We start from the raw sequence: 62,661 nt of genomic DNA on the forward strand, positions 1-62,661 counted from the left end.
AAGAGAGAAGAAGAAAGAGAGAAGAGGGAGAAAGGGGTGTGAGATGAGAGAGAAAGGAAAGAGGAGAGAGAAAGAGAGAAAGAAGGAGGCAAGGAGCGGCATGAGATATGAAGAAATAAGGGTTAGGGTACGTTGGCCAAACCTTTTATACCCGATTTTTTTTATAAAAAAAGTTAACCAATTTGGGACCGCTAATAACTGTCGCAAAATTGCGACCGTTATTTGCAACCAATTCTAAAACGATCGCAATGAGTGCAATTTACGACCGCTTTTATCGGTCTCAACCATTTTACACACGTATTTTATTTTTAAAAAAAGGTAAAATACCTTTGCGACGGTTTAATATCCAAAATTAGTCGCAAATCTGCTACCGCTTAGAAAATGGTAGCAATATTGCGACCACTACTACAAAAACAGGATTATAGAGCGCAATATATATAATGGTTTAATAAGTTAGACGCTCTATATATATATAAATAAAACGCTTTCCTCTTGGGGGCGATTTGTAAACGAAATATTATAGAACGGTTGTTCAAGAACCGTTTTGTAAATGAAGGATTAAAGAACGGTTCCTCTAGGGATTCCTCCGATTCCATATTTCTAGAGGATTTTGGGAAAAAAAGTTGATCTTACTCAAAATGCTTAAGGAGCTTGCTCAGAACACAACAATGTTAGCGCCACTAAGGTATGCCTATGCTTGGACCGCTGCTCCCATGCATGGAGGCAAATCGTTGCTAGCATATGGCGGGGTGGGAGGTGGGCAGCTGACAACGTGGGTAAGGGAAAGGAAAGGGGTAGGGTCGCCGATGACGGCAGCTTGCACGGGGAAGGAGGAGGGGTGGCTGACAGGGAAAGGGAGTAGCTGGGATTTTTAAAGAAATTAAATCATTATTATTTAATGAGATAATGAACTCCACTTAAGAAACCCTAACAAATTATGTTATATAGTAGCAAAAGCTATAATTTGTAACTTTTAGAGGTAGTTAAATAAAATAAAATTTTAGATAGGTAGCAAAAGTAGAAACATGGTGTTTTAGTGATAGAAAAACTCAAAATTTCTTATTGATATTGATAAAGTAATCATATATTATTTATCTCATATTAAATTTTTCAATGTAAATTAAATAAGTAATTATTATTTATTCATCTGATCTTTCAAATATTTGTAACAACTAACAAGTACTTCCTCCATTTCTTTATAGTTGCAACACACATTTTATCACAGTATTTAAGAAAAGTGGACCTCGCATGATATAATACATTTAAAATGGGGTTAAAAGGTTTTACAATAATTAAGTGGGGTCAACTAACCCTATTATTTGAACATAGATTCGCTCCTGATTTCAAGAAACAAGAAATCCACCATTTTTTTCCTTTCTTTCTTCGGCCAACATCAACCTTCATCTCCACCACCAGCGACAATCTTCTTGAACTTGTCTCAGATTTACAACATAATTTTAAAAATGAAAACGTAAAAGGATATAAAATCATGTCTTTTCCCCGGTATAATCCACAATGTACATTAAAAAAGACATCATAAACTCCACTAAAGCAGCCCAAGAACCCAAAATCAGACACTTTAGCAGCATTGTCACTTACGTATTCAGTTAGTATCCACGACTAAACTTTGTCCAAATTACCCCTAACACAAAGCCACCAACCAGGCTCTATATCAGTCATGTCTCTTAAGTTCGCACCCTAGAGTCTTGTTTCTATGTTCAACTATGTTCAAGCACATTTGGGTGTCAAAAGGGTATCATGGTTAAGAGTTTGGACACGTTAGCAAGGTATCCTCCCTCAAGGGTGTATGCAAACGAGCGGCTCCGTGAGTTTGTGATGAAATTAAAGTCGACTCCATGGTTTGGATGGATTTATAAAACTCGCATGAACCCTTATTGTCATTAACGTTTTCAGGTTGATAGAGCTTAACTCTCCCTGGCTAGCCACATACGTAGAACACATACCATTGTGACAAATTAGGTAAGCTAAAATGCATATGCATATGTGACAATGCTAATTAAATCGCAAGAATACAATTCATGTATCTTTCAAGTCTCATCCACTCTTCTCAATTATATACCGATCACTCAATTCAATATAACCAAGAATCCTCCCCGGTGGACTCGCCAAATTATAGGCGTCGTTCGAAGCACGCCTACGTGAAGCATGTGGTGAATATGCTTGGCACTCATAGGAAGTGGGAATTGACATACGATTAGGGACAAGGAGAGTAGGGAGTCGCCAACAAGTTTTTAAGGAACTTGTAAACCGTCCACGGATCATAAAAGAAACCATGAATGAGGAACAACGATAGGCAAAAATGATTGACCCGTGAAGGTTACACCCCATTCATAATCCATGAGATTACTAACTCCATATGGTTCGGACCACAAAAGGAGGATCGGAGAAGATGGTACGAAGTGAGTCATGGAGTCTTCGTGGTTGACTTTTATGATCCGTGAACGGTTTACAAGTTCCTTAAAAACTTGTTGGCGACTCCCTACTTTCCTTGTCCCTAATCGTATATGTCAATTCCCACTTCCTAAGAGTTCCAAGCATATTCACACATGCTTACGTAGGTGCGCTTTGAACGACGCCTACAATTATCAACTCGTTACTTGGCGTTTGAGAGATTAATAGCTCAGTTGATGAAATTAAGAGAACATTTTTCAGATTCTCTTATCAAGACTATTCGTCTTGATAATGCTGGTGAATTCACTTCTCAGGCTTTTAAGATCATTGCATGTCCATTGGGATAAATAATGTTGAACATCTTGTAGTACATGTTCATACACAAAATAGTTTGGCAGAATCATTGATTAAACGTCTCTAGTTATTTTCTAGACCATTACTCATGAAACCTAAACTCCTGATTTTTATTTGGGGACATACTATATTACATGATGCATCACTAATTCCCATCAGGCCAACATGTTATCATAAATTCTCCCCATCGCAATTGGTTTTTGGTCATGATCCAAATATCTCCCACCAGAGAACTTTTGGATGTGTAGTTTATGTTCCAATAGCTCCACCTCATCGCTCTAAGATGGGTCCTCAAAGAAGGTTAGGAGTATATGTTAGATTTGAATCTCCAACAATTATTAAATTATCTTGAGCCTACCACATGAGATTTATTAACTGCTCGATTTGCTGATTGTCATTTTAATGAGTCGGTTTTTCCAAAATTAGGGGGAGAAAACAAACATATGGAAAAAGAAATTAGCTGGAATGAGTTATCATTTATTCATCTTGATCCTCAAACAAAGCAACACAACTAGAAAACAGTCAAATAACAACAGAAAAATTCCATCGGAAAACACGTTTACGACAGATATTCCATCGGAATTGGTTGTCACAAAACCTTTTGTCAAAAAGGGCCTTTTTTGACGGAAACCTGTTTTTTGGCGGAAATTTCAACATAATTCAGTCCGCCGCCGGAAATGAATTTTAGGCTCGGGATAGTCCGTTGAAAATTTCCGACGGACTATATTCCATTGGAAATTTTTCACGGAAATTCCATCATAAAATGCTTTTAATAAAACATTAAAAAGAATGCCTTCCACCCCCCCCCCCCCACAACCAGCCCACACCAGCCCCCAAACTCGTACCAACAACCTACACCACTATTCACAACCCAACCACCAAAACCTTTAACACCCCCAAATCTCCCACTACGGAAAAAGTAGCATAATATGTGTAATTATACCGTAGATATACCCAACCACCAAAACCTGTAACACCCCCAAACCGTCGCGTTATTACGCAAGGCTACTCAAAATTACTAAAATAACCAATACTTTACAACAAAAACTTCAAAACTCTTCTTTATTTACTAGCTAATAGACTAAAAATAGTAACCATTGTCATGAGTAGGGGTGTACAAAAGCTGCCCGGACATGAAAACCAACCTGAACCGGACCTGTTGGGACCGGACTTGATCCGGGCCTGTAGATTCAGGTCCGGTCGCGGTCCTTGAAATTCAAGGATTTCGGGTTTCAGGTCTGGTCCAGGTAAAACCCCAAATTTTCATGTCCGAATCTGAAACCGGTAAAGCTACTTTTTTTTTATTTTAAAAGTCTGAACAAGTCCATAAATATGTCCAAACAGGTTCATAACAGGTCCAAACAAGTCTAAAAAGGTCAAAATAAGTCCATAACAGGTCCAAACAGGTCTATAACAGGTCTAAACAGGTCCAAATAGGTTAGCAATTTTATATTATTTTTAAAAAAGGAAAAACAATCAATAATCGGGTCTATTCAGGTTCAAACCCGGATCGCACCAGCCGAAACCGGACCTGTTGATTCAGGTCCAATCTCCGGTCCTTTAAAATCAAGGATTCAGGTCCCGGTCCATTCAGGTCTGAGTCAAGTGTGGTCCGGTTTTGGACCGGTGTACAGCCCTAGTCATGAGTACTCAAAAATAACGGGTCCCAGCTGATGGTGTGATCGGCATGGTGAGCCAGCCTCCTAGCTACGTTGAAGCCGTAATTACAGCTCAGGTCGTACTCCTCTTTAGAGTAAACCTTGACCTTCATTTGTTCCTCGGCATCAGCTAGCTTCTTTCAGGCCTCATCAAGCTGAAGCGCGACCCTGCCAGCTTCTTCACCTTGAGCCTGAAGCTGATTTCGAGCCAGCCCCACCTTATTCTGAACCTAGGTCAGCTCGATTTCCTTGGCGTTCAGCTGAGTCTCTAGGTTGATTAGCCTCTGGCTTTGGGCCTCGGCCTGAGTATTGGCTTCGATCAGCTGAAGGTCTTTGTTCTAAACAGCCTTCTAGAGGCGATCAATGTCATCCTCTAAGCTTTCAACCTTCAGCCGGATGCCCTCCTCCCGAGCCAGCATTCAGGTGTTGACTTCATCGGCAATCTTCTATTCGACCCGAGCCTTGAGGCTTGCAACATCAACAGCACAAAACTCATTAATTAAGGCAACACCCTCATCCATAATCGGGAGAACCTCCTTCTCCATATCATTGCAGAAAACGTTGAAGAAGGCCACAACCTGATTAGCCCGGTCTTCAGCCTTCTCTTGCTTCAGCTTGGCCAATTTGGCCTTAGCTTCAGCAATCTCAACCTTGGTCTGCAAGGTGTCTATCATCTCTACATTGAGAGTATGATTTTGCACCACCTGAGGAAGCCCAGGACGTAAGTTAGTAAAAAAAAAATTGAATTGAAAAACTGAAGCTGAAACTGATTTAAGTCAAAAGGTGGAGGTTACCTGCATCAGCAACCTTTGGTTCTCAACAGCGGGGTCAGGAACCCTCTTGCTAGCCTCCCCGATTCTAGTTGTGGCACGGAGTGACCACTCTCTAGCCCTCTCCACCTTAGATAGGTTGGAGTGGTCTCCGAAAAAAGCAAGAGCCTCCTCCCTGAACCTTCCACATATCACGTTCCTCACTGTTGAGGGAACAGGGACGGAGGAAGAAAAACTCATTTCCCGGGACTGAAAAGTTCGGAAGGAGGGGATTGAAGACGATGGAGCCTCAATGTTGACATTCTCTTCGAGTTCAGCTTCATCCCCCTTAGTGTGCTCCTCGAGGTCTTCAATGGTGACCTTGGGCTGGTGTCCCAGCAGAGCATCGACTTCTCTTTCAATGGCATAATCAAATGCCCCCGTCTCGCCGATGATGTGGGGACCCTTGGGGGCACCCTCTTTCAGCCTGACCCTCCTCCGTCTGATCAGGAGTCTTTTGATTTACCTCCACGTCATGAGATTCTGGAGGCGGAGGAGGGGGAGTCTTCGGTGGAGGAGTGGGAACCCTAGCCTGGGGCCTATCCTCAAGCTCCCTGATAGAAATCCTAGCACTTGGCCGTGCTGGATTGAAACCCCCAGGTCGGATCACCGCCCTTTTCTTTTTCGGCGACCCATCCATGTAACTGTCAGAGTTAGAAGAACTTTCAAACAGGTCTTCGGGACGAGCAGAACCTTTTCCTTCTCTTCTCTGAGCACCTCTTGTTTCGTCAAACTACTCAAAAGAGAAGGGGGGTAGGAAGTATAAATAAGAAAAAAAAACGCTAAGTCAAAATCGAGGAACTCACCGAGGTCCTCATTAAAGCCTCGTCTTCAGCTGATCCCTCCCCCTGTGGGCAGTAGTTCTTGAAGGCCCTTCGCCGCTATAGCTCCAGAAGGCTCTTCGCCGCTCTCAAAGGCCTTAGCTGCCTGGGCTACTTCCTTGGTAGTCCTAGCAGCCTCTTAATATTTTGAAGTAAGCTAGGAAAAAGGGTCCCGCTTATTCCTCTTAGGTTTTTGTTTCAGATAGTCAGCAACGGGATCAATTTGAAACTTATTGGAGTGAAGGTGCAAAGGGCAATCCTTAGGGTCAGTTATTGAAGAGGCGTTGTTCAAAACAGCGCTGATCCCTAAGCGTTCATAATCAATTTTGACGTCAGCCTCATGCAATACTGAAAAAAGAAGTGCAAACAACGGTCAGTATGTTGGAAAAGATACTAGAAATGCTGAAAACATAAAAGAGTGAAAAAATTAAAGCCCCCGGCCCCAGCCGAAGGAGCTTACCGTCTTGATATTTTCGGCTAAGGCCGACAGCAGCGAGAAGTGACTCTTGGAACACGTAAAAAGAGTCCGACAGCCAGTTCACCGGCACGAACTTTAGCCGGCCCGTTACCCAAAGATTTTCCTTCTTCCTGAAGAGCTTCAGCTGTTTGTAATTTGGATGCCTCTCAGCACCAGGCTCTTCGGGACCAAGATCTTGCATATCTTGGTTCGGTTAAGACAGATATCTAGGGGCCCCAAAATAATAGGGGTGATTAGGATCTAGAGGGACCCTAACCTAGATTCACTGGCCTCGCCAGTCCTTGTCTGAAGAATCGTTCGGCCACATAGTCAAATATTGTGGGTGGCTGTCAATCCGCCACCACCTAGGCCCGTGTTAGCCATACCCACTTTGGGAATTTTGCACCAGCCGATGCAACCTATTAAAACAATGCAAATTCAGCTGAAGGCTGTAAAACAAGCACACCTAGAGATACGTCATCACCCTTCGGATGCTGATAGGTGTAACCTGACACAGGGAAATCCTGTACTTTATTAATATGTCCCTGATGAAGGGATGCAGAGGGAACTGAAGCATATACTGCAACTGCCGAGTATACACCCCCAAATATCCTGGGGGTGGACAGTGAATTATATCCGTTGCCGAAGGCATTCGACACCAATACCTAACCTGTTCTAGAATGCCGCAAAATAGGTCGATCTGTTCGGCGAATAAGTAGGTCTAAGCATTTTCGACCCATAAAGAATATGGGGCATTCTTTATCATTACCGCAATGGCTTTAGCATTCTGCCATTCGACAGCTCCAGGGGGCAACTCCCAAAGGACGACGGTAGGATGTTTGACTTGAAATTTTTTTAAAAAAATTGAACAATATTCCAAAGTCAAATACTAGATCTTTAGGATGTAGTAGCCAAGCATTTGCTCAAGCTAAGATTAGGAGAATTTATGTCATTGTCACTTTATGTAATATGAGAGGCTCTACACGGGACTTAAGCGTGCCAAAAATTCACGTTTAGTATTGCATTATTCACTGTACATAGGATCCCTAGTTACGGAACTCTAGCATGCACATTCCAAAAGAGGATGAGCCATAACTTTTTATACAACTCTCTTGTTTCAGATAACGAGAACCCAAAGTTTCCAATAATGACCCTTGATGTTTTCCCATAGAATAAAATGTTATCACCATTAATGTCACTGTAAACAATCAACACGATGCCATGAACAAATTTTAGCCTATCCATAAGCATTCTACTCAAAATCTTGATTGCAGTACAGCCTTGCCTTCAGAGTTATATTGGCTAAGATACTATACCAATTCCTTGAAGGAAAAAATCCAGTGATCATATAGCATTACTAAAAATATCAATTTTTGCGACAGTCGCAAACGGTCGCTGAAAATATATAAAATTGTCGTTAAAAATTATTGCGACCGTCAACAATCGTAACAAGGTGATCGTAATTTACTTGGTCGCAAAAAAAAAAAATTGCGACTAGTTGATGGTCGTAAATTTTATTGTGGTTGTTTTCTTATTTTCAACGACCGTATATGAAAACGGTCGCAAATGATTTTAATTGCCACCGTTTTTGTGTCGGGGGAAATTCTGACAATTTGCGACCGCCAAAGACAGTCGCAATGTTTTTTTTAAAAAAAAGTACCCTAAATGCACCCCACTGCCTATCCAGCATCACCACTAATTCCCACCTTAACCCACCTCCACCTACTGCCACCGCCCACCAGAAAACGCCACCAAACTACCAATAACCCCATATCTATTTATCTACATAATTAAACCTAAAAAAACCCCACAAAATTAAACCAAATATCATCAAACCTTCAACCTAAAAATTTATCCCCACAGAATTACACCAAAAAATTAGGCCAAAAATTACACACACAAATTAAACCCACAAAAACTATACCCTCAAAATTCAACGAAACCACAATAGTGAACAAAATAAAAATTAAACACTTAGAATTAAACCCAAAAAATCAACTGAAAATAAGACCAACAATTCAAAAAATAAAAAATGAACAAAAAAAAAACTAATCGGAATAGAATTTAACCACAAATTCGAACAAATATCAATCTTTAATCCGACCAAAAAATCGAAAAAAAAAACAAAATAAAACCACAATAATCGAAAATACACATAACAAACAAAATTTTCAGAAAAATCAACATACCTTTCCCAATATTCCTTCCTCTTTGGGTATGTATGGTCAAATTCGACCATAAAAACTCCAGATCGGGAACTTTTATGGTCGAATTTGACCATGAAAACCATAGTTCGCTTGTTGAAATAATTGGAACACTATAATTGGTTTGTTGATGAAAATTCGAACAACCGAACTCTAGATCTGAAACAATGAAGAAGAAAGAGAGAACGAACAAAGGGAGGAGTAGTAGAAAAGAAAGGAAATAGAAGAGAGAAGAAGAAAGAGAGAAGAGGGAGAAAGGGGTGTGAGATGAGAGAGAAAGGAAAGAGGAGAGAGAAAGAGAGAAAGAAGGAGGCAAGGAGCGGCATGAGATATGAAGAAATAAGGGTTAGGGTACGTTGGCCAAACCTTTTATACCCGATTTTTTTTATAAAAAAAGTTAACCAATTTGGGACCGCTAATAACTGTCGCAAAATTGCGACCGTTATTTGCAACCAATTCTAAAACGATCGCAATGAGTGCAATTTACGACCGCTTTTATCGGTCTCAACCATTTTACACACGTATTTTATTTTTAAAAAAAGGTAAAATACCTTTGCGACGGTTTAATATCCAAAATTAGTCGCAAATCTGCTACCGCTTAGAAAATGGTAGCAATATTGCGACCACTACTACAAAAACAGGATTATAGAGCGCAATATATATAATGGTTTAATAAGTTAGACGCTCTATATATATATAAATAAAACGCTTTCCTCTTGGGGGCGATTTGTAAACGAAATATTATAGAACGGTTGTTCAAGAACCGTTTTGTAAATGAAGGATTAAAGAACGGTTCCTCTAGGGATTCCTCCGATTCCATATTTCTAGAGGATTTTGGGAAAAAAAGTTGATCTTACTCAAAATGCTTAAGGAGCTTGCTCAGAACACAACAATGTTAGCGCCACTAAGGTATGCCTATGCTTGGACCGCTGCTCCCATGCATGGAGGCAAATCGTTGCTAGCATATGGCGGGGTGGGAGGTGGGCAGCTGACAACGTGGGTAAGGGAAAGGAAAGGGGTAGGGTCGCCGATGACGGCAGCTTGCACGGGGAAGGAGGAGGGGTGGCTGACAGGGAAAGGGAGTAGCTGGGATTTTTAAAGAAATTAAATCATTATTATTTAATGAGATAATGAACTCCACTTAAGAAACCCTAACAAATTATGTTATATAGTAGCAAAAGCTATAATTTGTAACTTTTAGAGGTAGTTAAATAAAATAAAATTTTAGATAGGTAGCAAAAGTAGAAACATGGTGTTTTAGTGATAGAAAAACTCAAAATTTCTTATTGATATTGATAAAGTAATCATATATTATTTATCTCATATTAAATTTTTCAATGTAAATTAAATAAGTAATTATTATTTATTCATCTGATCTTTCAAATATTTGTAACAACTAACAAGTACTTCCTCCATTTCTTTATAGTTGCAACACACACTTTATCACAGTATTTAAGAAAAGTGGACCTCGCATGATATAATACATTTAAAATGGGGTTAAAAGGTTTTACAATAATTAAGTGGGGTCAACTAACCCTATTATTTGAACATAGATTCGCCCCTGATTTCAAGAAACAAGAAATCCACCATTTTTTTCCTTTCTTTCTTCGGCCAACATCAACCTTCATCTCCACCACCAGCGACAATCTTCTTGAACTTGTCTCAGATTTACAACATAATTTTAAAAATGAAAACGTAAAAGGATATAAAATCATGTCTTTTCCCCGGTATAATCCACAATGTACATTAAAAAAGACATCATAAACTCCACTAAAGCAGCCCAAGAACCCAAAATCAGACACTTTAACAGCATTGTCACTTACGTATTCAGTTAGTATCCACGACTAAACTTTGTCCAAATTACCCCTAACACAAAGCCACCAACCAGGCTCTATATCAGTCATGTCTCTTAAGTTCGCACCCTAGAGTCTTGTTTCTATGTTCAACTATGTTCAAGCACATTTGGGTGTCAAAAGGGTATCATGGTTAAGAGTTTGGACACGTTAGCAAGGTATCCTCCCTCAAGGGTGTATGCAAATGAGCGGCTCCGTGAGTTTGTGATGAAATTAAAGTCGACTCCATGGTTTGGATGGATTTATAAAACTCGCATGAACCCTTATTGTCATTAACGTTTTCAGGTTGATAGAGCTTAACTCTCCCTGGCTAGCCACATACGTAGAACACATACCATTGTGACAAATTAGGTAAGCTAAAATGCATATGCATATGTGACAATGCTAATTAAATCGCAAGAATACAATTCATGTATCTTTCAAGTCTCATCCACTCTTCTCAATTATATACCGATCACTCAATTCAATATAACCAAGAATCCTCCCCGGTGGACTCGCCAAATTATAGGCGTCGTTCGAAGCACGCCTACGTGAAGCATGTGGTGAATATGCTTGGCACTCATAGGAAGTGGGAATTGACATACGATTAGGGACAAGGAGAGTAGGGAGTCGCCAACAAGTTTTTAAGGAACTTGTAAACCGTCCACGGATCATAAAAGAAACCATGAATGAGGAACAACGATAGGCAAAAATGATTGACCCGTGAAGGTTACACCCCATTCATAATCCATGAGATTACTAACTCCATATGGTTCGGACCACAAAAGGAGGATCGGAGAAGATGGTACGAAGTGAGTCATGGAGTCTTCGTGGTTGACTTTTATGATCCGTGAACGGTTTACAAGTTCCTTAAAAACTTGTTGGCGACTCCCTACTTTCCTTGTCCCTAATCGTATATGTCAATTCCCACTTCCTAAGAGTTCCAAGCATATTCACACATGCTTACGTAGGTGCGCTTTGAACGACGCCTACAATTATCAACTCGTTACTTGGCGTTTGAGAGATTAATAGCTCAGTTGATGAAATTAAGAGAACATTTTTCAGATTCTCTTATCAAGACTATTCGTCTTGATAATGCTGGTGAATTCACTTCTCAGGCTTTTAAGATCATTGCATGTCCATTGGGATAAATAATGTTGAACATCTTGTAGTACATGTTCATACACAAAATAGTTTGGCAGAATCATTGATTAAACGTCTCTAGTTATTTTCTAGACCATTACTCATGAAACCTAAACTCCTGATTTTTATTTGGGGACATACTATATTACATGATGCATCACTAATTCCCATCAGGCCAACATGTTATCATAAATTCTCCCCATCGCAATTGGTTTTTGGTCATGATCCAAATATCTCCCACCAGAGAACTTTTGGATGTGTAGTTTATGTTCCAATAGCTCCACCTCATCGCTCTAAGATGGGTCCTCAAAGAAGGTTAGGAGTATATGTTAGATTTGAATCTCCAACAATTATTAAATTATCTTGAGCCTACCACATGAGATTTATTAACTGCTCGATTTGCTGATTGTCATTTTAATGAGTCGGTTTTTCCAAAATTAGGGGGAGAAAACAAACATATGGAAAAAGAAATTAGCTGGAATGAGTTATCATTTATTCATCTTGATCCTCAAACAAAGCAACACAACTAGAAAACAGTCAAATAACAACAGAAAAATTCCATCGGAAAACACGTTTACGACAGATATTCCATCGGAATTGGTTGTCACAAAACCTTTTGTCAAAAAGGGCCTTTTTTGACGGAAACCTGTTTTTTGGCGGAAATTTCAACATAATTCAGTCCGCCGCCGGAAATGAATTTTAGGCTCGGGATAGTCCGTTGAAAATTTCCGACGGACTATATTCCATTGGAAATTTTTCACGGAAATTCCATCATAAAATGCTTTTAATAAAACATTAAAAAGAATGCCTTCCACCCCCCCCCCCCCACAACCAGCCCACACCAGCCCCCAAACTCGTACCAACAACCTACACCACTATTCACAACCCAACCACCAAAACCTTTAACACCCCCAAATCTCCCACTACGGAAAAAGTAGCATAATATGTGTAATTATACCGTAGATATACCCAACCACCAAAACCTGTAACACCCCCAAACCGTCGCGTTATTACGCAAGGCTACTCAAAATTACTAAAATAACCAATACTTTACAACAAAAACTTCAAAACTCTTCTTTATTTACTAGCTAATAGACTAAAAATAGTAACCATTGTCATGAGTAGGGGTGTACAAAAGCTGCCCGGACATGAAAACCAACCTGAACCGGACCTGTTGGGACCGGACTTGATCCGGGCCTGTAGATTCAGGTCCGGTCGCGGTCCTTGAAATTCAAGGATTTCGGGTTTCAGGTCTGGTCCAGGTAAAACCCCAAATTTTCATGTCCGAATCTGAAACCGGTAAAGCTACTTTTTTTTTATTTTAAAAGTCTGAACAAGTCCATAAATATGTCCAAACAGGTTCATAACAGGTCCAAACAAGTCTAAAAAGGTCAAAATAAGTCCATAACAGGTCCAAACAGGTCTATAACAGGTCTAAACAGGTCCAAATAGGTTAGCAATTTTATATTATTTTTAAAAAAGGAAAAACAATCAATAATCGGGTCTATTCAGGTTCAAACCCGGATCGCACCAGCCGAAACCGGACCTGTTGATTCAGGTCCAATCTCCGGTCCTTTAAAATCAAGGATTCAGGTCCCGGTCCATTCAGGTCTGAGTCAAGTGTGGTCCGGTTTTGGACCGGTGTACAGCCCTAGTCATGAGTACTCAAAAATAACGGGTCCCAGCTGATGGTGTGATCGGCATGGTGAGCCAGCCTCCTAGCTACGTTGAAGCCGTAATTACAGCTCAGGTCGTACTCCTCTTTAGAGTAAACCTTGACCTTCATTTGTTCCTCGGCATCAGCTAGCTTCTTTCAGGCCTCATCAAGCTGAAGCGCGACCCTGCCAGCTTCTTCACCTTGAGCCTGAAGCTGATTTCGAGCCAGCCCCACCTTATTCTGAACCTAGGTCAGCTCGATTTCCTTGGCGTTCAGCTGAGTCTCTAGGTTGATTAGCCTCTGGCTTTGGGCCTCGGCCTGAGTATTGGCTTCGATCAGCTGAAGGTCTTTGTTCTAAACAGCCTTCTAGAGGCGATCAATGTCATCCTCTAAGCTTTCAACCTTCAGCCGGATGCCCTCCTCCCGAGCCAGCATTCAGGTGTTGACTTCATCGGCAATCTTCTATTCGACCCGAGCCTTGAGGCTTGCAACATCAACAGCACAAAACTCATTAATTAAGGCAACACCCTCATCCATAATCGGGAGAACCTCCTTCTCCATATCATTGCAGAAAACGTTGAAGAAGGCCACAACCTGATTAGCCCGGTCTTCAGCCTTCTCTTGCTTCAGCTTGGCCAATTTGGCCTTAGCTTCAGCAATCTCAACCTTGGTCTGCAAGGTGTCTATCATCTCTACATTGAGAGTATGATTTTGCACAACCTGAGGAAGCCCAGGACGTAAGTTAGTAAAAAAAAAAATTGAATTGAAAAACTGAAGCTGAAACTGATTTAAGTCAAAAGGTGGAGGTTACCTGCATCAGCAACCTTTGGTTCTCAACAGCGGGGTCAGGAACCCTCTTGCTAGCCTCCCCGATTCTAGTTGTGGCACGGATTGACCACTCTCTAGCCCTCTCCACCTTAGATAGGTTGGAGTGGTCTCCGAAAAAAGCAAGAGCCTCCTCCCTGAACCTTCCACATATCACGTTCCTCACTGTTGAGGGAACAGGGACGGAGGAAGCAAAACTCATTTCCCGGGACTGAAAAGTTCGGAAGGAGGGGATTGAAGACGATGGAGCCTCAATGTTGACATTCTCTTCGAGTTCAGCTTCATCCCCCTTAGTGTGCTCCTCGAGGTCTTCAATGGTGACCTTGGGCTGGTGTCCCAGCAGAGCATCGACTTCTCTTTCAATGGCATAATCAAATGCCCCCGTCTCGCCGATGATGTGGGGACCCTTGGGGGCACCCTCTTTCAGCCTGACCCTCCTCCGTCTGATCAGGAGTCTTTTAATTTACCTCCACGTCATGAGATTCTGGAGGCGGAGGAGGGGGAGTCTTCGGTGGAGGAGTGGGAACCCTAGCCTGGGGCCTATCCTCAAGCTCCCTGATAGAAATCCCAGCACTTGGCCGTGCTGGATTGAAACCCCCAGGTCGGATCACCGCCCTTTTCTTTTTCGGCGACCCATCCATGTAACTGTCAGAGTTAGAAGAACTTTCAAACAGGTCTTCGGGACGAGCAGAACCTTTTCCTTCTCTTCTCTGAGCACCTCTTGTTTCGTCAAACTACTCAAAAGAGAAGGGGGGTAGGAAGTATAAATAAGAAAAAAAACGCTAAGTCAAAATCGAGGAACTCACCGAGGTCCTCAGTAAAGCCTCGTCTTCAGCTGATCCATCCCCCTGCGGGCAGTAGTTCTTGAAGGCCCTTCGCCGCTATAGCTCCAGAAGGCTCTTCGCCGCTCTCAAAGGCCTCAGCTGCCTGGGCTACTTCCTTGGTAGTCCTAGCAGCCTCTTAATATTCAGAAGTAAGCTAGGAAAAAGGGTCCCGCTTATTCCTCTTAGGTTTCTGTTTCAGATAGTCAGCAGCGGGATCAATTTGAAACTTATTGGAGTGAAGGTGCAAAGGGCAATCCTTAGGGTCAGTTATTGAAGAGGCGTTGTTCAAAACAGCGCTGATCCCTAAGCGTTCATAATCAATTTTGACGTCAGCCTCATGCAATACTGAAAAAAGAAGTGCAAACAACGGTCAGTATGTTGGAAAAGATACTAGAAATGCTGAAAACATAAAAGAGTGAAAAAATTAAAGCCCCCGGCCCCAGCCGAAGGAGCTTACCGTCTTGATATTTTCGGCTAAGGCCGACAGCAGCGAGAAGTGACTCTTGGAACACGTAAAAAGAGTCCGGCAGCCAGTTCACCGGCACGAACTTTAGCCGGCCCGTTACCCAAAGATTTTCCTTCTTCCTGAAGAGCTTCAGCTGTTTGTAATTTGGATGCCTCTCAGCACCAGGCTCTTCGGGACCAAGATCTTGCATATCTTGGTTCGGTTAAGACAGATATCTAGGGGCCCCAAAATAATAGGGGTGATTAGGATCTAGAGGGACCCTAACCTAGATTCACTGGCCTCGCCAGTCCTTGTCTGAAGAATCGTTCGGCCACATAGTCAAATATTGTGGGTGGCTGTCAATCCGCCACCACCTAGGCCCGTGTTAGCCATACCCACTTTGGGAATTTTGCACCAGCCGATGCAACCTATTAAAACAATGCAAATTCAGCTGAAGGCTGTAAAACAAGCACACCTAGAGATACGTCATCACCCTTCGGATGCTGATAGGTGTAACCTGACACAGGGAAATCCTGTACTTTATTAATATGTCCCTGATGAAGGGATGCAGAGGGAACTGAAGCATATACTGCAACTGCCGAGTATACACCCCCAAATATCCTGGGGGTGGACAGTGAATTATATCCGTTGCCGAAGGCATTCGACACCAATACCTTACCTGTTCTAGAATGCCGCAAAATAGGTCGATCTGTTCGGCGAATCAGTAGGTCTAAGCATTTTCGACCCATAAAGAATATGGGGCATTCTTTATCATTACCGCAATGGCTTTAGCATTCTGCCATTCGACAGCTCCAGGGGGCAACTCCCAAAGGACGACGGTAGGATGTTCTTCCTGCCTTGAAGCGCCTGTCTCCTCTGCTCCGCAAGAAGGCGCCGAATTGAGGGGCGTCGCCGAAATTCCTTTTTCTGGGTCGGCCCTAACATTCTCTCCATTCCAACTGTTAACTCGGTCCCTCGCATGTCGAGCTTGACGGGGTGGCTGGGGTAGACGGGGCTGACGAGCTCTACCTCTTACCATGGTGGAAATTCGGAGGAAACTCGAAGAAAAAGAGGAGAACTCCGAAACTCGAGAAAAATCAAAGATAAATTTGAGGAAATTACCTTAGTTCGTGTCGAAATTTGCCGATCTGCAAGGTTGTGGCAACGAATTTTGGTGCAAAGTCTTAATCTCGGGGATTTAATGGAGTTTTGGGTCGGAATCAAGGGTTTTGCGCGAATGGGAAATGCGAATTGTTGAAGAAATGAGGAGAGAGAGTGCGCAAATCCAGTTGTATTTCCAGAATTGGGAATTCTGGGCGTCCGCGCTCTTAATCTTTCTTTAATTACTCATTAAGTAACCGTTAAACACACTTCCTTCAAATTCACCGCCCATTATCCGTCCAACTTCCTCCATTATTATCCAAATGGCAGTTATTTCATTAATGACTTTTTAAAAATTTAAATCTTTTGATTTGATTAAATCATTTACTTCTCTCCATTTTTTATTAAGTCCAAACCCGACCTGTCATCCTTCCAAATCGGGTTTTGGGGGCAAGTTGTTTGGGTCCAATTTAGCCTAATTGGGCCTAGTTCATAAATGATTAAATTAAATGCCCAAGGTCAAAGGTTCAACTCTCCATCCCTGCCAAGTCAAGGTCCAAGTCAACATGGCAAGCCCATTTGGCTTTAGGCCCACTTCTCCTCATTATGCTAAGGTATAAAAGCCATCAATTGCACCATTGTACATTCATTCACATATAGCCTCAAGAAATTAATTCTCTTGCATAGTTTTCTCTCTCTCAAAACAGTGTTTGACTTTGGCATCGGAGGGGCCTTCCTCGGCGCAACCCCCGAGGCCAGTTTACGTGTGTTTGCGATGCAAGAAACACTCGGCCCAGCTTTTCTTGGACCGAGCCAGTCTTCAGCCACTTTACAGGACCTTTGGCAAGGTCCCATTGTTTTTACCCGAAACATATATATTAGGAAATTTTTTAAATTACCATCCAAAAATGTAACCATTTTTTAACTAACCACCCATTTAATTTTGTATTTTAAATTATTACCCCTTAAATTAAATAAATGTTCAGATTACCATCCATTTCAAAAATTCGGTGGATTTTCCGTCTGTAGGACCCACCAAACGCTTATTTTGACCCTTTTGACTGATTTTTTCCCCTAATTTTCTCTTTAAATATGCTAACCTAACTTCAATTCACATTTTTCTATTTGAAATTTGGTAGGATTTGGTTAAGGAAATGTGAATTAAAATATAGAGAGCGTTTTTGAATAGAAAAATCAGGGAAAAAACGGTCAAAACAAGTATTTGGTAGGGCCTACAGACTGAAAATCCACCGGATTTTTTAGAATGGGTGGTAATCTGAACATTTATTTAATTTAAGGGGTGATAATTTAAAATAAAAAATTAAACGGATGGTTATTTCGAAAATGGTTACATTTTTTGTTGGTAATTTAAAAATTAACTTATTTATTATTTCATTGGATGATCAAGTAGAAGATAGTTTTATAATGAGTTTTTTTGTCAGAAACTACCTAATACAACCAAAAATTTGTGAGAAAATACCTAATAAAAATAATGTTGTAAGAAATTACCTGATAAAAGGTAAAATATTGTAAGGTACTACCTTTAGCCAAATTTCCACTGTTAATCTAACTTTAAGGCGTTGACCTACCTCAAAACACCCCTGAAACCACCACAGAGGCTGCTTTTCAAGGTGGTAAGGTTATTTTTTGGTTGGTTAGAAGATATATTCTGAGTTGATGAGAGTTGTTTAATTACGTGATTCGGATGTTCATTTTTGGGGTTAGAGGTGGTGTTTTTGGGATTGAAGGGTTGGGTCGGCTTGGTGAAGGAAATTTTAAGTAAGTTGTGTTGTTTTGGGGTGAAAGCGGTGGTTTTGGGGGTGTTTTGGGGTGGGTCAATATAATGGTGGATTTCCGGTGGAGGTAGTATTTTACAACAATTAACATTTTATTAGGTAGTTTCTTACAACATTTTACCTTTCGTTAGGTAGTTTTTTACAACATTTTTTTTGTTAGGTAGTCTCTCATAAAATATGGGTTTATTGAGTAGTTTTTGACGAAAAATCCTTTAATAATATTCATATTCTCTCAACATTCTCTCTCTCTTCCCTCTATTCTTTCATTCCTCTTTGTACTTTTATAATAAAAAAAAAGTTCAATATTTCATATCATGTAACTAATATATAAAGCTAAACTTTTAGCCAGGTCACGAGACACCGACACTTAGCATTCTAACTTTTCGCCAAGTGTCGTATCACGTTGGATAGATTTAAATAGATTTCATAAGATAAAAAAATTAGTTAGATTTATATTTGGATAGAAATTTTGGATAAAATTGTTAGTTTAGAGTTTTATTTTGAATTATAATTTTATCAGATGTACAATATGAATTATTATTTTATTCGAAAAAATTATTAGATTATAATTCACAAAAGTTATCATATAAACTTATTTTTTATATCATAATATTTTTTACAGCGAAGGAAGTAGTTCAAAGCGTAAAACATCCATATCGGTTAAAATAATATAGTTCACAATCTAAATGAATTTTATTACCATGTAGCTCTGTCAATTAGAGTCGGGTCATGAGTCATCTCGAATTGAATCATTTCAGGTTATGAGTCACGAAATGTTTAATCCTTGCCCAAAGTTTTGGGTGCGGGTCGGGTCAACCCAACGGGTTTTGAACATTTATTTTAGTTTATTTATTTATTGCTAATTTTTTTTTAAAAAAGTTTTGATGTATTAAATCGGACATTTCCACCAATTCCTACTAGATAGCAAATCTTCATAACAACACTTAATCAATTACATAATACTAAAAGCGAAACCAGGAATGACACTTGTCATTTATTGGTTAAAAAATTTCCCGCCTTTTTTTCCCTTTCCTTTTTAATTTTTTTGCATTTTTTAATGACATCTATATATTTTTATAACCTATAATAATAGTTATTTTCATTTTGACAACATATTTAATCCAATATTACACAATTAAATTTTTTACATATATTCTATATATATTAGGAAACTTTTAATTACAACAATACTAACATAGATTAAAAAAATAAGGTATTGGAATATATTGTTTTCAAAGATAATTATAATATTATCAATATCAATTTTTTTTTAAAAAAAAAAAAATCATTTTGGTAGCATACTTTGTACGGAGTATTAATCTTAAAACTATACATAATGTTTATAAGAACAAAATAAATTTTGTTATAGTATACTTCGTACATAACATATATTGGAAAATTAAAACTTAATTATTTTTAAAAAAAATCCTACTACTCACTAAAAATATATTTAAAAAGTTGATTACGGAATACTAATTATCCTAAAGTAAAATGAACTCAAATAAATTTTCATATAATGTCGATCAAATTGTGTCAAAAATTTAAGAAAAAATGTATATGAGTTCGTATATGGGTACTAACCTAATTACCTAAGCAAATAAAACCTTATATCATCTAAGTTTCTATTACTATATTTTTTTTTTATACAATCCAATTCAATAATCTTTACATTTAATTTAAGTTATTTTGTTACAAGTAATTTTTTTGGAGAAATTATTTTTGAATTAACACCATATTTATTTTTTATATATTGTAAAATATAATTATGACCGTGCATGGCACGGGACTTAACCTAGTTTCTAACTAAATTTGTATCATAGATATATTTTAAAAATTGACATATATTTCTTAAAATTCAATAAACAACCGGGGCATCGCACGGGTACAAAACTAAGCTAGTTATCATTATTTTGATACGAGTAGGACGTATTGTAATACCCCATATTGTTTGTGACGTGAATATTTTTGAAATGTATATTTATAATAATATTTTATTTAAATCAATACCAATTTTATTTTCTTATTTAAGTAATGAAAATAATATATTATTTTGAGTAATGTTCGCCTTAGTGAAAGTTTTTCGTAGTAGTAATTTTAAGTTAAGCGTGCGAATTAGTTTAATAGTGTTGGACCGACCAAACTATATTACTCACTAATGTTGACCCATTGTGCTATGTCACGTAAAAGGGAAAAATTCAAGGGTTTGCTGGTTGCTAATGCTTCTTGTGTAACCCCCATTTCTAATTACCTCTATATTGATGATTGTAACCCCCAATCCCTTTAATGTTGCCTAACTGTAGGCGTCCTTTGAAGTGCGCCTACGCTAAAAGCATGGGGTGAATATGCTTGACACTCATAGAAAGTGGGAATTGACATAATAGGATTAGGGACAAGGAAAGTAGGGAGCCGCGAACAAGTTTTTAAGGAACTTGTAAACCGTTTACGGATCATAGAAGGCAACCACGATAAAGGGACAACGAAGGCAACAACGATTGACCCGTGAAGGTTACACCCCATTCATAATCCATGAGATTACTAACTCCATATGGTTCGGAACCACGAAAGGAGGATCGGGGATGATGGTACGAAGTGAGTCATGGAGTCACATTCGCCCGTATGGGCCTCTACTCGATTTTTATAGTGAAAAATGATTCCTGCGATCTCAAAGGCATACAAACAGAATATTCAATTTGCTCCAAACTATTATTAAGCTAAATTGGTTTAATAATAATGCAACATATAATTCTAAAATATTTGCGATCACTTGAATTAATTAACAAGATTAAAAGGAACCTAAACCGGTTGTCCAAATTATCTTAATAGGCGTGATTTTCAATTACATATTTCCTTTAGACATGCAATATGGTGATCATAAAAATAATAGAATAACATCAATATTGGAAGCAATTTAACAATAATTCTAACAATACAAAATCCTTAGAAAAATAATAGAAATAAAAGGAACATAATTCTTACTTTGATTCTGTTTGTTTGCAACTAAAAAATAATAAACGAGTTAGTAACTTCAAGGAAATAATAACAAAACAATAATTAAATTAAATTAAATTAAATTAAATTAAATAGAATTGATTTAGGGCCAAACCCTCAAACAGTTCTACCTTTCACGCCCTAACTTAAGGACAGAACCACGAGTAAAGTATGGACTCCTGGGATTGCTTGAAGAAGGAATTTTGAAATAAGAAGGGTAGGCTAGTGTTTAGGCTAGAGAATAGAAAAGAGAAAAATAGAGAATTAATTGATGCCTCGTACATAAAAAATGAGGGGGTATTTATAGAAAAAATGTGCTGAAAGAACACGCGGAACCCTAATTTCATTTTTAACCCTTATTTCGTTCAGCATTTTAAGTGCCGATTGATAATTTCGGGCCTTTTTCTGATTTATTGTTATTTAGGCTAAAATAAGTAAATAAAATAAATAAAAGGTTTGGGCCAAAAATAAATAATAAAATAATAAAATAAAAAAAGGTTAGGGCTAATAAGTTTGTGCTGAAATTAAAACTATGCTTTTACCAAACATCAAGACTAATCCATGGAGTATTAAAAAATACGAATTTAATCAAATACGATTTTTTAAGCACTCTCGGGATTAAATACTGAACCTGACAAATAGTGGCGGCGAAAGATTGTTCATCATCGGGTTTTGTTTTAGGGAGACATTTTTAGGTGTCTACAGAAGCCCCCACTTTGACTGAGTTTGTAGAAACGTCAGTTTCGAAAACGATAGTCAAAGAAGTCGATAAGGACGGAGAATGATTTAAAACGTTCTGCGATCCTAAATCATTCTTTATACGCCGATACCTGCAGAAAGATGTTAATTCTACAGATAAAATAGTAAAAGGATAGAATACGTATCTGGCACCAGTGTATCGGTGACAAATGAGTTTGGCAGCTTCCTATGCTTGAAGGAATCCACCGGATGACGTTTCTTGAAACGCTTTCCAAGCCTGAGGAAAGCCGACTGATGAATTTGGTAACTTTCTAAGCCTGAAGAAATCTACCATATGATACTTTCCATGCTTCAGGAAAGCCGACGTATGAATTTGACGGTTTTCTATGCTTGAAGAAATCCACCGGATAATACTTTCCATGCTTGAGGAAAGTTGACAGATGATGAGATTGCAAGTCTCTGTGTATCGAGAACCTTGTGCCGTGAAATGATGGTGGTTCGATTGTCCCCGAACGTTGGTTGTAGTTGGTTCGATTGTCCCCGAACGTTGGTTATAGTTGGTTCGCTTGTCCCCGAACGTGGGATGTAGATGGTCCGCTTGTCCCCGGAAGTGGGCTGTAAATGGTTCGCTTGTCCCCGGACGTGGGCTGTAGATGGTCCGCTTGTGCCGGGACGTGGGATGTAGATGTTCCGCTTGTCCCCGGGCGTGGGCTTGTTGTAAATGGTCCGCTTGTCCCCGGACATGGGCTGTTGATGGTCCGCTTGTCCCCGGACGTGGGCTGTAGATGGTCTGCTTGTCCCCGGACGTGGGCTGTAATTGAGACCTGAAAATAAAATTTGCCAAGGGACTCGTATAGACTATGATTGACTTGACCAACTGACTTGACCAAGTTTGACTTGACACGACATGACATGAGATGAGTATGACTTGTGATTGTGTGTGTATAAGTATGATTTGAGTGTGTGCAGACACAAGCAACCAAAATTTTGGTCATGAAACGAGTGGAGGGTACCGACTTTCTCCCGAAAAAGAAAGACGTGAAAACTGAACTTTTATTTTTGAACTTCCTTTGATGAGAAAAAATTTTGAAAAAGTTTTTGAAATTTCCCAAAAGAAAAAGATGAAAAAGGGAAGAAGTTTTGAACTTCCTCCTTGAGGAAGATGAAATGAATCGCATGGATTGTATGCATGATGCAAGTTCTTAGGCTGGGAGGCTAAGGAAAATTACATCATGTGACACGATAGATAAATGAACTTAGGTCATGGAGCTAAGCATCATATATGGTGTAAAGAAACGATCTTGAACGTCACTTAGGTCTGGAAGCTAAGCCCGTATATAGATGAAGTGATTATTGAGTATTGCATAATGAAGTTGTCCTGAAAGATGATGAAACATGCACAGTGTTGAAACAAGATTCCATGATAAAGGGTTCTTAAAGGGAGATGATATGAATATGGATGTGTGTGTGAAAGAAGTGTGTGAAAGTGATACTAAGGTGAGGCTGCAAAGGCTATGGTGATGGAAATATATGTGTAAAGAGTCAAAGATGATGACTCTTTAGGCTTGGTAAGCTAATGTGATGTGGGTTTAAGCCCCCAAGTCTAGCTCTAAATGGGTATGGATATAGATATAAGCATTGGATATTCTTTGACTCGATCATGCATAGATATGAATATGAATGTGGATATGAATGTGAATGTGGCCGCACCTCGAAGTGAGGTTGCCTACGTATCCGTTAGGAATCAGGCCAACGTAGCTCTAACCGAACTTTGCACAAGTGTATGTACACCTCAAAGAGGTCTTTCAAGGGTTGTAATGTGGTTAAGTTGGTGGTTTAAGGAAGAAAGGGGTAAAAGGCTCAAGACCCGAGAGAAGCCCCCAAGATGTGTAATTGTGAATTTGAAAATTTTGAATTTTTCAAGTTTATTTTCAACAATTTTTTTTGCTTTGATTTTTTTTTTCATTCTTTTGAATCAATGTAGGCAATCTCAGATCATGCGGTCCATCACTCACTTAGCATTCATGTTTCTCAGGCACGGTACTGAGCACTCGATGAGAGACGCAATTTAAGACGTGTTCATATCAAAGACATTGGAACACTTGCCTTTAGACATTGTTTTATTGTTGCTTTGCTGCTTTTTTTTTTACTTGCTTTTTGAATGTTATACAATTACACATCTTCCAATCCTAGGGTTAAGTAAATGTGGGTTGAAGAAATGAAGGCCAAACGTTAGACGAGGCTCAAAATGGTTGATGAAGAAATGGAATGTGATTGAATGGTTAACAGAGAGTGACAGGGTTGCAAAGGTGCCTCAAGTCATTGGTGTACCCTGGGTTTAGTTCGGTAATTTTTTTATTTTTTTTTTTAGAATGAATGAATTCTATGATCGAGATGTAAAGGAAATTTGCTCAATGGAAAAGGTGAACGAAACACATGAAACATATAAAAATTCAAAGTGGAAAACCTATGCTAGACATGAATGGGGGAATAAAGATGAATGACAAAGAAAGATATCATGAAATCTTTCACGAAGGGTCTGCAGTGCGCCTTGTATTCATTACTTTTTTCCGCCTGGAGGGACAAGAAGTTTGTTTGCATCCATCAAGTCTTGAATGACGTCCTTCAAATTCCAACATTGCTCCGTAGTGTAGCCCCTTCCTTGATGGTACTTGCAATGGGCATTGGGATTCCATTTGGTACTCCTTTCTTCAGGTTTTGGCTCTGGAAATGGCCCAATAGGTGTGATCAAGCCTTGACCGTAAAGTCGATCAAAGGCCGCATCATAAGTCATTCCTAAAGGAGTGTAAGTTCTTTTCTTCTTGGGCAATGGAGCATCAAGAGCTAACACTTCATTGAGATCAACTTGGCTTATATTGTTGGTATTACTTTCGTGCTTAGAAGATGAAGAAGAAGGATGGTCTTTCTTCTTGTTTTTCCAAGTGTTATTATTGTTACTACCAGGAATCTTTATTAGCTCATCCTCGATATTGATTCTGATGTCGTATACAGCTTTGAAAGTGTTCAGTGGAAGAAATTTGGGGTGTTCCCTATATTTATGAGTCAGATTTTGAATAAAGAGGCGAACCATCTCTCTTTCTTTGGGAGGATCTACCAAGAGTGAAGCTGTTTCCCTCCACCTATTCAGGTAAGTGGTGAAGCCTTCATTCTCTTTCTGTTTGAGAATGGAGAGTTCACGTTCATAAGTTTTAGTTTGAATGTTACACTTGTAACGATTCATGAAATTGTCGGTGACATCTTGCCAAGTCGCAATATGCTTGGCATCTAAGGAATAAAACCATTGTTGGCAAGCATGTTCTATGGAGAGAGGGAACAACGTAGGGAAAAGTGTTACGTCCAATCCTCTAAGAGCCATAATTGCAGAAAACACCTTCAAATGGAATATTGGATTGTCAGTAGGATTGAACTTTGGAATATCAGCAGTGGAGAACTTTTCAGGAAGTATGTCCTTCACATCCAAAGGAGTGGGAGGCCGTTCCACATAAGTGAAATCCTCAGAAATCTTACTCATTTGTTCCTTCAGTTTGTCAAGGGTGGAAGCAGTGACCTTGTTTTGTTCCATGGTAGTGACCCTAGTGGTATGGGTTTGCATCATGGCAGACAGTGCCTCGATGGATTTGTTAATGTTCTCAATATATTCTTTAGTGGCCATTGAAAGGTGATGAGTAATGTGGAGATGGCAAAGTTCTCTTTGAACGCCTATTAGATCTGAGAGATTGTTGCGGTAATGACTCGAACCATATTAATCTATCCCTGTTCCTTGACCAAATACTGTGAAATAAAATAATTCACTTAATTGTTTGACTCATTGCTCAAGATAGGAAAGGAAGGAAAAAATAGACATTTGAAAACAGGTGAGAAAACTCCACTCATTTTTTTATTATGACGAAAAAGGGAGCATGAACCTAATATACGATCATAAACGACCTGGTGCACGACTCGAGTCGGAACATAAAGAAAGTGTGTGGACTATACTTGACTCATGAGTGACTAAGTGATGTTATAAGACTCGTTGTATGATCGTATGGCTAGACATGTGAACAATAACAAAAGTGACTTACACGAGGACCAAATTAACACGGAAGAATTAAAAAAAGCTGACTGGACTTATTTCAAGGGCACCGTGACACGGAAAAATGTATCGTGTCACTGTACAAGCTGCCGTGACGCGGTGGTTTTTTTTTTTTACTGGAAATCCACCGTGCCACGGTGGAAGTTGCCGTGAAACGGTGAACTTTCCTGTGCCACGGTGGATGATGACGTGGCACAAGATTTTTTTTTTGGAAATCCACCGTGGCACGGTGGAAATTGCCGTGACACGGTGAACTTTCCCGTGCCATGGTAAACTTTCCCATGCCACGGCAGATGCTGACGTGGCACGGTAATTTTTTATTTTTTTTTGCAGGTCCACCGTGCCACGGTGGAAATTTGTCGTGACACGGTAGACCTTCCCGTGGCGCGGCAAACGTTTTTTTTTTGCACTAATTACTAAATGAGTACGGTCCATTGGCAATCGTCAGTCATAAAATAATCCACCATAGACAAAGAAAGATCGTTAAGATCAAAACGACCAAACATAAACACGTTGGCACAATGATGCAAAGAATAGTTCGCAACCTAAGGTCAAGTTCTATGTTCTACAATGGTCAGGTTTATTTGGTGTCAATAGGGTACCATGGTTAAGAGTTTGGACGCGTTAGCAAGGCAGCCTCCCTTAAGAGTGTATGCCAACGGGCGGCTCCGCGAATTCGTGATAAAATCGAACTCGACTCCATGGTTTGGGTGGATTTAATAACTCGGATGAACCCTTATTGCCATGAGTGTTTTTGGTTTGATAGAGCTTAAATCCCCCGGGGCTAAGACGCATGTAGAACACACACGTTTTTTCAGAAAATCGAAGGAAGTTGATTGTGAGAAGATAAAACAAGCCACCAGACAAATTTTAAGACTGTCGTGACACGGCAGAGATTCCCGTGCCACGGTACTGCACACCGTCAGACGGTGCACTGTACCGTGACACGGCAGATTATGCCGTGGCACGGCAGTTAGAAAATCTCACTGGTGCCCAGTTTTCCTTCGTACACAATCAAGTTATTTAATTTCTCCTACGAGACGGACCTAAATGCGACGTTAAAACGTCTATGCTTATGCAAAAATGCCTAATTAATCACAGGAATATTTTTCAAGAATCTTTCAAATCTCATCCACTCATCTTAATTAAATATCGATCACTCAAATCGATAAATAACCAAGAATCCTCCCAAGTGGAGTCGCCAAATTGTAGGCGTCGTTCGAAGTGCGCCTACGTTAAAAGCATGTGGTGAATATGCTTGGCACTCATAGAAAGTGGAATTGACATAATACGATTTGGGACAAGGAAAGTAGGGAGACGCGATCAAGTTTTTAAGGACTTGTAAATCGTTCACAGATCATAAAAGGCAACCACGATAAAGGGATAACGAAGGAAACAACGATTGACCCGTGAAGGTTACACCCCATTCATAATCCATGAGATTACTAACTCCATATGGTTCGGAACCACGAAAGGAGGATCGGGGATGATGGTACGAAGTGAGTCATGGAGTCACATTCGCCCGTATGGGCCTCTACTCGATTCTTATAGTGAAAAATGATTCCTGCGATCTCAAAGGCATATAAACAGAATATTCAATTTGCTCCAAACTATTATTAAGCTAAATTGGTTTAATAATAATGCAACATATAATTCTAAAATATTTGTGATCACTTGAATTAATTAACAAGATTAAAAAGGAACCTAAACCGGTTGTCCAAATTATCTTAATAGGCGTGATTTTCAATTACATATTTCCTTTAGACATGCAATATGGTGATCATAAAAATAATAGAATAACATCAATATTGGAAGCAATTTAACAATAATTCTAACAATACAAAATCGTTAGAAAAATAATAGAAATAAAAGGAACATAATTCTTACTTTGATTCTGTTTGTTTGGAACTACAAAATAATTAACGAGTTAGTAACTTCAAGGAAATAATAATAAAACAATAATTAAATTAAATTAAATAGAATTGATTTGGGGCTAAACCCTCAAACAGTTCTACCTTTCACGCCTTAACTTAAGGACAGAACCACGAGTAAAGTATGGACTCTTGGGATTGCTTGAAGAAGGAATTTTGAAAGAAGAATGGTAGGCTAGTGTTTAGGCTAGAGTATAGAATAGAGAAAAATAGAGAATTAATTGATGCCACGTACATTAAAAATGAGGGGGTATTTATAGAAAAAATGTGCTGAAAGAACACGCGGAACCCTAAAATGATAAATACCCTAAAAAATTATCCCGCAACACGGCAAACTGTACCGTGACACGGGAAATCCCACCGTCAGAGGGAAACATTCCCGTGACACGGTGCAAATTTTGTGTGACGCGGGAAATTTTTAGTAAATGGGGGAGAAAATGCGTTAAGGGTTTACGCGGAAAGGACACGGAAATTCCCGTGTGACAGCAGGTTTCTCGTGTCACGGGAAATGTATTTGAAATTTGTAAAAAATGGACAGCATGTATATGTGTGTTTATAATGTGCATATTTCTAATTAAAAGTCTTCTCATGGTGTTGGTAACACACTATTTAAGCTACACATGTTGTAGTGTTTGATTTGATAATTCTTGAGTATAAGACCATATGTGGCATCTCTATTGATCATTGATAAATTTTGATTTAAAATTATATTATTTTATCGATTTTTATATTGACTTTAAGTTAGGAGCCATTGGACTGCGGGATTCTAATGGTTAGAACATGTCAACTACTTGGTTGCAGGAATCAAGTAGTATAACCTGAGTTAATTGTTGTTGCCCGGGAGGTTCGAAGGTGTAAGACCATATTTGGCTTCTATCCGGCACCAGGAGTTTGGCCATTCTTAGACACATTCTCCTATGAGTTGACTGGAGGTTCACCTAACAAACCTTAGGAAGTGGACTGCGGGCTTCCATCACTAGCGTTCGATCCTACTTTAGTCAAATTGTTTATCTATGATATAAATATTATCACTAACTTGTTTAACCTGTCTTGATTGTTTGAATTATTATATGAACTTTAACAATTATTTTATTCTGTTTTCATGTTTTAATTTACTAAATAACCCTATTTTCCATACATTGAATATTTTCTTCCTAATATCTTTATTTTCTTCTGGTTCATGTCTTGTGTCTTTGTTTTCATATGCCTTTTTTTCTTTGTTGTTACTTTGTCTTGATTCCTGCTATGTGATCTCTTTGTCTTTGGGAGAACTGTTAGTTACTCCCCCATGATTGTGGAACCTAAATGTTATTTTCAGGTGAAGAGTAGTTTTTGTTGAGCTGGGCTGAGAGCAGAGTGTTTAGTTTGTTTCTTAACAGTTTTATAGACTTCCCTACGTTATCTATAGACCATTTTTTTTGGACAATTGGATTTGAGGTTGTTTTGCCTCATTTGTAGTTTTTCTATGTTTATTGAGTTTTCTATCACTTAAATAATTTTATACCACCCTTTTTAGTTGTTTCCTTTTTTTTAAAGTAACCTTTAGAGTGACATTACCATCTCGACGTTATTTTCGCTAACGTATCGCCTTCTGTTTTAGACAGGGTGTTACAGTTGGTATTAGAGAAAACATTTTAAAAACTCTCATTGAGTTGCTGTAGTTCTAAAGAAAATTGTAGTTTAGTTGCCTAGGTAAACGTTAAAGCTTAAAGACCTTAGTGAGAGTTACTTGGGTAGGAAGTTATCTTGGGAATTTTCTTTATAGTAAATTTATATGTGCTTTTATCTTGTGCCATGCAAACTAACTTTGTCCTTTTTGTAGCATGCCTCCACGAAATGTAAGTGCTCAGAAAGAGGTTGTGTGTCGTAGACGTCGTGCCCTTGAAAATGTCATCATTTCCTTGGCAAACCGCAGTGCTGCTCCAAGTGGTGGCCAATCCACTTTCGATAGATTCGATCGACATTGTCCACCCACCTATGATGGAACTGCTGATCCAGTGGTACTTGAAGGGTGGTTAAGAGAAATGGAAAAGTTGTTCAATGCCACGGGCTGCCCACCCGAGGATAGAGTAGCTATTGGTACTTATTATCTGAAGCTCGAAGCTGACAATTGGTGGAGTACAGCCAGGGATGAATGCGTGGCTATGCCGGGATTCAGCTAGCCCTCACTACAAGAAAAATCACTTTTCGTAGCGATTATTTCGTAGCGATTGTTCATTCGCTACAATATGCAAGTATGTTTGTGAAATAATTAAGGATGTCGTATCATTTTTACAATCGCCATGGTTTTCCCATATAAAATCGATACGGAAAGCATAACAATACATATACACACTATTTTTACACATTTATATAATTTTGAGAAATCTTATCATTTACAATCGCCACTAAATCCTAAAAATCGATACGAAAAGCCTTTTCTACACTAGATATATAAATATTGTTTGACAAAGAATACATAAAATATGTCATAACTTATTGGTGAAACATTTAATTTAAGAGTTTGAGGTTGCATGTTCGAATCTTGTAAAGATCATACGCATGTTTTTTTTTAAGAAAATGAGTTGAACATTTATAGCGATTGTAATCGCTACAATAATCATCACGATTGGATGTAGTTTTTCGTATCGATTATTGAGGCCATCCCCAACGATATTGAAAACCACTACTAAAGGCTAAGGCAACGGGGGATATTGTATCGAATGACCATTCGTTGGGAAAGCTTTTTGTTGCAATTATAATCGATACTAAAGGTTAAAATAATCGCTACGAAAAGGTTATTTTCTTGTAGTGCCTTATTTGCAACTAAACTGAAAGAGAGATTCTACCCTGATGAACTTTGTTGGAAAAAGCAGGAAGAGTTTCTCTATCTGTCTCAAGGTTCCCTATCCATCCAGGAGTACACGGACAGGTTTACTGAATTGTCCCGTTTCGCTACCTCTATCATCCCTACTGAAGTTGAAAGGGTAAAGAGGTACATCAAGAAGATGGATCCTAGAGTGAGAATCCATGTGCTGAGCTCAGGCGTTGCTTCTTTCCAAGGGGCTTATGAGATTGCTCTTAGTATCCATGCATCCATAATTGACGAAGAAGCTGCGAAGGTTGCATCTGCAAGGAGACCTTCAGTGCCTTATTCTCAAGTTCCAACTAAGAAGCCGAGGGTCGATAATGCTGGAATAAGTGGTGATCGGAAAAGTTCTGGTCCTCGTCAGAGTTCTGTCTCGAAGAAGTGCTATAGGTGTGGCAAAGACCATCATCCAGGGAAGAACTATGATGGCACTACGTTTGTCTGTTACCTTTGCAAGGAAGATGGCACAAGTCTTATCAGTATCCCAAGAGAGTGAATTCTTCTGGTTCTAGTGGCTCAAAGCCTACTTCCTCATCTGCTCCTCCAAGGAATAGGATCTATTGCATGACCCAAGAAGAGGCCAATGTTTAGCCCGATGTTGTGACGGGTACATTTCTTATCAATAATGTTCCCGCTTATGTTTTATTTGATTCTGGTGCTACTGTGTATGTTATTGATAGCACTTTCATTTTAAAATCCAACTTGTCTTTTAGTTCTCCTGTGAAATCCATTATAACTCTTCCTTCGGGAGAGGATTTTTCCTGCCATCGGGAGTTTAAAGGAGTCCCTGTGGTTATCTCTGGGTTTGAATTATATGCTGACCTTAAGGAGTTTCCTATGATTGAGTTTGATGTGATCCTTGGTATGGATTGGTTATCAAAGTAACATGAAGCCATTCACTATCGCGATCAGAAGGTTATTTTGCGTGGTCCCAAAGGTAACCGAATCTCCTACTCTGGTATTGTGTTGAAGAAAAATGTGAAGATCATGTCTGCAATGAGAAGGAAGAAGCTTCGACATAAAGGTGATATCGTGTTCCTCTGTAGAGTTAAGGACTTGTCTCTCGAAGATCAACTCAAGAGCATTCCTGTTGTTTGGGAATATCATGATGTTTTCCCCGAGGAGTTACCTGGTATCCACTTGAAAGGGATGTAATGTTCAGTATCGATCTGGTTCTTGGTACTGCTCCGATACCCAAGGCTCCGTATAGGATGGCTCCTCTTGAATTGCAAGAGTTGAAGACTCAGCTGCAGGAGTTGATCGATAAGGGTTTCATAAGACCTAGTGTGTCTCCGTGGGGTGCTGCGGTGTTGTTTGTGAAGAAGAAAGACGGGAGCATGTGCTTGTGTATTCATTACCGAGAACTAAATAAGGTAATAATCAAGAACAAGTATCCCTTGCTACGGATTGAAGACTTGTTTGATCAGTTGAAGGCTGCTGGTGTGTTTTCCAAAATTGATTTCTGACCCGGGTACCATCAAATCCCTGTAAAAAAGGAAGACATCCCAAAAACTACATTTCGCACCAGATATGGGCATTATGAGTTTGAAGTGATGCCCTTTGGTCTCACTAATGCACCTGCCATTTTCATGGACTAGATGAACCGTACTTTCCATGAGTACCTTGATACCTGTGTTGTGGTTTTCATTGATGATATCCTGATATATTCTAAGGATGAAGAAGAACATAAGAAACATTTAAAAATGATCTTAGATGTCTTACAGAAGCAAAAATGGTATGCTAAGTTGTCTAAATCTGAATTCTGGTTGAAGGAAGTTGCTTTTCTAGGGCATATCATTAGTAGGGAAGGTGTGAAGGTGGATCCTACAAAGGTTAAATCCGTGGTAAAATGGGAAAGTCCTAAGAATGTGTCTGAGGTTTGGAGTTTCCTTGGTCTTGCTGGATATTACCAGCATTTTGTGAAGGACTTCTCCAAGATAGCCCAACCTCTAACCATGTTGATGCGCAAGGATTGCAAGTTTAGATGGTCCGATGAATATGAGGAGGCTTTTCGATCATTGAAGAGGAGTTTGACTTCTGCCTCAATTCTTACCTTGCCTAGTGAAGGGGTGGAATTTGAAGTGTATAGTGATGCCTCAAAGAATGGTCTGGGTTGTGTTCTGATGCATCGGGGAAAGGTCATTGCTTATGCTTCAAGGCAGTTAAAGGTTCACAAAAGGAACTACCCTACTCATGATCTTGAATTGGCGGTTGTGGTTTTCGCGCTCAGAATATGGCGACACTATCTTTATGGTATTCAATGCAAGATGTACACAGATCACAAAAGTCTGAAATATATTTTCACTCAGAAGGACTTGAATATGAGGCGAAGGAGGTGGTTGGAACTGTTCAAGGATTATGATTTGTCTTTGGATTATCGTGAGGGAAAACAAATAAGGTACAAAATGCTCTGAGCCGTAAGAGCAATTAGTCTTTGAATGCAGTTAGGGTTTTGCCTAAAGGTTTGTGCGAAGAGTTTCGTAAGTTCGACATTGAAACGGTGCCTCAAGGATATGTTGATTCCTGTTTGAATGCCATAAGTGTTGAACCTGTGTTATACCGAGAGTTGCGAGAAAAGCAAAGGGGGATTCGAGACTCGAGAAGATCCGTGAAGCCAAAGCACAGGGTCGAGCTGAAAATTTTGAGATCTACGCTGATGGTAGTCTGAAGTTCTAGGGTCGTTTGTTGTCCCAAATGATGCTGAGTTGAAAGGGAAGATTCTCGAGGAAGCTCATAACACTCCCTATTCTGTTCATCCTGGGGGTGATAAGATATATAAGGACTTGAAGGTGAATTTTTGGTGGTCGGGTATGAAGAAGGAGATAGCCGAGTTTGTTGCTCGATGCTTGGTTTGTCAAAAGGTGAAGATTGAACATCAAAGGCCTGGAGGGTTGCTTCAACCTTTGCCTATTCCAGCATGGAAGTTTGATTCTATCTCCATGGATTTTGTTATGGGTCTCCCAGTAACCTCAGGGGGATTGAAAGCTGTTTGGGTGATAGTGGACCGATTTCCCAAGGTTGCTAGGTTCATTCCTTTGAAGAACACATGGTCAATGGAGAAGTTAGCCGAGGCTTATGCTAATGAGATCATCCATCTTCATGGTGTTCCGAAGGATATTGTGTCGGATCGAGACCCGAGGCTCTTGTCTCATTTCTGGGTTGCTTTACAAGAAGCGTTTGGCACGAAGCTAAAATTGAGTACTGCTTTTCATGCTGCCATTGATGGTCAGATTGAGAGGACCATCCATAATCTAGAGGATATGCTCCGTGCTTGTGCTTTAGAGTTGCAGCAGTCATGGGTGAAATCTCTAATTCTTGTAGAGTTCTCCTACAACAATAGTTATCAGGCTAGTATCCAAATGGCTCCTTATGAGGCTCTTTATGGGAGGAAGTGTCGTAGTCCTACTTGCTTGAGCGACATTAGCGACTCTTTGGTTCTAGGGCCAAAGTTGATTCAAGATACTGTTGAAAAGGTAAAGGCGATCCGTGCTAGATTGAAAGCTGCACAAGATAGGCAGAAATCTTATACTGATCTTCGGCGAAGACCTGTTGCCTATGAGGTAAGGGACAAGGTTTTGTTGAAAGTGTCTCCGATGAAGGCGGTAATGCGCTTCAGTATGAAAGGGAGGCTCATTCCAAAGTACGTAGGTCCCTATGAGATCCTTGAAAGGGTCGGAGAAGTTGCTTACCGGTTGGCATTGTCGTCAGAGTTGTCAAAGGTTCATGACGTATTTCATGTGTCACAACTACGAAGGTATCGTAGGATCCATCTCATTTGATCCCGGTTGAGACAGTTGAGGTTGAACCAAACTTAACTTTTGAGGAGCGACTAGTTCAAATTCTTGACCGTCAGGATCGAATTCTTCGAAGGAAAGTGGTTCCTTTAGTGAAAGTCTTGTGGAGAAGTCAAAAGTATGAAGAAGCCACATGGGAAACCGAAGAGTCAACGCGACTAAAATACCCTGAGTTGTTCGAAGCAGGTACTTTATTAATTTTGTCTGCTTTCTTTTACCTCTATTATTTTGAGTGTTGAGTTGGTTTATGCTTATTTTCAAGTTTTGAGGACGAAACTTTTTGTGAGTAGGGGTGACTGTTATACCCCATATTGTTTGTGACGTGAGTATTTTTAAAATGTATATTTATAATAATTTTTTCTTTAAATTAATACGAATTTTATTTTCTTATTTAAGTAAGAAAAATAATATATTATTTTAAGTAATGATCGCCTTAGTACTAGTTTGTCGTAGTAGTAATTTTAAGTTAAGCGTGCGAATTAGTTTAATAGAGTGTTGGACCGACCAAACTATATTACTCACTAATGTTGACCCATTGTGCTATGTCACGTAAAAGGGGAGAAATTCAAGGGTTTGCTGGCTGCTAATGCTTCTTGTGTAACCCCCATTCTAATTACCTCTATATTGATGATTGTAACCCCCAATCCCTTTAATTTTGCCTAACCCTCAAACTTCTCTCCTTCCCCTCTATTTTAACCTCACGCTGCCCAGCCATGTTATATCATTCTTGCTGCATTATAGTCTCTAAACTCACAAAATTTCTCACAAAAAAAGTCCACAAAGTAACGGTTCCATTCGAGGGCGTTTGGAGTTTCGATCCTTGTTCGTTGGGGCTCGTTTGTACTCATTCTTGCACTCTACTTTGAAGGTAACTAGTACTATCCCCTATACTAGGTTTCACTTAGTTTATAATGCATGACTTACGCTTAGAACGATTGAGAAAGTCGTATGACGAAAACTAGTACGATCGTTATATAGAAACTGATTTTATTTGGACAATTTGTGAACTATTTACGAACTAAATTTTTTGCGACATGCGTGTTTAATGGGACTGCCATATACCAGTTTTGTATGTCAATTATCAAGGATTAATTTCTTGAGATAATTCATAATTACCGTTAGAGAATAAATAATTATTCATGCTTGACCATATCCATGCTAAGTATATTTCGTTGGAGATTTTTGTAACTGTGTTGGGCCCGTATCACCATACGGCCCATTACATCTAGGGCATCAATCCAAGACCAATAAGTCAGCAAAATATACAAAACAGCTTGATTGAAATAAACAAGGAAAGCAACATCATACATATCAATCAAGGAGATACTTGCCAAAGATACACCTACAGAACAGGGAAGAAGATAAATCAAGAAGATCTTCTTCATTTTGAATATATTCCGAAGATATTTGTAAACCCTAGAGATCCCTAGGTATAAATAAGTGTAATTAGACATTTTCAGCATTCATGTACACACACATACTCTAAATATAATAGAATTACTCTACTTTTATCTACGGAACCACATCCCTACTAAGAAGAAAGCTTGTCCTTGCTCAGTATTGTGTTTCTGAACTCACTCTCTTCACATAGCTGAATTCTTGTTGCCTACTTATTGCTTATTTGTTGTTCATCTATTGCTTTGTCAATCGTTTATAGTAGATTTATATGCTTTTGGTAGTATAATTGTTATTACCCCTCAAACCTAGCAGATTCTCATATGACCTTGTTGAGATTTGCCTAAACAAACTGGACTAGCAAGTTTCAGATGGTTGTACTGTGAAACATGGAGTTGACTTTCATAGCTAATAATGATTAAATTAGTTGCTTGAATCTTAGTTTAATTGGGTCATGGTTTTAACTGGTATAAGTGGTGTTTGTAGAGTATAGTGCAGTTTCGAAAAGTAATATGGAGGGAGTTGTTGCTTGCAATTTGTGTGAAAATAGTGTCAGTATAGTACTCTGACTATCACTTTATAAATCATGCTAGGAGTTCATGTAATTGTATTATGTAATGTATTTTCAAGTTATTAATTGGTACAATGACTAGTAATCTAAGTAGGTGAACTTTGGCTAGATAATTATGGGGTGTCTGAACTTTTATGTAAGTTGTTGGTTGGGATTAGTTTAGGGTATATAATCATGATTAAAACTTGTTTTGGCTCAAATTATACAATATAATACTTGTGTTAATGTGACGGCCAAGGTGTGCAAGTTTGGTAATTTTTAGAGCAATAATCTAATTATTCTGTTTTTTTTTTAAAGTATGTATTTGCAATTTGTAAAAAAATGGACAGCATGTATATGTGTGTTTATAATGTGCATATTTTTAATTAAAAGTCTTTTCATGGTGTTGGTAGGTAACACACTATTTAAGCTACGCATGTTGTGGTGTTTGATAAGATAATTCTTGAGTATAAGACCATATGGGGCAACTCTACTGATCATTGATAATTTTTTTATTTAACATTATATTATTTTATTGATTTTTATATTGATTTTAAGTTAGGAGCCATTGGACTGCGGGATTCTAATGGTTAGAACATGCCAACTACTTGGCTGCGGGATTCAAGTAGTATAACCTGGGTTAATTGTTGTCGTCCGGGAGGTTCGGAGGTGTAAGACCATATTTGGCTTCTATCCGACACCGGGAGTTTGGCCATTCTTAGACATAGTCTCCTGACAAACCTTAGGAAGTGGATTGCGGGCTTCCACTAGCGTTCGATCCTACTTTAGTCAAATTGTTTATCTATGATATAAATATTATTACTAAATTGTTTAACATGTCTTGCTTGTTTGAATTATTATATGAACTTTAACAATTATTTTTTTTCCGTTTTCATGTTTTAATTTACTAAATAACCCTATTTTCCATTGAATATTTTCTTCCTAATATCTTTATTTTCTTCCGGTTCATGTCTTGTGACTTTGTTTTCATATGCCTTTTTTCTTTGCTCTTACTTTGTCTTGATTCTTGCTATGTGATCTTTGTCTTTGGGAGAACTGTTAGTTACTCCCCACTAATTGTGGAACCTAAATGTTATTTGCAGGTGAAGAGTAGTTTTTGTTGAGCTGGGCTGAGAGCAGAGTGTTTAGTTTGTTTCTTAACAATTTTATAGACTTCCCTATGTTATCTTTATACCATTTGTTTTGGGACAATTGGATTTGAGGTTGTGCTGCCTCATTTGTAGTTTTTCTATGTTTATTGAGTTTTCCTTCACTTAAATAATTTTATACCACCCTTTTCAGTTTTTGTAAACATGCAAAAGTTTTTGTAAAACTCTATACAATATTTTTATCATAAAAATTTATCCAAAAAAACTTACTTAGCATCATATGTGTCACAATAATATCTATTTGTCGTCTACGTGTTGCTACACTTGGCGAAAATTGGAATGCCAAGTGTCTCTATCTCGCTGCTGGCTGAGAGATCGACTTTAACTATTAGTGATATGATATGATATGATATAAATTCACCCTATTATCCATCCTATAATTTTCTTTTTATTTTTTTTTTTTTTGAAGGAGAGTTTTCTAAAATTTTGTGCAAGTCATTATACTAGTGTTGCGATAACTACAAAACGATAGAGTACTTTTCTATTTTATAAAAGTATTTACCAAACACATCTATATAAACAACTTATACAATTAGCTATCTAGACAAACCAATCTAGGGTTTTATTTATTTTTTTATTTTAAAGTAATCCTATAATTGAACGGCTTTGACTATATACAGCTAGATTGTTTTAGTGCAAAGGTTAGATATATGAGATCAATCATATTGGAAATTATATGTGTGATATATTTTTCATACTAGGTTAGGTCTCGTGTCATGCACGGTTATTTTAATTACTCTATATGTTTTTTAATAGATTAATTTCTCCGTATTCAATGACATTTTTAATTAAGAGAGTCACAAATATTTTTTTTTCTACGGTTTAATAAAATGAAAATAGCATATTATGTTGGACTATTTAATGCGTCAAAAACTATTGGACTTTTAATAAAAAATAAATAAATAAGAAGAGTGCAGTCCATTTATATATTGAATTAATTTGTAATCTTTAAAAATTTCTCAATTAATTTTTATAGTATAGTTATTTCTATATAGAAAAATATAAATAAAAAAATTTGTAAATGAGTTAATGTATATTCAATTAAGATTATATTCTTAAAAATATTCCATTAGAATTACATTGTTTTATGAATGATTATTTATTTCCTTATTACTCTGTAGTTAGTAATTGCATATCAGCATAAGAAAGGTAAATATTTTTGCTCATATAAATTGTTGACAAGTACAAACTTTTTCAAAATAACTTCCTTAAAAAAAATTATTTAAAAAAAACTAAAGCCACACCAGAATTTGACACATGTCATTGGTGGTGTGTCTTTTATATATAGTTACTAGATGTAAGCCCGTGCGATGCACGATTCTAGTAACTATTTTATTTAATTTAAAATTGTGTATATTTATGAAGATCATTTATTAGTTATATGGGTAAAATTCCTAATATCATAAGATACTTTTTAATTTTAACACTAAAATTATCTTTTGTTGTTTTATTTATTTTATGTGACGCACTGACGCTTGAATTTAAAATCCCAAACCTTTTTCACTAATTTTGCTTATGTGACAATTTAAATTTTTAATTCAAAAAAGAAATGACAAATCTCGTTTTTTAATTGATCAAAATATGTCTTTTGCCTATGCGTTTATTTTATATACTCGCTCTGTTTAAAATGTTAGTCTCATTTATAATCGTTTAACTATAAAATATTATGGGAAATTAGTAATATGAGATTTAGTTCTATTCATCTTGATGAGTACATTATTAAAATCAGACTTTTACAACATTTTCTAGGGAGAGATTAAAGATATTTAAGATTAAAAATTTGCATCCATATATGTAAAAAAGATGATTATTACTTAGTTTTTTTTATTGTTTTTTTTTAGAGAAGATAACTATTGGTTTTAAAAGTAATTTAAATTTTAATTATTCACTATTCATTGTTTTTACCTATGTGTCAAAATTCTTAAATCTTATTCGTCACTTTTGCTTAGGTGGCGAGTAAATTTTTTAATTCTAAAATAATTATTAATCTAATTTTTCATTAGACAAAATAATACCTTTTCTTATGTGGCGCGTCAAATGCTCTCGGAAAATGTCTACTTTATATATATATATATATATATATATATATATATATATATATATTAGACTAGATAAAGCCTGTGCGATACACAGTTTGTTTGATTTTTTTTTTTATTATTATTCTTTTTTTTTTTGTATTTATGAGCTAAAATTTGTTATATATTTAGATAAAATACCTAATATTAGAAGATAGTATTTAATATTGAATTAATTAAAACTTAAAAATCTCATTCGCCAATTTTGCTTACGTGGCATTTGAATTATTTAATTCTAAAAAAATTTAATAATCTCTTATTTAATTGGCTACTACTAAGATTTATAATCCTACATGGCGCGCTGAGAAAATTAGATCCTACGTGGCTCTCTAAAAAATCGGGAAAAAACTCCCCTTTAAACATATACTAGTTTTGTGCCTTGTGCAATGTCCGGGTTACTTATTGTATTTTAAGATAAATTTTTAATCTATATGTCAAAATTTAAAATGTATCATTGATACATAATTAGTTAGGAATTGATGTGTTTTTGTAAAAGGCATTTAATGACTAATAATAATAATGTTAATGGAAATATTTGAATTAATACATTAAAAAAAATTGGGTTTTTCTAAGATATACCCTTAAGGTATTCGAGTTTCTAAGGTGTACCCATGCTTTTTCAAGTTTCTAAGTAGTGCCCTTCAACTCCTTATCAATACTAAAATGTACCCTTATTAGTTATTTAAAAGTTAATTCAGAGTGTGATTTTGTGGCTTCAGTTTTCATTATTAGGGTTGCGGTGGCTAAGATTTCTTTCTCCTACCATTTCCTTACCTTTTATCATCTTTCTATTAAATTTATAGTTAACTTTAGGTGACGTGGAAGTCCCAAGGAGGGTACCATTCATTAATGGTAGTGAGTTGAGGGGCAAAACTTAGAAACTTGAAAAAAGCATGGGTACACCTTAGAAACTCGAATACCTTAGGGGTATAGCTTAGAAAAATCCATTTAAAAAATTAGCAAAAAAACTAAATAAAATAAATGTTCAAAACCCGTTGGATTGACCCAAACCCAAAACTTTGGGAAATGGTTGAACATATTTCGACTCGTAACCTAAAGTGACCCGATCTGAGATGACTCATGACGCGACCCTAATTGACAGGTGTACATAGTTATAAAACTCTATTAGATTGTAAAGTATATATTATTTTAATCGAGTAATATATATTATAAATTGATGATTTATGCTTTGAACTAAATCCTTCCCTCTTAAAAAATTATGATATAAAAAATAAATTTATATGATAATTTTTTAGAATTATAATCTAATATTTTCTTAAAAAAATAAAATTATAATTCAATTTGTACATCTGAAATATTGATATTTTATTAAAAATAAAACTTTAAACTAACAATTTTATTTTAAAATTTTATCCAAATATAATTCTAAAATAACTTTTTTTTATCTTATGAATTCTATTTAAATCTAACCAACATGGCGCGACACTTGGCGAAAAGTTGTAACGCTAAGTGTTGTTGTCTCGTAACCTGGCTAAAAAATTAGCTTTATATATTAGTTACTAGTTTTGTTCCTCGTGCGATGCTCGGGTTGTTTATGGAATTTTAAGATAAATTTATATTATAATTCAATTTAATTGATTGAAAATAGAATTCTAAATTAACTTTTTTTTCCTACAAAGTCTATCTATATTTATCCAACGTGGTACGGCACTTGGCGAAAAGTTAAAATGTTATACGATGTTGTCTTATAGCCTAATTATAATTTTAATATTTGGTATTTTATCGAAAATAAAACTCTAAGCTAACCATCTTATTCTAAATTCTATCCTAATTTGATTGAAAAAAGAATCTTTAACTAACTTTTTTATCTTATGAATCTATTTAAATCTATCCAAGGTGACGCGACACTTGGCGAAAAGTTAGAATGTCAAGTGTATGATTTAATCTATTTAAATCTAGTTTTGTACCCGTGTGATACTCGGGTTGTTTATTGAACTTTAAGATAAATTTTTAATCTATATGTCAAATTTTAAAACATATCATTGATACAGAATTAATTAGGAATTGGTGTGTTTTTGTGATGATTTAAACTATATAGTAGGCATGTAATGACTAATAATAATAACATTGGTGAAAAATATTTCTTGACTCTTAACCTAAAATAATGACCCTGTCGGAAATGACTCAAGATTGTAAAGTATATTGTTTTAATTGATTAGAATATATTATAAATAATGGATGTGGTGCTTTTTGAGCTAATTCCTTCGCTCCAAAAAAAATACTATGATATAAAAAATAAATTTATATGATAATTTAAGAGTGTAATAATTTTTTTTTTAAAAAATGATAATTTAATTTGTACATATGAAATATTGGTACTTTATCGAAACTAAAACTCTAAATTAACAATTTTATCCTAAAATTCTATCCAAATTTGATTGAAAATAGAATTCTAAATTAATTTTTTATGATACAAATTGAATCCTATATAACTCTATCCTACGTGGCGCGACACTTGGCGAAAAGTTGGAACGCCAAGTGTCGCTATCTCGTCGTCTGACTAAAAGTTTAGCTTTATATATTAGATACTAGTTTTGTGCCCGTGCGATGCACGAGTTGTTTATTGAATTTAAAGATAAATTTTTTAATCTATATGTCAAATTTTAAAATATACCATTGATACAAAATTAGTTTATTGATGTGCTTTTGTAACGATTTGCTATCTACTGCCCCCGTCCCATAATTACAGGCAAATATCTCCAAAAAGTACGATTTTTATGGAGGATGGAAAAAGTAGAGGAATGTTGTATGAATAAAAATAAAAAGTGAAGAATGTTGTATGAGGATAATAAACTGTAGAGAATATTGTATAGAAAAGTTAAAAAGTAATGAGTGTTTAAGTATGTGTGTACTTTGTATGAAAAAAAAAGTAAGTAATGATTTTTTAGGTATGTGTGTAATTTGTATGGAAGAGCTAAAAAGTAAGTAATGATGAGGTATTATTTTTAGTAATAGTAGGAACTTTTTAGGACACCCAAAATAGTATATTTGCCAGTAATATTGGTGGAAATGTTCGATTTAATACATTAAAAAAATAAACAAATAATAAATTAAATAAGATAAATGTTCAAAGCCCGTTGGGTTGACCCGAACAAAAACTTTGGGCAAAGTTTAAATATTTCTTGACTCGTAACCTAAAATGACCCAATTCGAGATGACTCATGACTCAACCCTAATTGACAGGTCTATATAGTAATAAAATTCAATTAGTTGTGAAGTATATATTATTTTAACCGATTATTCTATATTATAAATAGATGTTTTACACTTTAAACTAATTCCTTCGCTCCAAAAAAAAAATATTATGACATAAAAAATTAAATTTATATGATAATTTTTAAGAATTATAATCTAATAATTTTTTTGAATAAAATTACAATTTAATTTGTATCTCTAAAATATTGGTCTTTTATCGAAAATAAAATTCTAAACTTAAAATTTTATCCTAAAATTCTATTTTTTTTTTTGTTTTTTTTTTTATCTTAGGAATTTTATTTAAATCGCTCCAACGTGGCACGACACTTAGCGAAAAGTTGAAACGCCAAGTGTCGCAAAATCGTGACCTGGCTAAAAGTTTAGCTTTATATATTAGTTATATGATATGATATGATATTATATTAGATTGATTGATTTAGGGCCTGTTCATATTTACTTATTTTTCAGTTCAGTTCAGTTCAGTTCAGCTCTAATCAGTTCAGTTCAATTCAGTTCAGTTCAGCTCTTAATTTCCCTCTCTCATAAAATATTCATTTCAGCTTAGTTCTGTTCAGTTCAGTTCAGTTCAGTTCAGCTCCAATCAATTCAGTTCAGTTCTGCTCCAATCAGTTCAGTTCAGCTCAGTTCAGTAAATATGAACAGACCCTTATTATATTATTATGAGAATAATATACGGAGCACTTAGAATTATTTATGTTAAGATATTTTTTCATATAATTAAAAAAAAAAGTTTGATATATGTTTAGGATATATGATTTTGAATTTGTGATATATATATCTTTTAGAAAGATTATTATTCTATCTTTATAAGCTTAGGTTTTGTTGAAGAATTTGGCACTTCTTATTAAAATAGAAAATTCTAAGTAGTCTTCAACTCTACACTTCTTATTTCCTAAAAAAATACCCTTAGTAGTCTTACATACTCCGTCGGACCTCCGTGTGATTGCTTTACGTTCCACTCGAAATTTCCCATAATTCATTCTGCCAATCGAACTAATAAAGAAAAAAAAAAATGGTGGGGGAAGGTAGTAAAGAATGGCCGGCAATAGGAATCGATCTCGGGACGACATACTCTTGTGTTGGAGTATGGCAGCACAACCGTGTTGAAATAATAATCAATGATCAAGGAAACAGAACAACACCGTCTTGTGTTGCTTTCAATCAAGCTCAACGTCTTATTGGCGAGGCTGCTAAAAATCAGGCTACTTCTAATCCTGTTAATAGTGTTTTTGGTTCGTTTTCTGTAAATTTAATTTTGCTTCGTTACTTTACATGGAGGTTTTTTAAAATTTTCCTAGAATTATAATTAAAACTCTTTGTTGTTATTAATTCTAGTACTTGTATTTGTGGTACACTGACTGTCTAACATTACCGTACCTTACAATCCACAATTATGTTTTATTATAAGTTAATAATTACTGATTGATATAAACAACACAACTTTTAATTTTTACTCTGTGAACAAATATTTATAGATTATAGATTAAATTTTTCTGTAGATTAAAATTATCAATATGTGCCCTTTTCGGTAAAGATAACATAGACAAATAGGTTTGATACACAAATCACAACATATCTATATGTGGAAAAGTTAATGTTGGACTCCCATGAGAAGATAGCATTTTACTTGTAATAATCTAGTAAAGTTTTGTATAATGTACGAAAGTGGTAAATACTTGAATACGCATTATTGATGTAATAAAGGGTGGCTAAATAATAAGATGATCGATCTGTAATGAACGAGATATACACATTACACCATAAGTCTTAGAGTATGTATTTGTCTCGTAAAGAACATTAATTGTAACAATTGGTTGGTCGTTGGTGTAGTGGTAATTGGGACTACACTTAGTAGGGAGAATCCGTGTTCGATCCCCGCACCAACAATTAGGAGGGGACTGGAACTTAACCACCCAGAACTGATCAAAACATTAACTTTTATGTGACACTATTCTTGTAAAAGTTTATACTTTGGATTTCAAAATTTGACGAAGTTGCTATTTTTATATTTGTCAATCCCTTATATTTAGTTTCTTATTCATTGAAATAATTTACAGATGCAAAGAGGCTTATTGGCAGAAGATTCACCGATGAAGTAGTACAGAATGACATGAAACTCTGGCCTTTTAAGGTTATTTCCGCGTCTGAAGAAAATAAACCTGCTATCGTAGTCACCTATAAAGGCGAAGAAAAACAGTTTGCTGCAGAGGAGATCTCTTCAATGGTCTTGATGAAGATGAAACAGACTGCAGAGACCTACCTTGGCTCAGAAGTGAAAAATGCTGTTATCACTGTCCCTGCTTATTTCAATGATTCCCAACGTCAGGCAACAAAAGATGCGGGTACCATTGCTGGACTCAATGTCATGCGCATTATCAATGAACCAACAGCTGCTGCCATTGCCTATGGTCTTGACAAGATGGCCACTAATATGAAACAGACATCTAAGAATGTGTTAGTTTTTGATCTTGGTGGTGGGACATTTGATGTATCTTTGGTTAGAATTGGTAAACAGGCTTGTGAAGTGAAAGCAGTTAACGGAGACACCCATTTAGGTGGTGAGGATTTTGACAGTAGAATGGTTGATTACTTTGTGGCCGAGTTTAAGAGGAAACATAACAAGGACATTAGTGGAGATCGCAGGGCTATTGGGAGGTTGAGATCTGCTTGTGAGAGGGCAAAAAGGATGCTATCATCAGCTACCGAGACTAGTGTTGATGTAGATTGTCTCTACGAGGGTATTGATTTATATTCGACCATCTCCCGAGCCAAGTTTGAAAGGTTGAACCTGGATTTGTTTACCAATTGTATAAATCCTGTTAAGAAATGTTTGGAAGACGCCAAGATGAAAAAGACTAAAGTTGATGATGTTGTTCTTGTTGGTGGGTCAACTAGGATTCCGAAGGTTCAAGAATTGTTGAAAGATTTCTTCCATGGGAAGGAGTTTTGCCAAAGCATTAACCCAGATGAGGCTGTTGCATATGGTGCTGCGGTTCAAGCTGCAATGTTGAGCGGTGTACGTAACAATAGGGACTTTACTCTAGTAGATGTAACTCCTCTGTCCCTTGGACTCAGGTATTATAGTGGTAAAATGGCCATTTTCATTCCAAGAAATACTACCTTTCCAGTGAAAAAGTCAGGTATTGTTTACAATGCAGATAACGATACAACCGTTCATTTTCGTGTATTCGAAGGTGAGAGACCCATCGCCTTCGACAACAACTTCTTAGGTATGTTTGAACTGCACAATATCCCTCCAGGGCGGAAAGGTAAAGAAAAATTTGAAGTCTGCTTTGAAATCAACAATGATGGTATCCTTACTGTGTCAGCGCATCACATAGGCACTAACAACAAAAAACAATTAAGTATTGCAAATCACAGTTGTAGGTTATCCAAAGAAGAGATTGATCGAATGGTGGAGGAGGCCAACAAGTACAAGGTAGAGGACGAGGAACACAAAAAAGCTGTTGCAGCCAAGCTTGCATTGCAGAATTATGCTGAAAGTAAGTGGGACATGGTGGAAGTTTGCTGGAATAAGTTTCGAGAGGAGAATGCTAAGAAGATGAAGGATGCAATTGACAAGACGATCCAGTGGCTCGACTGGAATCTCAATCTCACTCGAGTCTCTGAATACGAGGAAAAGTTGAATGAGCTCAAGACCATTCTCGACCCTTTGATTGGAGACATGCCTTGATAAAGGTGCTGCTACCACCAGCTAGCTAGAGATGCTATTATTGACCCCCACTCTATTGATATATAATGCTTAAAATGGTATGTGCTCTAAATTATTAGCTCTGATTTGTTAGATTGTGATGTCAATTACAGATTATTATTTAATAAATTAAAGCATTATTATTTATAACATAAAAGTGGGTTATGCTGATATAATAACTTGATAAGTAATGAAGTATATGGCTGATATAATTTCTTGGTGCTCAATTAGTATCAGGGTTGAATGGGTAGCTTAATGACTTTCCTACCCTGCTTTTCTACTTTCAAGAAAAAAATAAAAAAAAAATAATTGAAAATTGAATGTATTCGACTGAAAATATTGCAGATAAAGAGATATATTGTTGATCCAAGCAATATTGAGTAAGGACGTGTAAAGAACATTTGGAAACGAATGTAGTACAAGGCCACAACAATACAAGCCAAGAGTATCGCTCAAGTTTAAGCCAAGAGTAGCTTAATAACATTGTATAAAATTCGTATTCTGATAAACTTTTAAAATGCATGACAATACAATCAATTAGAAAGACTAAAATCATATACACAAAAATTACAGAAGTGGCTAATAATAGAGCAACAAATCACAATATACTCTATTTTCGAAGCATAGCAGCCTCAGCAGTCTTGGTATTAGGCTTGTGTCACTACTCTGCTCGCCTCGGCTCAACTCCGGCCTTGATCGATGCTAAAAACTCGGGCCACTTTTGGACTGCATTGGCTGTATGAAGGTTCACCGTATACCATCTCGAATATGCACTTTCGAAAAGAGTAAATGTCAACCAACTTAATATAATCTTCTTGTTGATGAATCTTTGGTGTGCCAAATTTCTGTTTAAAAAACGACGCCAAACCATAATCTTCACTTCCTGTCTTACCATCGAGATAATTGTTTACACGATTAATGTGTTCGAAGCGGGTCGTCGACTTGGTTATAATGCGTACATAAAATGGAGCGACGTAAACCTCTTCCCATTTATCAACGGTGATTGCCACAAACAATGTAACGATTACATTCCATACAAAAATGCTTATTAAGAGATATTTTGCAATGAGAACCACGAAATTTGACATGGTGAATTGGAGAAGAGAGGATGAAACAGAATAAAATTAAATACTGATTAAAGAAAAGAAATCAAAATAAAAATGGCAAAAGAGAGAAAATTAAAGAAATAAAGATAAAATCTAGGATTTTTAGAATAACTTGTATTTTCGATCAATTTCAATTGATCAGAGATGTGAGAAAGTAAAGAAAGGTATGAGAAAGATAGCACTGAAAGAGGGAAACTAAGAGGATAAAAACTGAATATTACGGCAACAACAATTAATTTCTACGGACACTCTAAAGAAATAAAGAGTAATAATTCTTGATGATTTATATATGAGTATTGAAACAATTAATAGGCAAGCAATGCAACATGTATAATTTCTGCCCCTAGCTTTGCATCAAAAATAAAAATAAAAAAATGCAACATTTCTAGGTTTGTAATAATAGCCGACTAGCTGTGGGAAAAAAAAAGCAATTAGCTAACAAAATCTCTTAAGAAAAAGATAAAAGCTAACAATAAGATAACAATTGACTTTACTAGATAAGTATTATTGGTTTATTGACTAAAAAAACTAATTTGTTTCTTTAGTTCAATTCATTTTTTTTTCCTTATCTATTTCGATCCAAATCTAATTAAACTGTCTGATTTGATCACTACAAAAAAAAATGCTCATTTACCGATGGCTAGAAAATTCCATCGGTAAAAAAATAATTTACCGATGGTTTAACTTAGCCATCGGTATTTCTCATAATACCGATGGCCTGGCTATCGGTATATTTTTTCCGATGGCTTTCTTCCATCGGTAAAATATTAAATTTTAAAATAAAATTTGAATTTTTTACCGATGGCTTTTGGCTATCGGTATTTTACCGATGGCTATAAGCCATCGGTAATTTTAAAAAAAAAATTAAAAAAATTCGAGTAAACCCTAAAAGCACCCCCTTCCCCTTTTCACTGTCTTCTATCTTCTTATCCCACGCCTCCTCCTTCTCCCTCCTCTCTTTTTCTCTCTCCTCTCTCCTTCCCCCTTTTGCTCTTTTCTCCTCTCACTTCCATTCCCATGTTTTTTTTTCTCTTCCTCATCTCTCATCTCTTCCTCATCTCGGTTTCTCCCTCCCTCTCAGTTTTGTTCTTTCTCATGGTGTTTGTGGCTTTGTTCGACGGTGTTCGTGGGCTATTTGTGGGAATTCCGGCGGCATTGTGGTGTTTTTGGTCTAATTCGACAATAAAAACTTCAGATCTGGAGTTTTTATGGTCGAATTAGACCATTTAAACCTTGAGAAATGAAAACAATATCTAAAGGTATGTTATTTGTGGTTGAATATTTGTTGGGTTTTTTTTTGTTTTTTGTGGGTTTTGTCGTTGATTTTCGTGGATTTTATGGTTAATTTCATGGGTTTTGTGGTTGAATGTCTTATTTTTGTGGTTGATTTTCGTGGGTTATATGGCTGAATTATTTGGTAGATTTTCGAGGGAGTTGTGGTTGATTTTCCTTAAATTTTGGTTGATTTTCGTTGGATTATTGTGGTTGATTTTCGTTGGATTTTTGGTTGATTTTTGTTTGATTTTTGTTGTTTTTTTGGTTGATTTTCGTTAGTTTATGTGATTGATTTTCATGGATTCATTGTAATTTTTTGTTTGTTGATTTTTGGTTGGTTTTTTTGGTTGATTTTCTTTAGTTTATGTGGCTGTTTTTTTGGTTGATTTTCGTTAGTTTATGTGGTTGATTTTCATGGATTATTGGTTTTTTTTTGTTTTAATGGTGGTGGTGGTGGTTGCGGTGGCTGGGGACTTAGGTGGTTTGGGTGTTTGGCTGTGTGGGTAGGTGGGCAGTAGGGGATTGGTGGTGGGGGTAGGGGGCAGTAAGGGGGTGTAGGGGTATGGGGGTAATAGGGTGGGTAGGCGGGTTTAATTTTTTTAATTTTTTTAAAAATGATTATCGATGTCTAAACACCATCGGTAATATGAATATACCGATGGCCTTCTGCCATCGGTAAAAAAACCGATGGTTTAAGCCATCGTTATTTAAAAAATTACCGACGGAGTTTAGCTATCGGTAAAACCATCGGTATTATTTTTACCGATGGCTTTTCCATCGGTATTTTCTGATTTCTCGATGAATTGTTATCCGATGGCCAAAATACCAATGGCAGCCATCGGTAAACGTGATTCCGATGGTTTTTTATATGTTTACCGATGGATTTTGGCCATCGATATTAGGCTATATTCTAGTAGTGGATACGTGAGGACAATGTAAAATAATCAGAATGGAAAAAGAAAGATAATTAATTAAAAAAAATAATAATAATAATAAAATCTAGGGTTATAAAATAAAGCTTGTATTTTCGATCAATTTCAATTGATAAGACTAAATGAGAGATGAGAGGAAGTGTTTGTAATAGCCGATTATTTGGTGCTTCTCATTTTACAGTTTTACCCTTCTTAAACTCTGTTTTTGGCTTCTTGAAAAAGTGTTTTTATTTCTTAAAATTCCCTTGTTTGGCCAGTTTATATTATTAGATTGAGAAATAGTTTCAGAAATTAGGCCAAATAGTAGTATTGAATAATAGGCTAGCAATGAGAGTGAGGAATAGCTCAAGTGGTTAGAGCTTTCCTCCCGGTTCCAGGAGATCATGGGATCGATTCTCACCCCTGCCCTTGTGGCTCCCTAAGCGCCAAACAAATAATAGGCTTGCAATGCAACATTCAATTCTTAGGTTGTAATAGCCGACTATCCGTGGGAATAGGATTATCAAAAACTGACACGACATGATAACCCGACACGAACCCGACACGAAATAAGCGTGTTTGCGTCAACAATTCTTGACCCACTTACATAATTGGATCGACACGAAATTAAACGGGCTATGTTTGGGTTGAAATTGTCAAACAAAAACCGACACGCATAATCCGATTATATAAATGGGTTGAACGACAACCCGTCAAACAAAACTCGACACGCTTAATCTACTAATTAAGTAGAAAAAAAAAAACAGAATTTTTATTAAAAACTTGTAATTTTCTAATTACCTTGACACCATTTATACATTATGGTAATTTTTTAACGGTTAATTTAGCTACAAAATTATAATTTTCATCTTTTTTAAATTAAAATTAAATTTGGCGGTTAATTTGAGATAATTCTTATTTATGGTTGTATTATTGTTATGTATGGTTGTATTATTAAACCTACTAGTTTTAAGAGCCTGTTCTCATTGACTAAACTAAACTGAATATTTTATAAGAGAAGGAAATTAGGAACTGATTTGAATTAAACTTATTAGAGCTGAATCGAATTGAATTAAACTTATTAGAACTGAAATGAAAATAATCTAATGGTAACAGGACCTAAATCCTTGTGGTATCTTTTGCTAAAACTACTAATTAACTTTAAACTATTGTAGTATCTTTAATGAATTAATGATGTTTGTCTTTTTTATTTTTGAATTAAATATTAATTAGTTTATTACAAACTATGTGGGTAAAAGGTTACCTGCGTAGCCCGTTTAATAAGTGGGTTAGGTTTAGGTCAAGGGTTTTTAGCCCATTTAATAAATGGGTTAGGTTTGGGTTAAAGGTTTTTCAACCCATTTAATATCAGCACGAGCTCGGACTCGACATGAAACGACACGTTTGACAACCCTACGTGGGAAGCTAAGCAATTAGCTAACAAAATCTCTTAGAAAAAGATAAAGGCTAACAATATGATAACAATTGACGATACTAGATAAGTATTATTGACTTGAGAAAACTAAATGCCCCCAAATCTTCACCTTCTGGCATAATAAGCATTTTTCCACAAACTCTACTACTTCTTTCTTCATGTTTGGCCACCAAAAGACCTTCTTCGTATCCTTGTACAACTTATCCCCTCCAAGATGCATTGAATAGTGAGAGTTATGGGTCTCTGCTTGATTTCCCCACAATGTTGTGGAATACACCATCTCCCTTTAAATCGAATACTTCCCTCAGCAGCAATAGTAAAGTCTAAAACCTGCCTTTTCTCAATCTTCTCTTTTATTGCCTTCAACTTTGAGTCTCCTAACTGACTTTCCCTAATTTCATCATAAATAAAAGGTTGCACTGCCAAGGAATTCAACATCTTACTGACCTCTCCGTGCTCCACCACTTCCAAATTTATCTTCTGAAATTCCACACACAACTAGTCTGGTAAAATCATCATATTCATTAAATGACTGGTTTTTCTACTTAAAGCATTAGTTACCACATTAGCTTTCCCCTTAAGATATTGGATACAATATAATCCATCATAAATTCCAACCATCATCTCTGTCTCGAGTTCATCAAATACTACTGAGTGTAAATTTACTTTAGACTCTGATGATCTGTGAAGATTTTACAAGTTGCACCATATAGATAATGTCTCCAAATTTTCAAGGCAAACACAATCGCAGCTAACTCTAGGTCATGGGTTGGATAATTCACCTCATGCAGTTTCAAGTCTTTCAACTGTCTCAAATCATATGCAATGACCCTCTGATTTTGCATTAAAACATAACCCAATCCGAACTTCGATGCATCACTATACACCTCATATTGCCTACTTTCATCTGGAAAAGCCAACACTGGTGCCGAGGTTAACTTGTCTTTCAAGGTCTGGAACTCTTGTTCACACTCTTGGGTCCAAACAAACTTACATTCCTTCTTCATCAAATTCATCATGGGCCTCGTAATCCTCAAAAAATCCTTCACAAATCTCCGATAATAGCCTGCCAATCTCAAGAAACTTCAAACATCTAACACACTCTTGGGTGTTGGTCATTCACTCACTGCATTGATCTTCGAGGGATCTACTAAAACTCCTTCCTTAGAAATCACATGACCCAAAAAGACTACATTTTCTAACCAAAACTCGCACTTCGATAGCTTAGCATACAGCTGGTGCTCCCTCAAGGTTGACAACAATTTCCTTAAATGGTCCTCATGCTCCTCCTTATTCTTGGAGTGGATCAAAATATCATCAATGAAAACCACCACAAACTTATCAAAATATGGCCTAAATATATGGTTCATCAAATTCATGAACACTGTAGGTGCATTAGTTAACCCAAATGGCATAATTGTGAACTCATAATGACCATAACGCGTCCTGAAAGCACTCTTGGGAATGCCTTGCTCTGCAATTCTCAATTGATTGTACCCTGAACTCAAATCTATCTTGGAAAATATTCCAGCCCCTTTCAACTGATTAAACAAATTACACTACAAATATTTGATCATAGCCGGATGGGTGGCTTCATAATTTTTTAAATCTATACTCATTCACACATGCTCTAATTCAGGGATGAATCGCAAAAAAATAAGGAGTAGGGGAGGGAGAATTTTTTGGGATTTAATCGCAAAACAATACAGGGGAAGGAGAATATAAAGGGGAAAGAGATAAATATTTTTTTAAAAAAAATCAGAAAACCTACAACGGTTACAACCACGTCAGCATTTTACTTGTTGTTGTAGGTAACAAAGTCAAGTGGCTTAATAAAAGTACGTAGTCGTATAGTAAAGCTTGACTTATTATGAGTTAATTAAAAGGTTGACTTATTTTAAGCTAACCGGGCAAAGGTTGGCTTATTTTTGGCAAATTTTCCTATTATTTATTGAATGTATTAGACTATTCGATTGACCTTGGGATAAATATCTTTTAGCATTATCGGATACTAAACATGTATTCCTTTGTCATTGAAGACATTTATGTAATTTTGCAACTTAAAATTTGTTTACTGTAAAGTGATCTCGATTATTCCGTCAAAAAAAAAAAGTGATTTCAATTATATTGCTTTTTGAATTATTTCTTTTATTTTTAAAAATATTTCATCAATATTTTAAAATTGAAACTAAAAGGCAAGCTATAATTTTATAAGCTCAAAATTACACTAATTATACATTGCAATAATTATGCAACCACTATAATAAGATCAGTCATATTGAGAAAGTTGAGATACACATAGTACATTTTTTATTGACCAAATATGCAAATGTACTCAACTGAATATGCAAATTATATTTTTGGCTAGTAAAAATTATAAATAAGAAAATATTTTCAAAATAACTATCCAACTACTTGCATTTTTTTAAAGTGAAAAACTACCTTATTTTTTTAAAAACTACCCAACTAAAAAAAAGGATTTAAAATAAATGTAGAATTGACAAAAAAAACAACAACAACGTTTCTAAATAAAAAAAAAGGAAATTTTGACAATTACCACCTTCTGTTATGTCCATTTTAGCAATTATTACCTTCTATTTTTTTTTTTCTGAAAATTACCACCTTCTATTTTCAAAAACATCAAAAGTTACCACCTTCTTGCCCCCTAATTAGCACGTGACGTCATTTTGGGTCAATTCTTTCCATTCCCTCACATTTCTCATTCCTATTTGGATTCTCATCTCCCCTTTCACTTTTTTTCCCCCAAACCACCAATAATTTTCCGTCAATTTTGATTTGGAGGAGTGAATTGAAGAGTTTTCGAATTTTTGGGGGAAAATAAGTGAATGAGAAGGTAAGAATCGGGTTATGGAAGAGAAATGAGAGAGAAATAGGGAGGAAAGGGAAAGAATGAGCCCAAAATGATGTCACGTGGTAGTTGGGAGGCAAGAAGGTGGTAACTTTTGATGTTTTTGAAAATAGAAAGTGGTAATTTTCAAAAAGAAAAATAGAAGGTGGTAATTGCTAATGGACATAACAGAAGGTGATAATTGTCAAAATTATAGTGAAATAAAAAACTGATTAAAATAATATAAATAAATGATTCTATGAATATTCAAATACATTATTTATATTTGTAAATAAAATACAATTATACATGCTTATAAAGTATGACATATAATTATTTATAACAGTACAAGTATATTTCAATTTATACTCTAAATACGTGGTAAAAATATCCAATTAACATAATTATAAGATTTTAACAAAATTTTGTAGGGATTGATATATTTTTTGTGAAAATATCAATATTATATACTAAAGTAATCACCAGTATTATTTCCAAAGTACACGTGTCATACTCACTTAATAAAATTTCCCGCCAAAAATCCCTTTTTTCTTTTTTTTTCAAAATAATAAGATAGCTAATAAATAAATAAAAAGAGAATATACAACCTAATAAAGTAATAAACAACCTAAAAAATAGAACAATAATAGAAACTTAAATAAATAAATAAATAAATAATTTAATCGTTAATCTATAAAATGTATTATATATATTCCCTTTAATCTATGTATTGTTCTTTTTTTACTTAAAACAAGGATTTTCACTCAATTTCAAATTCATGACATGATAGTTAACTAAAATTAGAGATAAGTATTCTACATTAATGTATTTAATCTATATAAATTTGATAATATAAATAGATACTTCTTATAATTTATAAAAAAGAAAAAAAAAAATTTCGTTTGAATATTCGAGCGTTGCTTGGGAAAAAAACTAGTTTTAAGTGTAGATAAATGAATATAAAAATTTGCGTCAAAAAAATGAAGATAAATTTATCACAAAAAAAAAAAAAAAAAAAAAAAAAAAAAAAAAAAAACCTTAATCACGCCTAACATTCCTCAAAATAAATAAATAAATAAATAAAAATTAAAATAGAAAAAGAAAATTTCCTCAATTTACGCCTAACTAACTACATTTTTTTCCTTTTCTATCTCATTTCCGTTTTTTATTTTTTTATTTTTTATTTTAGAGCTTTAATGTCCTTCACCAATGGTGATTATGATTAAAAAAAACCCATTAAGTACAGTTTTGGACTAATGATTATTGTACATGAACAAATACAAGAGTTTTTAATTTTCCTTTTATAAGTTACATTCAAATTAATTATCCTATGAGAATTGATCTATATGAACTAACTAATTTGATTTTCAATGATTTAAAAAGGTAGACATGCATAGTTGTGATAATTTTTGACGTTGCTTTTACAAGTTTTTCATAGATTTTGGTAATTTACCAGATTTATTGTTGAAGGATGAAGGTAAATAATGAAATAAAAAATGGAGGTTCAATGTTAATGTCGACAATGGAAGTTAATAATAGAGATGAATCACGATACAAATTAATAATGTTAAATTTGGGAAAAAAAAAATCAATTTTAACTAAAATTAAACAAATTATGTGTAAAAAATAATAATAATAACAACACAATCCCTTGATGACTGTGTAACATATGAGTTGAATTGGACGGCTGTAATTAAACAAATAATATATCAACGGTTTATATTTAATTTATTATCGCAGGCGACCATAGTCGTCCGTAGCCGTCTGTAGTCGACGACTACGCTATAATTTATATATATAACATAGATGTAGGATTAATTGTTTTATTCATAAGGATTGATGTTAGTGACCTTGATCCATCAAGTCGGAGATGGGGAATCGTTGTTTTACTTGTGCAGGATTTAAAGAACACAAATTTAATGGTACATACGTTATGGTTGCTGAGTTTTCTTTGGAAGCCTTGGATGATCCTTGTTTGTTTTCGTGCCCAGAGATTTTTGCTGTAGAGGAAAAGAGAAGTAGGCTTTCCTGGCTTCTTAGCGATTGTTTCCGAAGAGATTCCGGGAGGGATCCTTTTCCTTCGTGTAATGCCTTGTCTCAAGTAGAGTTACTAGAAGGACAAGGGCTAATGAAGGAGCAAACGGAAGAAAGTATTGCAAGAGTAGAAGAATCATCTTAGCAGGACATCGCATCTTAAGTTGAAAAGGAGGTTACTAATCTTGGAGAGGCATTGACTTCAAGGGAAAACTGATGATATTGGTAATAGGGCCCGACTTCGATGGAGAAGCAACAACAACTTGAAATTTAAGCTAATCAGAGGCCGTTTAGGGTCCTTAGATCAGTCTCTTACTGATTTTCAGTCTAAAGCTCTTCAACAGTGAAGGTAGTTTTTATTTTTTTCGAGAAATGACATATATGTACACTTCACCGTGTGCAGACTAATTCAACGCACACACATTAACAAAAATTAGTGTACTTTGATTTTACCAGATAGCATCACATAAAGAGACAATAATTTTGTTACAAAGTTGCACTTCAAATTGGGTGTAAGTGGCCTCTGACATATGCGAAGCAAGTACAATTTCATTGTGTATAAGCATAGATTTACAAATACATACATCTTGTAGGGTTTATACTTTTTTGGTAACTAGTTGTTGGTGCGTGCGTGTAGGGAATATTTCAAGAATTACCCCAAACTTGAGCCCCAATGTAATCATATAGTTAAGCAAGGTGGCGTCCAAAGGGAAGGAAGCTAGAGCAAAAGAGTCGCCAACAAGTTTTAGGAACTTGTAAACCGTTCACAAGGTGAAGGTTGAACCCCTTAACGATCCAGGAGATCGTTAACTCCAATAGGTCTGGAACCAAGATTGGAAGTTCGGGGATGAAGGTACAAATCCAATCTAAAAGACAAAGAACATGCCCTAATAATAGGCCTCTACTTTATTCATCTCGTATTCATGTGCGCTTTCTGACTAACATGCAATCAATAGGTTTACCCTAAACATGCTTATCTATGTTGGTTGAATATTAATGCACAAACAATCCATTATTGGCGATCACTTGAATTATAATTATATTAACCCTAAACAAGATTATTAATTATATTATTAAGCGTGATTACAAGTACCAATTCCCTTTAAACAGGCATAAAAGGCGTGATCAAGCAATAAAAATAATAAGCATCAAGAAACATAATTAAAAAATTAACAATAATAATCATAATCGAAATAATTATGACAATCATGTTAAAATAAAGCATAATAATAGCAAGATCATAGGCATGGTACTAACAAGATTAATAACAAACCCTAACATGTCACTAAACAATAAAGATCAAAGCTTTAACCCTAACATGATACTAACAAGATATTAGAAAAGACAATAGGAAGCATTCTTTTAATCATACTTGATATTAGGAATTTTTAGTTATTACCCTAAACATCATACTAAGAAAAGCATCCTAACATGATATAGGAAAAGCATCCTAACATAATTTCTATATCATAATATCAATAAAGCAATTAAAGCACTTACTTGGATGCCTCATATCTCTTTCTAATAACAATATACACGCATTAATAACTTCAAGGAAAATAATAAACAAACAATTAAATTAAATAATTGAAATAAAGTTTAGACTAGATTTGGGACCAAACCCACATAAATACCAAACCTTTCACGTCTATGGCGAAGACAACTTCGAATTATGTTAGGTGTGTCTAGATCTTGTGAATGCGAAATTTTGTGTTTGTAAAAAGTTAGTTTAGAAAAAGAGAGAGAATAAGTTTTAGCTTAAAGAGAGAAGAATTAGAGAATTCAGGTTATGAATTGATTAGAGTTTATTAAAAATTGGAGGTCTAATGACACTATTTATAATGAAAATAGTACGGATTTGATAAAAAAGAATTAGAGTTCGAAGAGGAATAAAACACGCCTCTGTTGCCGCAACTGCCCCTGTCGCCGCGCGACAGGGTCTGTCGCTAGGCGACAGCCTGGCGTTCGGCGCTCCAGGCGATTTTCCACACGTTTTCTATATTTGATAAAATCAAGCGTAAAAGTCCGTACGAGGGGTAAAATTGTAATTTCATTCAAGACAATTCTTTTATTCCAAATAAAACTCATAAAACTTAATTATCAATCCTAATCACAATAGGATTCAAAAGAACCACCTAGAAGATTCTATCAGACTATAATCAATCCTAATTGCATTAGGAATGATAATTCATAATAGGCCCTCCTCTAGATCATTGGGCCGTATATAAAGATCAAACCGGACCCAGTTTAGTAATTTGGTCATAATAACTTCCTCATAATTCATCGGAATTGGGCTTATAATATATCGTTGGAAAGCTCTTTTCGAGCCCTATCCAACTAAACTATTATTAGACCCTTGTCATGAACCAAACTAAACTGGATTGACTATTTTCATAGGTTTTCGAAAATAGAAAGAGAGAATTTTAATAAAAACTAACCGCAACACTATACTAGACTTTCCACACTCTCACTTCATTCGATTATGATTCGACATGAAAGGTATTCATCACCGAGTTTGGTTTTGAGGAGACACAAATGGGTGTCTACAGTGTGCAATGCGCGCGCGCCTCAACTAACGCTATGATATGTATATTGGTGCGTGTTTTTGCGTGCTGATAACTTGAGAGTCGTTAAGATGTAGATGAATTACATAATAAATATATTGTATACCTTAATTATGTAGGAGTATGTATATAATGTTGATTAGTGAGGTATATTGGTTTTTGTATCAAGGCAAGTTATTAAGTGACGCATATGTGAGTTAAAAAAAAATCATTGATTTATAAACAATCTTGTAGCAAATGAACCAAAGTGTGCCCGTAAAAAAAAAAAGAAAAAAAAGAATCATAGTGTGAGATGAACATAAAAAATTAAACAATGTTACATTTATGAACATCATTATTGGTGCAAAGGTAAATAAATATGTACAATATTGATTTTATTTATCTTTTCCATTCATGTAGCTATATCTTGAGATACGAGATTACATTATATTACACAATATTGAAGTTCAATAAAAGCTTAATGAAAATCTAACTTAGAGTTTGACCTAGGGGTGAAAGAAACTCGGTTTTAAAACCGAACCAAACCAAAAACCAAACCGAATAAAAAATATGGTTCGGTTTTTTTAAAGTGGTTTGGTTTCGGTTTTGAAAAAAAAAAATTCGATTTCAGTTTGAGAAAGTGAAAAACCGAACCAAAACTGAAATTTAGGCCCAAACTCAACAAATACCCTAGCCCAACATATTTTTACCCTTAGTATATATAGGAAAAAACTCTAATCCTCCCTATCCTCTTCTCTGAGTTCCTCTCTCTCCTCTTTCTTCGCCCTCTCTCTCCTCTTCTTAGTCTCAATCGATCTCCTTTCGTCTTCATCTCTTCTTTCTTCTGCCCTTTCTCCACATTCACTCTCATCTAGCTCCTCTTTTCTCCACCAGCCTGCATCACCATCAACTAAGGTTTCAAGGTTTTTCGAACTCCATAAGGGCATCAACTAAGGTTTTTCATTTTGAACACCATCAACTAAAAGTTTTTCATGTCAAATTCGGCCATAAAAACTCTAGATCTAGAGTTTTCATGGTCGAATATGACCTTTAAAACCCAAAATCGACGTTTTTGGTGGAATGTGAGGACGTGAGGTATGTTCTCTTTTTATTTTGTTTAATTTAGTTTAAGTTTTGTTTTGTCTACTTTATTTTAATGGTGGTTTGTGATTGAATTGTGGTGGTGATAGGTAGTTTTGGCCTTTTGGGTCGATCTAGGGATGAAGGGTGGTGAAATAAGGTGGGTTGTGGTGGGTGCGGAACTAAAGATCTAGGTTAGAGGTGTGGTTTTGTTTGGTTCGGTTTTGATTGGTGTGGTTTGGTTCGGTTTTTTTTTTGCTAAATTTGATGTTTATGTTGCTTGATAGGAAAATTCGGTGCAGTTTGTTTTTTTAGAAAACCGAAATTTATGTGGTTTGGTTTGGTTCGATTTTAAAGCTAAAGTGGTGCGGTGTGGTTTCCAAAATCAAGAAACCGAAATATGGTGGTTCGGTTTTGGTTTGGGCAAAAAACCAAATCGAAAACCGAACTTTCACCCCTAGTTTGACCTAAATAGTACATATAAGACAACTTAGGATGGATGTAAGGCTAGTTATAAGATATAGAACTTTCACTCTTAAGAAATATGATACCAATTTTTCCAACTTATCTTGCATTCGCAAGTAGTTAGTTGTAGGAATTCATTTTTTTATTCTGCTATAAACATTTCCATAGTCGAAATACTGTGTTATTACAACCTGAGCGTCCCACATGCGATGGGACCATAGCAAAGCTGAATTTGTGTATGCTTATTGACATGAAAGAAGACTTTCCTTGCATACTCTTCTTCAGCTCGCCTTCTCTCTCACGAGAGTCTTGACCCTTCTTTTTCCTGGCTCCTTCTCTCTCACACGCACTATATCTCTCGATCAATCTATCTTTCCCAAAACTTTTTCTTTCCCTTTTTCTCTCCCCCTTCTCTGATCCCTTCCCCCTCCCTTTTTTTTCTTCCTCTTACTCTCTCTCCCCCTTCTCTGATCCCTTTCCCCCTCTTATCCCTCCATCCTCCATCTCTTTTTGAGGCTAGCTATTACTATGATTGTACAAACAAAACAAAACATAAAAAAGGAGAATGAATAGGGCACAACAGTACTATCTACATTTAGAAAATATTCAACACTTTTACTCTAATGAAGTATAAACACTTTTACTCTAATGAAGTATTTTTGTTTGCATGTGCAAATATTACAACCTGATAAAAGCGCCCTAATTCCACAACAAGAATTCAACATTCGATTGATTTAACATTTTGCTAATTCCACGACAAGAATTCAACATTCGATTAATTTAACATTCTCGCCATTTCCACAACAAAAATTCAACACTCGATTAATTCAATGTTGCACACTTTACAATTCGATTATTTTAACATTCTCACTAATTTAACCAAATCAAATCACTGGACTTTTGTATTTAATTTAATCCAATTACTAGACTGTTGTATTCGATTAAGAAATATAAATAACTTTTGTGACAGTATGAGTAATTTTTGATAATTTATGGGTAATTTTTTTATAAAATTGTAAAGTAAATTTTATCCTAAAAAAGAAGATTGGATTCAAAGGCAATTGCTAAAAGAAGTTAGTTGATTGGAACTGAAAGAATATGAGAGATGAGAGAATATTTGTCGTGCTTTCTCATTAAACGTTTAACTAATATATACAAAAGTATGCTAAGCTAAACTAGGAAGCTATACAAGATAATTACCAAAAATACAAGAGATAATTATCAAAGATAATTACAAATAAACAATATACATAAATAGATTATTTACATAATCTAACAGGAATAGCATCCTAGTCTAGGCTACAATCCGTGCTAATTCTCTTCCGCAATTTCTTCTTCTCTGTTATTCTTCCTGCCCTCCTTCATCATGGTCGATCTCTCCAAAGTTCACCCTGCTACTGTCGTTCCAAATATCAAGGCTTGTATCCCTATAACCCTTGAATACAATGGCAAGCAATACAACAATTGGTCTATGCTTTTTCAACTTCATTGCCGCACTAATATGGTTCTCGATCATATTAAACCTGTTGAAAAACCAGATGACCCGGCCACGACGAAGGAGGCGCCTATTGACAAAGCTCTCTAGCAGCGTCTTGACGACATTGTGCGTCAATGGATATACAATCTATCTCCACTGACCTTCCCAATTCCATCATCGACCTGGGTGACAAAGCGGTGGATGCATGGAAACGATAGGAAAACTTCTTTCACAACAACAAGACGGCTAGGGCATTGCAACTTGATGCTCAATTCACAAACACCAAGCTCGAGCATTTTGATGGTGTCAAATCCTATTGAACTCATCTCAAGACTCTCGCTGATAGTTTGAAGAATGTTGGGGACAAGATCTCTGACAATCGAATGGCTCTTCAATTGCTTAAAGGTCTCTCGGAGGAGTATAAACCTTTTCGCACTTTCGTTCGACACCAAAACCCGCAGACTTCATTTGATGTTCTTCCATCAATGTTTATACTCGAGGAACAGGGGAACGCCGTTGATTTGTCTCACGAATCTCATGATGAGGCTCACATCACGCACACCTCCCAATCGGCTTCACCACACAATTCTGAAAATTCTCACAATTCTTCTCAATCTTGTGGGGGTAATCAAAGATCTGGTGGCCGGAAAAATAAGGC

General features: G+C 36.2%; 2 protein-coding genes across 2 annotated transcripts; both read left to right on the forward strand.

Annotated features, from left to right (window-relative positions):
- The first annotated feature begins 29,872 nt into the window (after window positions 1–29,872).
- LOC110704135 lies at window positions 29,873–32,052 on the forward strand. Its single transcript, XM_021881912.1, has 4 exons — window positions 29,873–30,128; window positions 30,867–31,389; window positions 31,578–31,749; window positions 31,870–32,052. Exons 1-4 carry the CDS (start codon window positions 29,873–29,875, stop codon window positions 32,050–32,052), a joined length of 1,134 nt encoding a protein of 377 aa, XP_021737604.1.
- A 12,077-nt stretch (window positions 32,053–44,129) lies between these two features.
- LOC110704085 (heat shock 70 kDa protein 18-like) lies at window positions 44,130–46,940 on the forward strand. The gene is made up of 2 exons (XM_021881866.1): window positions 44,130–44,349; window positions 45,175–46,940. The coding sequence occupies exons 1-2, from the start codon at window positions 44,130–44,132 to the stop codon at window positions 46,809–46,811; spliced, it is 1,857 nt and encodes a 618-aa protein (XP_021737558.1). The 3' UTR covers window positions 46,812–46,940.
- The last annotated feature ends 15,721 nt before the right edge of the window (window positions 46,941–62,661 follow it).

This window comes from Chenopodium quinoa, unplaced genomic scaffold, assembly GCF_001683475.1.
Source record: "Chenopodium quinoa cultivar QQ74 unplaced genomic scaffold, ASM168347v1, whole genome shotgun sequence".
NCBI lineage: Eukaryota > Viridiplantae > Streptophyta > Magnoliopsida > Caryophyllales > Amaranthaceae > Chenopodium > Chenopodium quinoa.

Coding starts and splice junctions, on each gene's coding strand:
- LOC110704135 (XM_021881912.1), top strand. CDS start 29,873: ATGCCTCCACGAAATGTAAGTGCTCAGAAAGAGGTTGTGTGTCGTAGA. Junction 30,129..30,866: donor CGAGGATAGAGTAGCTATTG/GTACTTATTATC, acceptor CTAAACTGAAAG/AGAGATTCTACCCTGATGAA. Junction 31,750..31,869: donor TTCCTATGATTGAGTTTGAT/GTGATCCTTGGT, acceptor ATTGTGTTGAAG/AAAAATGTGAAGATCATGTC.
- LOC110704085 (XM_021881866.1), top strand. CDS start 44,130: ATGGTGGGGGAAGGTAGTAAAGAATGGCCGGCAATAGGAATCGATCTC. Junction 44,350..45,174: donor TCCTGTTAATAGTGTTTTTG/GTTCGTTTTCTG, acceptor AATAATTTACAG/ATGCAAAGAGGCTTATTGGC.